We start from the raw sequence: 72,089 nt of genomic DNA, 5'->3' as shown, positions 1-72,089 counted from the left end.
TGTGTTATTGCAATTGGTGTGCATATTAATAGAAAACAAACCAGAGAATATAAGAAAAGTAACAATAGTGGAACATTTAGGCAATAGTGATCATTATATAATACGCTTTAAGCTCATGACAGCGAAGGACATAATTATGACAAAATTTGGGTGTATGTATTGGGGAAAAGTTGATTTTTAAGGGGCTGGAGAATTGAACTTGGGAAAATAAGATGGGCAACTCTCTTTTTAAACAACAATAGGAAACATTTAAAATGGTGTTCTACAGAGTGCAGAAAAAATCTATTCCACTAAAAGGAAAGAACAAACTAACACTAGTGAGATTCCATAGGTGAATGAAGACATAAGGGAACAATTGTGGGTTAGGAAGGAAGCATATATTTAGTACATAGACAGCAGAGGAGTTCATGATCAAAGAAATTAGGAGAAAAATCAAAAAACAACAAGGAAGGCAAAGAGGAATTATGAAATGAAATTAACAGGGAACATAAAATAAAATAGTAAAATATTTTACAGACACATCAATTAAAAAAAGCTATGATGGGAATAAGAATGGGAGAACACCTGAGTGGAGCATAAACAATGGACTTGTTCCAAATGGCCTATTTTTGTGCTGTATATCCTATGTAATCCATTAAGGGATGAACTGGATAATACTACAGATAGAGAGATGGCAGAAATATTCGATAATTAGTTCACTCTGGTATTTATCAGGGAGATGGATTATGTAGACATAATATTGAATGATGAGATGAGCAATCAGATAAGTGCATTTAAAGTTAAAAAGGGGATGTAATGAATAAACTAAATAAACTAAAAGAGGATAAAAACCCTGGTTTGGATGGATTGCATCCATGTATTTTTAAATAACCTAGGGAAGAGATAGCAGAAGCATCAGTACACGTACTTAATGATTTGTTAGATAAAGATGTAGTGCCAGAGGAGTGGCGGAAAGCTGATGTAATTCCTATATTTAAAAAGCGGGGCAGAACATGTCCGTGGGATTACAGACCAGTCAGTTTAACATCAGTGGTAGGAAAAATAATGGAATCCCTACAATGGAGAGGATAGAAGAATATCTAGAAATGAGAAAAATAATAATGAATAGTCAGCATGGATTTCAAAATGGAAAATCCTGCTTGACCAGCCTTTTGAATTATTGAGAATGTAACAGAGGGAGTAAACAATGATAATGCAGTAGATGTAATTTATCTGGATTTTTAAAAGGCCTTTGATAAGGTAGCCCAATATAGACTAATGAATAAAGTCAGAGAATGTGGAGTCACAGGACAAATGGCAAAAGGGATTGCTAGCTGCCTTCAAGATAGAAAGCAGAGAATGGGAGAAAAACTAGTAAAACTTATCAGAGTGGCGGAAGGTGAAAAGAGATGTTTCACAATAATCAGTGCTGGGATCACTGCAACTTACATGAATGGTTTGGACTTTGGAATTAAAAGCACAGGGCAGAACTTTTGAGGAGTAGCAAACAGAGTCAGATTGCCACTCTGCTTCTTCTTATTTACCTTAGTCGTGAGATGCACGTTTCTTGCCTGAACTTCTGACCCAGGCCTGGTGAAAAATATGCTGCGCAGCAGCTTCAGAGCCCTTTCAGCTCAGGACAGCAGTATGGGGCGAAATAAAAGCACGCCCCCTTTTTAACGGCACCAGCTGCTGTAAACTAGGTAAATTTAAAGACCCCAGCACTTTCAGAAGCCAGGGAGAATGTAAGTGTATGAAGTGGGTAGAATGGGGGGATAGGATGGATTGGGGATGATGGGTAGGATGGATCAGGGGGCAGAATGGGCCATGTGGTCTTGGAGGTGGTGGATGGTTGGGGGTGAGGGTATTCAGGGGGGTCAGGAGGGTAGTCAGGATAAGGAGGGTATTTGGTGGGAGTTGTGGGTAGTCGGGGAAGTCAGAGGTTGGGACGTAGTCAGGGTGTGGGTGTGGGGAGGTAGTTGGAGGTTGGGAGGGTCGTCATGGGGTTGGTGGGATCATCAGGCACTGAGGACTCGGGGTCAGTATTGTAGTTACCCAGTAGTTAGAACTGGCTGTAATTCTTCTAGCTTTTCCTGGGTAATTATTCTGCTAAGACAGTTGGAACCGTCTGAATTTTCTGATTTAAATCAGAGTATCGGATGGTCCCCAGTGCAGGGTAATTGCCCATCGGAAATTTGAACTTCCTGTGTAACGAGCAGAGAGGGGCAAAAGTTCCTACATTGTGTTCAGGAAACTTTTCCACAGCACTATGTGTCCAATTCAACAAGAAAAGATGCACTGTTGGACCTGGTCCTTGGAAATTAGGTGGGCCAAGTGGATCAAGTGTCAGTGGGGGATCATTTAGGAGACAGTCATCATTGTATTGTACATTTTAAGATGATGATAGTAAAGGACAATAGGCAATCCAGAGTAAGAATAATTAACTGGACGAGAGCCAACTTCGATGGGGCAAGAACAGAGCTAGGCCAGATAGACTGGAACGAAAAATTGGCAGGAAAAACTGTAGCTGAACAATGGGCTACACTCAAAAAAGAATTGGTTCAGGCACAGTCAAGGTATATTCCATCGAAAGGGAAAGGTAGGGCAAACAAATCCATAGCTCCCTGGATGAAAAAGGAGATAGAAATTAAGATAAAGAAGAAAAAGTGTGCTTATGACAGGTGTCAGATAGAAAATACAATTAAGAACCAAGAGGAATACAGAAGTTTCAGAGGGGAGGTGAACAAGCATGTGAGAGAAACGAAGAGGGATTATGAGAAAAGCGTGGCAGCCAACATAAAGGGGAATCCCAAAGTCGTCTTTAGGTATATAAATAGTAACAGGGTGGTAAAAGGATTAGGGCTTAAAAGGGAATTTACACATGGGCGAAAGGGCCATGGCTGAGGTATTAAATGAACACTTTGCATCCATCTTTACCAAGGAGCTAGATGCTACCCAGGCCATGGTCACAGATGAGGAAACTCTGTCATTAGAAGGGTTCAAAACTGAAAAGGAGGAAGTGTTGCATAGACTGTTGGTACTTAAAGTTGACAAGGCACTGGGACCAGACGAGATGCATCCAAGGATATTGAAGAAAGTGAGAGTAGAAATTGCAGGGGCACTGGTCATAATTTTTCAGTCTTCCCTAGACTCAGGGGACGTGCTAGAGGACTGGAGAATTGCAAACATTATGCCCTTGTTCAAAAAAGGTTGTAAGGATAAGCCCAGCAATTACAGACCAGTCAGCTTAACTGCAATGGTGGGCAAGATTCTAGAAACAATTATTCAGGATAGAATTAGTAGTCACATGGATAAATATGGGTTGATAAGCAAGAGCCAGCATGGATTTCTAAAGGGAAAGTCGTGTTTAACTAACTTGCTGGAGTTTTTTGAAAAGGTAACAGAATAGGTCGATGAGGGTAATGCTGTTGATGTGGTGTACGTGGACTTTCAAAAGGCATTTGATACAGTGCCACACAACAGACTTGTGAGAAAAGTTATTGCTCATGGAATAAAAGGGACAGTAGCAACGTGGATACGAAGTTGGCTGAAAAATAGGAAGCATAGAGAAATGGTTAATGGATATTTTTCGGGCTAGATGAAGGTTTGTAGTGGAGTTCCCCAGGGGTCAGTATTGGGACCCTTGCTTTTCCTCATATATATTAATGATCTAGATTTTGGTGTGCAGGGGAAATTTCAAAGTTTGCGGATGTTACGAAGCTTGGGAATGTTGTAAGCTGCAAGGAGGACAGTGTAGAACTTCAAAAGGACATAGACAAATTGGTGGAATGGGAAGATAGGTGGCAGTTGAAGTTCAATAGGGGCATAGAGTCGAAGAGCAAGGAAGTTATGCTGAATTTATATAAGACACTCGTTAGACCTCAGCTGGAGTATTGTGTGCAGTTCTGGGTGCCACATTATAGGAAGTATGTGAACACATTGGAGAGAGTTCAGAAGAGGTTTACAAGAATGGTTCCAGGAATGAGAGACTTCGTTACGAAGATAGATTGGAGGTTGGGACAGTTCTCCTTGGAGAGAAGAAGGCTCAGAGGAGTTTTGATAGAGATGTTCAAAATCATGAGGGGGCTGGACAGAGAAGATAGGGAGAAGCTGTTCCTCCTGATAAAAGGATCAAGAATGAGAGGGCACAGATTTAAAGTGATTTTCAAAAGAAGCAAAGGTGACATGAGGAAAAGCTTTTTCGGGTCTGGAATGCACTGCCTGGAAGTGTAGTGGAGGCAGGTTCAATCAAAACATTCAAGAGAGCATTAGATGATCATTTGAATAGAAACAATGTGCAGGTGTATGGGGAAAAGGCAGGGCAATGGCACTATGTCCTAATGCTCATTTGGAGAGCCGGTACAGACATGATGACCTCCTTCTGTGCAGTTAAAATTCTGTGATTCAGTTCTCACGTGGGGACTTCCAGGGTTTGTCCAACGCATCTTCTGGGGTACGACCCTCTGGGAACGGAAGTCCTGGGCCACAATGTGTAAATTTTCAGATGACACCAAATTGGGTGAATAGTCAAAAGCAAAAAACTGTGGATTCTGGAAATCCAAAACAAAAACAAAAATACCTGGAAAATCTCAGCAGGTCTGGCAGCATCTGCGGATAGGAGCACAGTTAACGTTTCGAGTCCGAATGACCCTCCAACAGAACTAAGTAAAAATAGAAGAGGTGAAATATAATCTGGTTTAAGGGTGGGGTGGGGGGCGGGGGGTGGTTGGGAGAAGATGAGCTGGATAGAGGGCCAGTAATAGGTGGAGATAACCAAAAGATGTCACAGACAAAAGGACAAAGAGGTGTTGAAGGTGGTGATATTATCTAAAGGAATGTGCTAATTAAGGGTAGAAAGCAGGACAAGCAAGGTACAGATAGCCCTAGTGGGGAAGGGGTGGGGGGAAGGGATCAAAATAGGCTAAAAGGTAGAGATAAAACAATGGATGGAAATACACTTAAAAATAATGGAAGTAGGTGGGAAAAGAAAAATCTATATAAATTATTGGAAAAAACAAAAAGGAGGGGGAAAATCGGGAAGGGGGTGGGGATGGAGGAGAGAGTTCATGATCTAAATTTGTTGAACTCACTATTCAGTCCAGAAGGCTGTAAAGTGCCTAGTCGGAAGATGAGGTGCTGTTCCTCCAGTCTGCATTGAGCTTCACTGGAACAATGCAGCAAGCCAAGGACGGACATGTGGGCATGAGAGCAGGGTGGAGTGTTGAAATGGCAAGCGACAGGGAGGTCTGGGTAATACTTGCGGACAGACTGAAGGCGTTCTGCAAAGCGGTCACCCAGTCTGCCTTTGGTCTCTCCAATGTAGAGGAAACCCCATTGGGAGCAACGAATGCAGTAGACTAAGTTGAGGGAAGTGCAAGTGAAATGCTGCTTCACTTAAAAGGAGTGATTAGGCCCTTGGACGGTGAGGAGACGGAAGTAAAGGGGCAGGTGTTGCACCTTCTGCGGTTGCATGGGAAGGTGCCGTGGGAGAGGGTTGAGGTGTAGGGGGTGATGGAGGAGTGGACCAGGGTGTCCCGGAGGGAATGATTCCTGCGGAATGCTGCCGGGGGGTGAAGGGAAGATGTGTTTGGTGGTGGCATCATGCTGGAGTTGGCGGAAATGGCGGAGGATGATCCTTTGAATGCGGAGGCTGGTGGGGTGATAAGTGAGGACAAGGGGGACCCTATCATGTTTCTGGGAGGGAGAAGAAGGTGTGAGGGCGGATGCGTGGGAGATAGGCCGGACAAGGTTGAGGGCCCTGTCAACCACCGTGGGTGGAAAACCTCAGTTAAGGAAGAAGGAGGACATGTCAGAGGAACTGTTTGTGAAAGTGGCATCATCAGAACAGATGCGACGGAGACAAAGGAATTGAGAGAATGGGATGGAGTCCTTACAGGAAGTGAGGTGTGAGGAGCTGTAGTCGAGGTAGCTGTGGGAGTCGGAAGGCTTGTAATGGATATTGGTGGACAGTCTATCACCAGAAATTGAGACAGAGAGGTCAAGGAAGGGAAGGGATGGACCATGTGAAAATGATGGAGGGGTAGAAATTGGAAGCAAAATTAATAAATTATTCCAGGTCCAGACGAGAGCATGAGGCAGCACCAAAGTAATCATCGATGTACCGGAGAAAGAGTTGTGGGAGGGGGCCGGAGTAGGAATGGAACAAGGAATGTTCCACATACCCCATAAAGAGACAGGCATAGCTGGGGCCCATGCGGGTACCCATAGCCACACCTTTTATGTGGAGTAAGTGAGAGAAGTTTAAGGAGAAATTGTTCAGTGTAAGAACAAGTTCAGCCAGATGGAGGAGAGTAGTGGTGGATGGGGATTGTTCGGGCCTCTGTTCGAGGAAGAAGCGGAGAGCCATCAGACCATCCCGGTGGGGGATGGAGGTGTAGAGGGATTGGACGTCCATGGTGAAGAGGAGGTGGTTGGGGCCAGGGAACTGGAAATTGTTGATATGATGTAGGGTGTCAGAGGAATCACGGATGTAGGTGGGAAGGGACTGGACAAGGGGAGAGAGAATGGAGTCAAGATAGCAAAAAATGAGTTCCGTGGGGCAGGAACAGGCTTACACGATCGGTCTGCCGGGACAGTCCTGTTTGTGGATTTTGGGTAGGAGGTAGAAGCAGGCCGTCCGAGGTTGGGAGACTATCAGGTTGGAAGCTGTGGAAGGAAGATCTCCAGAGCAGAGGAGTTCAGTAACAGTCCTGGAAACAATGGCTTGATGTTCAGTGGTTGGGTCATGGTCCAGGAAGAGGTAGGAGGAAGTGTCTGTGAGTTGACGCTCAGCCTCTGTGAGGTAGAGGTCAGTGTGCCAGACAACAACAGCACCACCCTTGTCAGCGGGTTTGATGACAATGTCAGGGTTGGACCTGAGAGAACTGAATGCAGCAAGTTCAGAGAGAGACAGGTTAGAGTGGGTGAGAGGAGCAGAGAAATTGAGACGACTAATGTCACGCCGACAGTTCTCAATGAAAAGATCAAGAGAAGGTAAGAATCCAGAGGGAGCAGTCCAGGTGGAGGGAGAATATTGGAGGTGGGTAAAAGGATCTGTTGAACGGGGAGAGGACTCCTGCCCAAAGAAGTGATAGTCAATACTGAAGAGCACTGCAACAAATTACAGGAGGCCATGAATAATAATGTAGAACGGGCAGATAAATGACAATTGAAGTTCAATACAGATAATGTGAGGTAGTACATTTCGGTAGCAAGATTAAGGATATAAGTTATAACTTAGAAAATGCAAGTCTAGGTGGAGTAAAGAAAAAAAAGACTCTCAAAGTACCTATACACCAATCAATACAAGTTGCACCACATCTTAGGAAGGGAGTTCCAGGATTTTGACCCAGCAACAGTGAAGGAATGGCAATTTATTTCCAAGTCAGGATGGTGAGTGACTTGGAGGGGAACTTCAAGGTGGTAGTGTTCCCATCTATCTGCTGCCCTTGTCCTTCTAGATGGTAGTGGTTGTGGGTTTGGAAGGTGCTGTCAAAGGAGCCTTGGTGAATTCCTGCAGTGCACCTTGTGGATGGTACACACTGCTGCTACTGTGGATCGGTGGTGGAGGAAGTGGATGTGGTGCCAAGCAAGTGGGCTGCTTTATCCTGGATGGTGTCAAGCTTTGAGTGTTTTGGGAGCTGCACTCATCCAGGCAAGTGGGGAGTATTCCATCACTTCACTGACTTGTGCCTAATAGATGGTGGACAGGCTTTGGGGAGTCAGGAGGTGAGTTACTCATCGCAGGATTCCTAGCCTCTGACCTGCTCTTGTAGCCACACTATTTATATGGCTAGTCCAGTTCAGTTTCTGGTCAGTGGTAACCCCCAGCATGTTGATAATAAGGGATTCAATGATGGTAATGCCATTGAACATCAAAGGGTGATGATTGGATTCTCTCTTGTTGGAGATAGTCATTGCCTGGCACTTGTGTGGCACGAATGTTACTTGCCACTTGTCAGCCCAAGCCTGGATGTTGTCCAGGTCTTGCTGCATTTGGACATGGACTGCTTCAGTATCTGAGGAGTCGTGAATGGTGCTGAACATTGTGCAATCATCAGCGAACATCCCTATTTCTGACCTTATGATGGAAGGAAGGTCATTGATGAAGCAGCTGAAGATGGTTGGGCCGAGGACACTGCCCTGAGGAACTCCTGCAGTGATGTCCTGGAGCTGAGATATCTGACCTCCAACCATCTTCCTTTGTGCTAGGTATGACTGCAACCAGCGGAGAGTGTTCCCGCTGATTCCCATTGACTCCAGTTTTGCTAGGGCTGCTTGATGCCACACTCGGTCAAATGTTGCCTTGATGTCAAGGGCAGTCGCCCTCACCTCATCTTGGGGGTTCAGCTCTTTTGTCCATGTTTGAACCAAGGCTGTAATGAGGTCAGGAGCTGAGTGGCCCTGGTGGAACCCAAACTTGATGTCAGTGAGCAGGTTATTGCCAAGCAAGTGCCGTTTGATAGCACTGTTGATGACCTCTTCCATTACTTTACTGGTGATGGAGAGTAGACTGATGGGGTGGTAAATGGCCGGGTTGTATTTGTCCTGTTTTTTGTGTACAGATTGTGTTTGATTATGTGAGTCTGTTTACTATTGAAGCTTATTATGCATGCACCTGGATGCAGATTCAGGGAAAAGTAAACAAAGCTGTAGAAAGCGCTGGAAGCTAGAGTTGAAGCATAGGGTAGACATTTTAAAGAAATATGAATAAAACCTGTTGAACACATTGGGCAGGATTTTACACCCCCGCTCGCCGCCAGGATCGTCTGGTCCCACCAAAAGACAATGGACTTTAGGCTGGGCCACCGAATCTTGTGTGGTGGGTCCTGCCACAACAGGGTCGGAAAATCCAGGCCATAGAAACTAGTGTCACGTCTGCATAGATCTGAATGTGAAATATACAACAGTATACAGTTCTGGTAGCCACATTATAAAAAGGATATCGAGGCACTGGAGAGGGTGTAGAGACAATTTACAAGGATGATACCAGAAATGTATAGGAAATCATATGAGGAAAGGATTGACAAGCAGGGTCTCTTTTTCTTGAAAAAGAAAGGTTGAGGGGTGACCTAATAGAGATGTTTAAAGTTCCAAAAGGTTTTGATAGTGGAAACAAAGAGAATGTTCCCACATTTGAGGGTAAGAGCATAACTACAGGCCATTAGTCCAAGATAGTCATCAAGAAATCCAACAGGGAATTCAGAAGAAACTTCTGAAGAGGGTTTTGTGTAAGGAACTCGATACCACAGGGAGTGATTAAAGCGAATACTGTAGATACATTTCAGTGGAGGCTGGACAAGCATATGATGGAGAAGGGAAGGCAGGGTTGTGATGATTAATTTAGATAAGGAAAGATGGGAAGAGGCTTGATAGAGCATAAATATTGGCCTGGATTGGTTGAGCAGAACATCCTGTTTCTGTGCCACGTATCCTATGTAACTCCATGCAATTTTTTCAGTCTTGCTATGTAGAGGTCTTCAAATGAGTTCACTTCAGAGTGATGGATGCCAGCTGGAACTCACCATTCTGGCCCCCAAGAGATCATTGAAGTCCTTCCTTCACTATACCAAGGTGCTGTCCACAACACTGTTGCGGTTGACCTCCTCAATTACTTCCAGGAAATAGAAAATCAGGATAAATGGGCCATTTTCAGGTTGGCAAATTGTAACTAATTACAATTAACCCAGGGGTCAGTGCTGGGGCCTCAGCTATCTATATTAAGGACTTGAGTGAAGGAACCGAGTGTATTGAAGCCAAATTTGCTGATGATACAAAGATTTGTGGGAAAACAAGTAGTGAGGAGGACAGTTTGCAAAGGGATATAGGTAGGCTAAGTGAGTGAGAAAAAATTTGGCAGATGGAGTTATGACGTGGGAAAATGTGAGGTTGTCCATTCTGGCAGGATATTATTTAAATAGAGAGAGACTGCAGAATGCTGTGGTACAGAGGGATGTGAGCATCTAGTACATGAATCACAAAAACTTGGTATGCAGGTACAGCAAGTAATTGTAAGATCATATGAAATAGGAGCAGGAGTGGGCCATTCGGCCCATCGAGCATGTTCTGTCATTCAATAAGATAATGGCTGATCTGATCCTGGCCTTAACTCTACTTTCCTGCATTCCCCACATAACCCTCGACTCCCTGTAGGTCAAAAATCTGTCTAACACAGTCTTGAATATATTCAATGACCCACCCTCCAATGGTCCCCGGAGAAGAGAGGTCCAAAGACTAACGACCCTCCAAGAGAAGAAATTCCTCCTCACCTCTGTCTTAAATAGGAGACCCCTTATTTTTATATTATGCCCCCTAGTTCTAGATTTGCCACAAGAGGAAACATCCTCTCAGCATCTACCCTGTCAAGCCCCCTCAGAATCTATTTTGTTTCAATAAGGTCACCTTTCATTCTTCTTAACTCCAATGAGTATAGGACCAACCTTTTCAATGTTTCCTCAGAAGACAACCCTTTCATTCCAAGAATCAATCCAGCGAACCTTCTCTGAACTGCTTCCAATGCAAGGATATCCCTCTTTAAGTAAGGAGACCAAAACGGTACACAGTGCTTCAGGTGTGGTCTTGCCAATGACCTATATAGTTGTAGCAAGACTTCCCTACTTTTATAAAAGCTAAATACTGCAGATGCTGGAAATCTTAAATAAAAAGAGAAAATGATGGAAGAGTCATATGGACTTGAAACATTAACTTTGTTTCTCTCTCCACAGACCTGCTGCCAGACCTCCTGTGTCTTTCCAGAATTTTCTGTTTTTATTCCCTACTTTTATACTCCATGCCCCTTGCAATAAAGGGCAACATCCTATTTGCCTTCCTAATTACTTGCTGTTCCGACATGCGGGGCCAGGGAGAGGGGGGTAAACACGGTGCTAATCATAGGGGTTCATGCCTTCCGGGGGCCCAGACCCGAACAATATCACACCCTGTCTCAAGTGGCTGCCTCACACCTCAATGTGCTCGCAAACAAGTGCACAGTGGCCACTACACTCTGGGACAAAGTTCCAGCGCTTGAGATCCGATTGCCCTGGAGCAAGAGCCCGAGTCTGTGCAGCAATTTGTTTTGACAGCCAGGGTGAATTCTGGGTGATGTAGTCAGCCTTTAGTCCCATTATTTTCTTAGTACTTTTTCTCTAGTGATCGTGATTGTTTTAAGTTCTGCTCTCCCTTTTCCCTCCTGCTTTTCTACTATTCTTGGGATGTTTTTTGTGTCTTCTCCTGTAAAGTCAGATAGAAAATACTTGTTCAAAGTCTGTCATTTCCTTGTTTCCCATTATTAATTCCCCAGTATCAACCTCTAAAAGACCAATGCTCATTGTTGCTACTCTTTTCCTTTTCGTGTACCAGTAGGAGTTTTTTCCATCTTTTATATTTCTTGCTAGTTTTCTCTCATACTCCAATTTTTCCTGCTTTCTTATTTTTTTGCCATTCTTTGCGTCTTTCAACAATTTTCCCAATCTTCTGGCCTATCAATAATCATTGCAGCATTGTACATCTTCTCTTTCAATTTGATACCAACCTTAACTGCCTTAGTTAGCCATGGATGATGCTTCCCTCTCACAGTCTTTCTTTCTCAATGGAATATTGTTGAGAGTTATGAAATATCTCCTTAAATGTCTGTCATTGGTACTTTACCACTTTACATTTTCATCTATTCTCCCAGTCCACTTTAGCCAACTCAGTCTTCACACCTCTGAAATTGCCTTTATTTAAGTTTAAGACACTAGTTTCAGACACAAATTTCTCACCCTCAAACTGAATGTGAAATTCTATCATGTTATGCTCACTCTTATCTAGAGGACCCTTTACTATGAGGTTATTTATTCATCCTGTCTCATTCCACATTATCAGTTCTAAAATAGCCTGTTCCCTGGTTGGTTCCAGAATATATTCTAAGAAACTGTCCTGAATACACCTCATGAACTCATCCTCCTTTGCCAACTTGATTTTTCCAATCTATAGGAGATGAAAATCTCCTATTATTATTGCAGTACCTTTCTTATAAGCCCCCATTATTTCTTGATTTATACTATGCCCTACAGTGTAGCTGCTGTCAGAGGGCCTATAAACTACTCCCATCATTGACTTCTTTCCTTTACTATTTCTTAGCTGCACAAAACTGATTCTACATTTTGATCCTCTGAACCAAGATCATTTCTCCCTTCTATACTGATCTCATCCTTTATTAATGGAGCAGCCACACCTCCTTTTACTTTCTTCCTGTCCTTCTGAAATGTCAAATACCCTTAAATATTCAGGGCCCAGCCATGGTCACTTTGAAACCATGTTTCTGTAATGGCTATCATATCAGACTCAGTTATTTCTATTTGTGCTCTGAATTAACTCATCTTCTTACAAATGCTGCATGCATTTAGATGAAGAGCCTTCATTTATGTGTTTTTACCATTTCTCCCTACTCTGAGGTTATTTTCAGCTGCACTGTTAGGTTTGTTAGGATCTGCCACAGACCCAATACGAGTACAAACTGGGTCAAGCAAGGTTGTGTCATCGCACCAACACTCTTTTCCATTTTCCTTGCTGCAACATTCCACCCCATTTCCATGAAGCTCCCTGCCGGACTGGAACTACTCTGCAGGACAAGCGGGAAACTACTCAACCTACAACACCTCCATTCCAGAACCAAGATTAAGACACTTTCGTATACGCACACTCAGAGGCCAAGCTCCAAACTATCTTCAACGCATTCACAGAGGCACGTGAAAGAATGGGCCTTAGGCTAAACATCTGGAAGACAAAGGCCCTCTACCGGCTTGCTCTCGCTGCACAACACTGCTCCCCGACTATCGAGATCCACGGCAAACCGTTGAATAACATTGATAATTTCTCATAAATTAGGAGCCTCCTCTCAGCGAGGGCAGACGTCGACGATGAAACTCAACATCGCCTCCAGTGTGCCAGTGCAGCCTTGGACCGTGTGAGGAAAAGAGTGTTTGGTGACAAAGGCCTCAAACCTGGCATCAAGCTCATGGTCTACAGGGTGGCAGTGCCACTTGCTCTCCTGTATGATTCAGGAGACATGGACAGCGAACAGCAGACACTTTAAATCCCTGGAGAAATATCACCAGCGATGCCTCCGCAAAATCCTGCAAATTCATTGGCAGGATAGGTGCTCCACTCTGTGTTCTCTCTTAGTTCAATATTCCCAGTTTCGAGACACTGGTTATAGTTAATCAGCTATATTAGGTGGGTCACATCTTCTGCATGCCTGACACAAGACTCCCAAAACAAGCTCTCTACTCCAAGCTTTGTCACGGCAAGCGGTTACCAGGAGAGCAGAGGAAATGTTTCAGGGACGTCTTCAAAGCTACCCTGAAAAATGCAACATCCCCATCGACTTGTGGGAATCTCTTGCTCGAGACCGTCTAAACTGGAGAGGAAGCATTCATAAAGATGCCAACCATTTCTGGCCCAGGTGAAGGCCAAGCACAAACAGCAGAAGGAGCGTACTGAAATCTGAGTATCCCACCCACCCCATCAAACACTACCTGCCCCACCTATGGCCAAATGCACGGATCCAGCATTGGACCCTTTGGTCACCTCAGAACCCACAACCCCGGAGTGGAGGAAAGTCAACCTCAGTTCAGAGGGTCTGCCAAAGAAGAAGAAGAAGTTATTCAGGGCCCAAAATGTCAAATACCCTTGAATATTCAGGGCCCAGCTGTACTCTGTCCTTTTGGGACACACTCTGGTTATCATTACCCAGATCCTTACCCTGCAGTCCTTTCTTTTTCATTTTCCAAATTATCCCTCACATGAACCCTCCTCCCAACGATTTAGTTCAAAGTGGTCTCTACAGCCCCAGTTATACAATTTGCCAGGATACTGGTCCAAGCAAGAATCAGGTGAAGGCCATCCCACCAGTACAACTTCCTCTTTCCCCAGTACTGCTGCCAGTGTCCCATCAATCAAAACCATTTCTCCCATGTGAATCTTCAATCCCCGCGTTAAATTCCCTGATCTTATTCACCCTATGCCAATTTGCTCATGGTTCAGGTAGTAATCCATAGGTTAGCTTTTAATTTAGTCCCTAGCTGCTCATACTCCCTCAGCAGAACCTCTCTCTTAGTCCTACCCATGTCATTGGTACCTATGTGGAAAACGACTATTGGATCCTTCCCCTCCCACTGAAGTTCCTCTTCAGCCACGAAGAGATGTCCTTAACTTTAGCACTGGGCAGGCAACACAGCCAAAGTTCCTTGAGCTGCAGGCACTTACTGAAGATGTAGTTGCTGTGGAGCACACAGGTATCAATCATCTCCCACATGCTACAGCTGCAACACATCCCTGCCATCTTAATTTTGTTTGTATTGAACTAATTAGGTTTCAAACAAAAACAGAAAATGCTTGAAAAACCCAGGTCTACCAGCATCTGTGGAGAGAGAAACAGAGTTAACATTTCGAGTCCGTATGACCCTTCTCCAGACGGACTCAAATCATATGGACTCGAAACATTAACTCTGTTTCTCTCTCCACAGATGCAGCTAGACCTGCTGAGTTTTTCTAGCATTTTCTGATTTTGTTTCAGATTTCCAACATCTGCAGTATTTTGCTTTTATAATTAGGTTTTAAGTTTAGAATACCACTCAATGATTATCCATAGTAATAAGTTGGAATTTAACTAGTTATGCTATAAATTTAATATAATACTTATATCTCCCCAGTACTGGTTTAGACTAGTGCTGCAATTTAGAGGGGGAAAAAAACTTCAAACTCATCAATTACCTACCTGCACACCTACTTAACGCCTCCCAGTTTCAGCTCTCAGGTCTTGCTGTCTCTAGCTCCCTCTCTTGGACCACTCCTTGGACGACCACCAATAGAATTGCTCTTCTTGTTTTTACCTAACAATCCTTCCCCCTTCAATGATTAGCTCCATCTCCCCTCCAGCTCCACCCCACCACAGTCTCTGCCTTTAATATTGTACTGCACTCTTGGATGATCTGCTGGGATTCCTGACCCATGACACCCTCACTGATCCCAAAATGGTGAGCAGCCTATCAATGGTGCAGCCACATGGGCAACTTGTCTATTAAATTTAAATTAGACACGACCATCAGAATGGCTGTGACTTATTACCAACATCCTCAGCAGGGTGTGGTGATTACTCTGCTTGCCTGGTATTTATTGATCTAAAATTAAGGCCTTCGTGTAGATTCTTATAAAGCTGTAACTTCACTCCCAATGCATCAAAGCAGTCATGTGTAATAATAAGGAGTATGCAAAAGTAGTTCTTATGAGGTTTTTTTATGTTCCATAATGTTAACCTAAGAAATAGAAGTGTGTAAAAGATCATACAACATCGATAGAATGCGCCATTGAGTTATGTATCGATATTTAGTGTCTGCATTATATCCGTCACTCTAAAAGTAAACGAATGAACATTCACAAAATAATAATTTAATGAAAAGACAATTCTTGCATGTTAACCTTATCAATGAGAAACATGTTCATCATTCGGCAGCGAATAGTCAAATAGAAGACTGAATATTTTACTCCAGGTCACTGTGACTGAGTTTATAGAGTTCAAGGTGCCTCTATATAAGTGAACAACGTTATAATCAGTTATGGCAACATGGGAAGCGGGGTGAATATGATTCTTAACAATCTTTAAGTTAAACACATCTCAATTGGAGAAGTAGAAGGAAAGAATGACTGGAGATGAAGCAGAAGCGGGTCTCTGGGATGTTGTTGTTTTTAGGTTAGCGTGTTCATTTTAACCATACAGCAACACTTGGGGTCATACCAGAACATGTGCATGGCAGTACTTGGGTCTAAAAGTGAGCATATGTTTTACAAAAAACAAAGAACAAAGAAAAGTACAGCACAGGAACAGGCCCTTCGGCCCTCCAAGCCTGCGCCGATCATATTGCCCGTCAACTAAAACATTTTGCACTTCCGAGGTCCGTATTCCACTATTCCCATCCTATTCATGTATTGTCAAGCTGCCTCTTAAACACCACTATCGTACCTGCTTCCACCACCTCCTCTGGCAGCGAATTCCAGACACTCACTCCCCTCTGCGTAAAAAACTTGCCCCGCACATCTCCTCTATAGTTTTTCCTCTCACCTTAAATCTATGCCCCCTAGTAATTGACTATTCCACCCTGGGAAAAAGCTTCTGACTATCTACTCTGTCCATGCCACTCATAATTTACAAACAGATTTTCCTGGGCCCTCTTCATCTGAGGGTTGTGGGTTCATGTCCCACTCCCGGAAACCAAGAACTGTGATTGTACTCGAGAAAGAGTTGCAATCTGTGACTGTTGATAACTCGAAAGAGTTTCATCTGAGTGGGGACAGAAGCAGTGCACGGCAAAATTCAATCACAGGAGTGTCACTATTTCCTGCCCCAGGCTATTAAAGCAACTCTGGTGAAGACCAGCTTTTTTGCTGGCCTTATGCTCAGCCTGTGGGGTGGGAGGATGTCACCAAACACTTATTTCAGGGCTGTCCTCAGAATCACAACAGTTGCCTTGTTCACAAGGATCCTGGCACAATTACAGTATTTAGTTTTTTGGGTAACCCTAAAGGCAGGCACTTGTAAGGAAAGAGTTTAATTAAACCATCTTGAAGTCTCATCCAATTGTAGTAATATTAACTTTTAGCTTTTTCCTATTAAGTTAGCCTCTGACAGAAAATTAAAATTCTAATGATAAGACATACTTGACTGCCTTTATTAATATAAAATGCAATGAAAAGCAATATTCTTAACATAATTAGAAGGCATTTCAGTCCAAGAACTTTAGTAGTTAAGTTATTGTACAAATGCAGAAAAGGCTGAATACCACTCTTTGTTAGGAAGGCCTGGAAGAATCTACCTAAGAAAGTCCATGGACCAGAAAAATTAGAGTGAGAGTCAAGTTAGGGAGCTAATGCAGATCTATGGCTGCAAAGGCGACGGAAATCTGTTTTGAATGATAGGCATGTTTTGTTTATGGAACATACAAACTGTCACAAGTCAGTTATGAAAAAGGGTATAAAAATGGGTATTGGGACAAATACTTGGGAATTAAAAGGTTTGGCCAACCAAATACACTGGGCTTGGAACTGTAACATGAAATGATTTTCCCGACTAAAGCTCGCAAGTTCTGATGATAGGTCATTGAACTGAAAGGTTCCCCTCTGTTTTTCTACCACCCGCATCCCCCTCCTCCAGTTGCTGTCAGACTTGCTGAGTATTTCCAGCATTTTCTGTTACTTTTTCAGATTTCCAGTACCTGCAGTGTTTTGCTTTTGTAAAGTTCACAAGGTTTTGTTGTAAGTGTTGCAGTTAAGTGTATACTTAGTTATTGTTACTATTCTGAATAAATCGGTGAATATAGATATTCACTGCTGCGAACCTATTATTTTGAGCAATTTATAAGTTAGAACACCCATCCTCCTGACACAATGAAACAAGGAAGCAGAGGCTGGCAGCTGAAAACTCCTCCCACCTTATTTACATGAAATCATTAGGCCTGTGTCTGTTGTGCAAACAGACCCAGCTCTGCCTCACTACCCTCTCCAAGAAATGTTGGAAATCATAAGGCAAGTTAAAAATGTCTCTTCCCGTCCTGACCTTTGTATCCAGGAAATTGGTGTTACCAAAGGGCAAAGGTCAGGGGAATCAACTCCATATAGTTTTGATAGAGTAGAAATAAGCTAAAATTGAGCATTTACAAGACAAAAAAGGAGACAAAGAAATCCATATCCTACTTGGTTTAAGTAGAGAAAAATATAGGAGAAAAGATGATGATTCAGCACAGCTCCTTGATCACTCATTCTTCAGTACAATAGCCTGATAAACAGTGTAACATTCGATAGGACGTGTAAACTATCAAACTGCAATTTGAAATTAATTAATCCTCAGGACATCCAACATCACTACAATTCATTAATTTGATATTTAAGACAGAAAATATTTGAGGAGCTAAATTCTATAGACCCTGAAAACGAGTACAGGGATCTTGATGCAGGATTAACCCACGCCTTTGCTTCCAATGCAGGCAGTGTGCCAACTTTGTGCTGCCCGCTAATTAAAATGATTGCAGCATGAAGCCAGCCTCAGCAGGGGGCCCAAAATTGTGAGAGGCTAGCACCAGTTAAAGCTAGCTTGCACCGGTTAAAGTTGGCATGCACCTCTTAAAGGGGAGATGCATTTGTGGCTGAATCAGATGCTGGGAGTCATTGCGGAACTCATTCCGAGATGTATAAAGAGGCAAAAAACTCCGATATATGGGAGAGAGCACTTCTCCAAGATTTTCCGACACTGAACTGGAGACCTTGGTTGAAGAGGTGCAAAGGAGGAGAGATCGCCTCTATCCAAAGGGGTCCACCAGGCTCGACAACCAAAATCTCAGAAGGTAGTGGGACCAGATAGTGTGGTATTAATGCCAGGAATCAAACCCCGAGAACTAGAATGCAGTGTTGTAAGAAGTTCAATGACCTCATACAAGTAGTCAAGGTTAGTGAATGCCATATCCCACCAACTGCACCACGAACTTCAAATGCCAAATCCCACCAGCTGCATGACCAACCTCAAACACTGCTCAGTACACCACAGCCCAGTCGCATCTATCAACAATCTCCATCAATCAGGACTCATACCTAATATCCATAATTTTACCTTAGCCTCAGCACTGCTGCAAGTCTCACGCCAATATCTCACAGTTGCACACAATACGAACTATTCAACCATGACAACCAGATCACCCAGACAGGTTGTTTCTCACTCACTGACACACTTCTCTCTCTTGCAGGACAACCAGAGGGAGTACCGCAAAATCAGAGTACATGACTTCTTGTCCTTAGCCCCATGGAGGAGACAGTATTCACCATCAATTCCTGAGGCCATGGCCAGTGGCAGGGCTGAAATGATGGAAGATGATGGTATCCTCCTACTAATCCATCTTCCCACATGCCATATCCCGCAATCTCTTTTGATTTACAAGCTGCAGATTGTATAAACATACACCGCTTGCTTTCAAACTCACTCACCACAACCCAACCCTTCCACTTTTCTCCTTTCATGTATCCAAGAACTGCCACTTGGCCAGGCTGAGGAGGAAAAGCAACAGGTGGAAGAACAAGAAGGCAGTGCTGATAACAAAACACAGTCAGTTGATGTCACACTTACAGCCACCAGTCCAGATTGTTTTTTTTTTCCATTCATCCACGGGATGTGGGCTTCACTGGCTGGGCCAGCATTTATTGCTCATCCCTAGTTGAGCTTGAGAAGGTGGTGGTGAGCTGCCTTCTTGAACTGCTGCAGAACATGTGATGTAGGTGCAGCCATAATGACACTATGCCTCTATGACTCTGAGCAGAATTTTTCCGTTGGCATGTGGAGGGCGGGCCCTGCAGGTAAACGCGTAAAATGAGATGCGGTGACGCCGGGTGCGCGTCCTAACGTCACCGCGTGCCATCGTGATATTTCGGTGGGCGGGCGTGCGATGATGTCCATTGCGCGACTGCCATTAATTAACGGGCCACTTAAGGCCCTTGAGGCTCCAATTGACCTGGATTTTAAGGCGCCTGTTGGATCTTGGGCTCGTGGCACGGGCGCTACAGGCAGGCGGGCATCAGAAATTTGCGTGAAGCTTATCTGTGGGCGGGAGAAGAGGGCTCAGTGGGTTCACGAATCCGGACATTTAAATGTTACTGCTCAGAAGTTAGTGAAATTTGCCTGTGTGAAGCGGAAAAGTTGCAAACGCATAGCAGCTGCTTGGACTGGACTCATGACCTTCAGGTCAGCACTTTTTAGTGAGGATTTGTTTTGGGGCCTGTAGGTTTCAGGAAGCCTCCCTGAGCCTGGGAATGGGAGGTGATCTCTCCACTGGAGGCACCTCATCTGAGGAGGAAGGGAGGGCTAGAAGGGGGTGGAGGCCAGGAGTGCACATTCAGCCTGCAGGGAGGACAGGTGCAGGCACAAGGGGTGCAGGGCAAGGCGCAAGGGGCTGCAGAAGACGGCACTATCCTGCTGCCAGGGTGTACAGAAGGAGAAGCACCTACCTCAATATGTCTGAGGTGCAATGCTGAAGGAGGCTCTGTCTGTAAAGGGAGACAGTCAACAGTATCTGTCAGATAAAAACAAAAAACTACTGCGGATGCTGGAAATCCAAAACAAAAACAGAGTTACCTGGAAAAACTCAGCATGTCTGGCAGCATCGGTGGAGAAGAGAAGAGTTGACGTTTCGAGTCCACATGACCCTTCAACAGTTCTGCAGGGAGGATGTTTTCCCTGGTTGGGGAGTCTAGAACAAGGGGCCACAGTCTTAGGTTACAGGGTAGGCCATTTAGAACTGAGATGAGGAGAAACTTCTTCACTCAGAGGGTGGTGAACCTGTGGAATTCTCTACCACAGAGGGCTGTGGAAGCCAAGTCACTGAATATATCTAAGAAGGAAATAGATAGATTTCTGGACTCTAATGGCATCAAGAGGTATGGGGAGAAAGCAGGAGAATGACGTTGAGATAGAGAATCAGCCATGATCATATTGAATGGCTGAGCAGGCTCGAATGACCTATTCCTGTTCTAATTTCCTGTTTCTATGTTGATGTAGTCATCTACTTTCGTGAAGGAGGCATCTGTAACTGAAGTGATGTACCATTGCGCAGCTGTTTGTGAGATCCCAAAGATGTCCACATTTGAGCCCTGGAATGATCTTGATACAAAGAAATTCAAGGCTACCATCACTTTCAATGCTATTGGTAGGCCCTGTCTATGGGTGGTGTGAGGTGAGAGCTTGTCATTGACGACGACACAGATGTCCGTCACCATCTCCTTGGAGAGTTGCAATCTCTTTCTGGACTGGCACTCGGTAGCTGCGCCTGTTGCCATATATCCTGCACTTTGGTTACTCTCTGATCCTTCTCCGGCGCTGCTGCTGCGCTGCCTCGATGGCCCATATATGTGAGGGAACTGGGCCCAATTCCAGCTGCATCCTTCTTGTTGGAAGTTTTATTGGCAGAGAGCCTGGGAGATTGCCCTGACGCCCCTTTGGTGACACTTGAGTGTGCAGCCCCTGAGGTGACAAGGACCTCACCCCTACCTCTTCCCTTGTAAAACTACAGCAAGTTTCCAAGCAAAGACACCACAGTGATTAACATTAAAGTGGAAAAAACTTTGCTTGCCTACTGACTGGCCTTCTGTAGCAGTCATGGCTCGACTGTGCAGGCATGATTCAGCAGGGCTTCGAAAATGTGGCCACCTCAAAGAAAATTGCAGAACTTCCAAACTCAGCACTTTAAAATAGTGCCATCTGTAGAGTAAAAGGTTAACATCAGAAGCATACATGATGCTGATATAAGAATGATATCATGATGTCAGATCACATGACAGTAGTAAGAAAAATCTGGAAGAGAGTAGAGGCTCTTACCTCGTGTGGAGGTCCAAATGTGTAAATATTTGCGGTGAATAAATAGTTCTGGTTAAAAAAACTGTGAACTCAAGCAGCATACTTTTGAGAAATTAGACAATCCTCAAACCCATCTAAACCCCTACAATGCAACAAAACACCATCGACTTCCAAAACAGTGTGTATGTAGTGTTTCTGTCCCTCCCCCTTTCCTGATCCACTGTAAATGACTGGAGATAAGATGGGACTTGCACCATCAGCACTCAGCGGCCATTTATTTTAAATCCCGTCTCCAAGTGCAAGGGTTAAATTGTAAGAAAATATTACACAAACTAGGTTTGTATCCCTTGGAATTTAGATAGTTAAGGGGCGATTTGATCAATGTTTTCAAGATATTAAGCCAAATAGATTGACTTGATACCGAGAAACTATTTCCGTTGTTTGGTGAGTCTAGGACCAGGGGCATTGTCAAAAATTAGAGCCAGACCTTTCAGGAGTAAAATTAGGAAATACTTCAACATACAAAGGATAATAGAAGTTTGGAACTCTCTTCTGCAAATGGCAATTGATGCTCGTTCATAAATTTTAAATCTAAGATTGATAGAAATTTTTTATCCAGAGGTATTAATGGAGATGGAGTTATGTTGCAGTTCAGCCTTGATTTCACTGAATGGAGAAACAGACTCAAGTGCCAAATGACCTACTCTTGTTTCTATATTTCTATGCTTTAATGCTTTGTAAAAATGTTTCTTCAGGTCTTTTTTGGCCCTTCTGCCAATCTCACGAAATCTGTGTCCTCTAGTTATCAGCACTTCTTCTGCTGGAAATAGTTTCTCCTATTTACTCTCAAAATCCTTAATGATTAACCCATCTATCAAATCACCCCTTTACCTTCTCTGCTGTAAAAAAACAGCCCCACCTCTTCAGCCTCTCTGCATAACAAAGGTCCCTCATCCCTAGTACTACTCTGGCAAATCTCTTCTGCACCCTCTCAAAGGCCTTGACATTCTTCCTAAGGTGTGATACCCATAATAGAACAGAATACTCCAGCTAAAGTCTTTAAAAGTGTTCTATTGCCATATGCTTTTTTTTTCACATCCTACTCAATTTTTCCTGCCACATACCCCAGGTCTCTCAGTTCCTGCACCCCTTTAAAATTGTACTATTTCATTCATACTACCTCTCCTCGATGTAGTGCTCAATTATTCTGTGTTTGATTATGTCAGTCTGATTACTATTGATGCTTGCTGTGCTTGATTAGTTAAACCTGGGTGTGGACTCAGAGAAAATTAAATAAAATCTGTAGAAAGAGCTGGAGGCTAGAGCTAGAAACATGTGGCAGCTGGTGGGCGGGATTGGCGGGTTCGGGATCAGCCGGGGAACTGACCGCCAACCACAATTTCACGCTGGCTGGCCAATTAATGGCCAGCCTTCATGAAACACAAGCTGAGAAGTTCAGCGCTGCTGCGGTGGGGGCTGGAAGAGGACGGCTGCTGACGTCAACGCAGGTGCAGGCAAGCACTGACTGAACGCTCCCTGAAGGCAGAGAGCTGCCTCACGGAGCTGAAGACTTGAAAAGCATTAAATAAAGTTTTTAAAATCAGGAAAAAAATGTGCAAACATCACAATCAATCACCTGAACATATATGTGATAAAAATGTTGTCCATAGATTATTTTTCTTTCATTTAATAATGGAAACCTCATCCCACGCTTGGATGAGGTTTCACGAAAAATGCAAAATCCACCTGGACGATTCGTCTGTCTGCCAGCCGTAAGGTTGGACTGACCACGAAAAATTGGAGACACTTGCACCTTTAATTACCTTAACTGGCCTCTTAATTGTCGGCGGGTGCACTTCCGACTTTTGCACGCAGCCGCTGACCGAAATATCACGTGAGTGCGGGATGACATCGGACGCTTGCCCGACATCATCTTGTGCGATTTCGTGTCCGATCAGGTTGGGCGCGCGCCCGCACGCACAGCTAAAAATTCTGCCCATGGAGTGGACGTTTTAAAGCACTGTGAATAAAACCTGTAACAAACAAAGAAACTGCTATCATCTCTGCATAGATCTGAGATGTAAAATATACAACATTTATTCTTCCTTTCAAAATATAACACTTCATACTTCTCTGCATTAAATTTCACCTGCCCATTATATCAATCTGTCTAAGCCCTTCTGTTACTATCCTCACCATTGTTTATGACAACTCTGAGTTTCATGCCAGATGCAAACATTGAAAATTATGCACTGTATACCCAAGCCTACTTCATTAGTATGTATTCAAAAGTGTAGTGGTCCTAACATTGACACCAGGGGAACACAACTATATACTTTCCTCCAGTCTACTGCACTCTGCTTTCTCTCCCTTGGACAATTTAGTATCCACGCTCCTTTTAATCCCATGAGCTTTACTTTTGCTAATAAGCCTATATGCTAGTATAAGATAATTGACTATTATTTTTATATTTTAGCACTTTTATTCACATTGGACATCATCTTCTGCATATCCCTTGAAGCATAATGGGTTGTAGAGATGGTATTAACTTTTTGCTTGAATGTCTCTCTCACTTGACGAGCCCCCTATTTGCTTGTTATTCATTGAGTTTTGTCCCCCTGACACACACAGTTCATTTCTCCATTCCTTTATGCAGAATAATTTGCATGTTTTGTGTCTGAAATAGGCCTTGTTGCATCCACCAGCATTCACATTTGCACATCCCACAGCTGAGCTAACTCACTGAACCTGATTTACAATACTGACATGCCTATTAAGAGGATCATGGGGTGATTCAGCACTATTAATGCAGCTTTTTTTTCTGATTATCTGCTCAATTCTGTGTTAACAGCTCCAAGAATGTTCCATAAGTAGAGTGCATTCCCATGTGTGTGCCAAACAAAAAGAAAGAGTAACTCTTTAGTAAGCTGAACTAAAAAGTAAATAATGGAAGGAAAGGGTGAGGTAGCTATTTCTTTAATGGATCACCATTTTGGAACTGAGCCAATGCCGAGGAACTGCAGCTGCAGGTTCCTTCCTTCACAGAGCTTGACCCTGTTTCCTTGACAAGTGCATGCAACTGTGACAGATGAGATAAAGTTTCGTTGCTGTGCCTTTCCCTCTAGTTGGCTATGGAAGTTGTTGGGATGAGCCTTGTGAAGTTGTGCGATCTGAAAACAAAGATTTGAATGATTTTGTTTATGAAATACCAGGCTGCGGTGACATGGAACAGAAATCTGCAGGAGACAATTTAATTTGAAAAAACAACGAAAATCATGGATCATGTTGGTCATTTTAATCTCCACTTTTCCCCATTTAACCCTGAGCAATTTTGACTTAGGACATTTAGCACTGGCCTCCAAGGAGAGTCCGTCAACTGTTTTAATGTGCTGCAGTTATGTGGAACCCATCATTGTAGTTGAGTTTGAAAATATATCAGGAAGAGCCTGTTTTAATATCAGGCCTTGATCTTTAAGCATTTTTAAAAAAATAAATGAACCAGCTACAGTATGCAGTACAGTTGTATGTCAGCTGCTTATAAAAATAGCAGCCCTAATGCTGACACAGGACATGGTGTACCACATCACCAAGCCCGCAATAAGAAACAGATGTCCGTTCTGTTCCTAGGGTGTCCCACAACAGTTTCTACTGACATTCCTTCCCGTTGAAGATACTAGTCTTGAGCTAGCTTTATAAGCTGCAAATGTCAAGGATGTCTTAATGTGAAATTCTACCTTTCATTTTGATTTGAATGGGACATCATATCATGAAGAAAAATTAGCATAAATACACAATTCCAGTGTGGGAAATTTGAAATGAAACAGCTATAAATGAAGGGTTCCAACTGAAACATTAACCTATCTATCTCTTAAAATGCTTACTACCCTTTGGTGCATTTCCAGCATTCTGTTACAAAAGGGTAGATTATTTGGGTCAAAGACTGATAATGTAAGAATGACACAGGGGCAAAAAGGTTACTGAAGGATTGGAAATATTAGTTAAGAACCACATACCCAGTCTGTACCGCTTTTGCGTCAAATACAATTTTTCTAAAATGTCATTTAGATCAGCTTAAAGATTGTTTGCCAAATTGAGCCATAGTTTTATTTTAATAAATTTAAATAAAGCCCAGGGTCATTTTCCATCTGTTTATTCTGTTGGATGCTCACTTATCTCATTTGAAATTGACCTAGGAGGATATCTACAGAAGTCCAAGGTTATGCAATGTTTGTGCTACATTTTTAGTGCGGGCTTGTTATATTAGTTTTTCATGGCAAATCCTCATTTTCCTCAGTTCATTTGTTAAATTGAGATTCTTTTATTCCCTTAAAAATGTTTGTGCCAAATGTGATCTATTTATTTTCCATAAATCTAACTGTATTTGAAGCACTTACAAGAGTTTAGCAGAGCAGGAACATCCAAAACATGGCTGGGTAAAAAATAAGTTCTTACAATACAAACGTGCACTGGAAATCAGAGAACTGTGAGGCACCAATGCGCAGAATATTTGATCGCTGATAAATCAAGTTAAATATGGTGATGGAGGTTGCTTGTCAAGTGCTTTAATATTTCATGTTTGAAGTTGTAAATGGTGAAAGAAGGCATCCCAGGAAGATTAGCAAGTAAAGTACATGAGTGCAAGTCACCCAGCTGATAGTTAGCATGGGACTCCTGTAAAAAGTAAAGGAATATAACCACTTAAAGGTTGCACAAAGAGTCAAAAGTATTGCTGATCTTTAAAAGGGCTGCAGGTATTTAAATGTTTTCAGACGTAGGGCTGTAACACTAAATGATGATTCTGTTACCTCACCTCTCTGATAGCATAGAGCTTTGCTGAGACACTTGTTTTGCAAAATTACTCCTCAAATACAAATAGTTGAGGAACCTAATTTCAAGATGAGAGTCTTCAATGATTGACAGGCCCTGAAATTCTGTGAAGGTTTATGCTGGTCTCCTACTGTGGAAGACTGAGAAAGTGTCCTGGAAAAGTATAGAGACCAAATGCTACCAATATTTCCAGGAGTTTCCTTACTGCATCAGAACTTTTGTATATTCCTTATAAGACAATTGGTAGATAATGGGAAGAGCTAGGAGCAGGGGATCCCTAAATTGGGAATAAGCTGGGAAAGACAAATGTAGCTACACATGATTTAAGTGTGGGGCATTCTTTTTCAATAAGGCCCTTATAGATTAAGTCCAGCAAAGTTATCACAAGTACAGAAATAAATTGAATTCATGCTTCAAAATGACTTCCTCATTAAAACATTACCTTTAAGGTAATAACATTCTACATAGAAACTAGGAGCAGGAGTAGGCCATCCGGCCCTTCGAGCCTGCTCCACCATTCATTATGATCATGGCTGATCATCCAACTCAATAGCCTGCTCCCGCTTGCTCCCCATACCCTTTGATCCCTTTCGCCCCAAGAGCTATATCTAACTCCTTCTTGAAAACATACAATGTTTTGGTCTCAACTACTTTCTGTGGTAGCGAATTCCACAGGCTCACCACTCTCTGGGTGAAGAAATTTCTCCTCATCTCAGTCCTAAATGGTCTACCCCATATCCTCAGATTGTGACTCCTGGTTCTGGACTCCCCCACCATCGGGAAAATCCTTCCTGCATCTACCCTGTCTAGTCCTGTTAGAGTTTTATAGGTTTCTATGAGATCCCCCCCTCACTCTTCTGAACTCCAGCGAATATAATCCTAATTGACTCAATCTCTCCTCATATATCAGTCCCACCATCCCAGGAATCAATCGGGTAAACCTTCGCTGCACTCCCTCTATAGCAAGTACATCCTTCCTCGGATAAGGAGACCAAAACTGCATACAATATTCCAGGTGTGGTCTCACCAAGGCCCTGAACAATTGCAGCAAGACATCCCTGTTCCTGTATTCGAATCCTCTCACTATGAAGGCCAACATACCATTTGCCTTCTTTACCGCATGCTGCACCTGCATGCTTACCTTCAGCGACTGGTGTACAAGGACACCCAGGTCTCGTTGCACATTCCCCTCTCTCAATTTATATTCTGGAATACGTCCTGTCTTTGTTTCTGAGTAAGATGTCTGATATAACTGCTTTATTCGTGGATCTTTTTGTTGTAACTCTACCACTTCTTGAGCTAAACTTCATTCTCTTCAATTCTCTCTTCCTGAACAATCTTATCAAAGATAGTATCAGCTAATTGAACTTCAACACCTTTTCCCTGCCTTTTAACTTCCTCTTCTTCCTGTTTCAACCTGTGAGCTTGTGATCTCATTACTACACAATCTGGAAAAAATCCAGGATGCTCTTTCTGCAATACCTCAGTTGAATGCACTCCACAGGCTGCTCAACTACCATAGGCATCACCCACATCTGTGGCCCAGCTATATCATTACCAAAAATAAATTGAACCCCTGCAGTGGGCAATTTTTCCACTACTCCATCAATCCCCTCACCTGTTTTCCACTTACTCTTTAAATTTACCATCCACAATGGATGCATCTTCATGAACCCCAATTATTATCACCTGCTCCTGCAATACTCCCTCTGAACTACAAATATCACTATCCCACAACATTAAGGATTGACTAGCCCCGTATCTCTTAAAATTTTAATATCTTTACCTGCTTCACTGCGTACACATGGAAAGACTTCCCCTTCACATACAAAAACTTTAAACATTTCTGCAACCTACTCTTCAGACCTCCCTTGGGTAAATTGTGAACACATTCCCACTTCTTTACCTATCACTGATTCTTCCTGCTTTACCTCTGCTCAAACCACTGTTTTTTCCCTGTGCCTGGACCTCAGAACCCACAGTACTTTTACTTCCAGAACTTTTCTGCTTTCCAATTATTGTAACAGATTTTCACTGTAACTTCCATTGCGTCGACTTTGTGTGCCAACCTTATTACAATGAAAACACCTCAATTTTCGAGTATCACTTCTACCCTCAGCACCTTCCTTTTTAGTCCGGGAATTTCTAACTTCATGGGAATTTCCAACTATGCTTTCTCTTCCCTGACTACCTACCTTCCTTTCACCTTCCCAGTTCTATCCTTCTCTGATTTAAAAGGGTGATGAAGAAAAGGTTTAGATCTATGAAGTAACTCATAATCATCAACTATCTCTGCTGCTTGACTTACCATTTTGACCCTCTGTTCCTCCACAACCTTCAGTAGTTCTCACTACTGAAGGAATTCAATCTTTAAATTCTTCCAAAAGAATTACTTCTCTAAGAGTTGCATATGTTGTCTCTACCTTTAGTGCCCATATCCACCAGTCAAAACTTTGCTTTACACTCTCAAACTCATAATATGTTTGACCAGACCGTATCTTTATATTCCTAAATTTCCGCCTGTATGCCTCGGGGACCAACTCATATGCACTCAACATAACCTTTCTTACTGCATCAAAATCCACCGACACTTCTTCTGACAGTGAAGCATAAACCTCATGCGTTCTACCCACTAACCTAGACTGTAAAAGCAATGTCCAGATTTCTTGTAGCCATTTCATCTGCTTAGCTATCTTCTCAAATGGAATAAAGAACACCTCTACATCCCTTCCTTCAAACTTCAGAAGAGCTTGCACAAATTTAAACATCTCCCCACTGGGTTTTAAGTTGGAGGTTTTTTTCATCATCAGAACCTTCCTCAGCATGTGAGATCTCTTTTTTAAGGCCCAACTTTTTAAGCCGGTATTCCCTTTCTCTCTCTCCTCCGTTGCTAACTTCTCCCTCTGGAGGTCGAGTTTTCGCATTCCATTTCTCTTTGATATACTCTCCCGTTTTCTTTTTCTGTTGCCTCTAATTCAAGTTTTTTCAATTCCTTTGCTTGTTCAAGTTCAAGCTTATTTATTTTAACTGAAATCTCACTACCTCCAGCTGTGACTCACTAGTGTCAGGTATCACTTTCAATTTCAAATGCTGTGCTATCACTTCAACAATGTCTGCTTTATTTTCCCCCACAGTTAACCTCAACTGCAACTTACCCACCAATTCTGTTAACTTACTTAGATACTTTTTGTAACCCAATCAGAGTTATATCTTCTACTTCTAGAAAGGTTTTAGCCATGGATACAGTCATTTTTGCAGTCGCACCAGTTTAAAATCCCTCACACCAACTCCTGAATTCAATGTGCTTCTCGTACTCGTAGCCTTAAAATTCACCAACCCTAAACCAAATCAAGGAATTTCAAGTAACCCACTAAGATCCCCCAATTTGTTATGACATGGCAGGTGATGTGTACCAGGCAGACCAAATCCACAAGGGAAACTTCGTCACACTATAACAACAGTTTTGCAATTTGTATTTATCATGAGAAGAAGTGTGCACTGAATTCTGAGGTAATGAGTCCACCAAGACCTTTAGAGATTTTAAAAATTAAATTCAAATATTTACTAAAAAAAAACATATTTCAAGCACATACATAAGACTACAATTACCTACTACTATAACAACTTCTAAAATTGCTAATTAATCTGACTCCCAGTTACACCCCACTTTAAGGCAACAGTCCAAAATAGATTTTAGATTTAAAACATAACCAGCAAGTTAACACAATACCCACTTGACAGTAGTCTTCCAAATGGGTGCCTCCAACTTCAGTTACTTTACATAGCAGACTTATGCACAAATGACTGGAGGCTTCTTGAAGGCTGTTTCACACATTCCTGTTAGATTTTACGTGGCTTTCTCCCACATAGCCTTTCATTCTCCTTTATATGTGTTTTTTCTCTTTTTAATGTGTAAAGTCTAATGTTCCATATGTCTTTGAAACTGTATCTTCCACATAGTATAAAAATTTCCATGTTGCCAATATCGTCAGTAACCTTTTGGGAAAAGTAAACACACTCCTGAGCCTTGCTTATCTGGCTAGTTGCAAACAGACTAAGATCCATTTGAAATCCAACAATTCCTTCATTTATCTAAAAATGTAAACTCCCTTCACACCTTACATGCTAAGCCAGCATCCATATTTACTCATTACTCTGCCAAGCACATTTCTATACCTAGGTTCTTTTGATGATTTCAAGCTTGCAGTCTACTTGACTCTAAATGTAATTAAATCACACACAGACAGACATAACTATAATCACATCCATAAGCCTACTTCACAATAATCCAGAAAAATATTATGAAAATGTTTATTCTTCCATCACATTTGTCGTATTCAAAAGTAATGTGATCAGATCATTTTCTTCCTGCCACCTTGAATAACCTTCTCCTCTGCTTGAAATCCTCCAAATTATGATTCCTGATCTCCCTGCTCCATGGTTTAAGATATCACCTTTATGTCCATGTGATTCAATCACAGAATTGCAATTTTTACAGTGCAGAAGGAGGCTATTTGACCCACATGTCTGCACCATCTCTCTGAATGAGCAATTTACTTAGTGCCATTCTCCTGCCTTCTCCCCATACCCCTGCACATTGTTCCTTTTCAAATAACAGTCTCCTCAGTTTGAATTCCTCAGTTGAATCTGCCTCCACCACATTCTCACTGCGTGAAAATATTTTATCTCGTATCACTTTAGCTACTTTTGCAAATTATCTTAAATCTATGCCCTCTCATTCTTGATCCTTTCATAAGTGTGAGCAGTTTCTTCCTATCTACTCAGTCCAGATTTAGAATGCCTCTATCAAATCTCTACTCAGCCTTCTTTTCTCCAAGGAGAACAGTTCCAACCTCTCCAATCTATCTGAGTAACTGAAGTTCCTCATCCCTGGAACCATTCTCGTGAATCTTATCTGCACATTCTCTAATTCATTCACATCTTTCCTGAAGTGTGGCATCAAGAAATGTGCAGTACTCCAGCTGAGGCTGAGCTAGTGACTTATACAAGTTCCAACATAACTTCCTTGCTCTTGCACTCTATGTCCCCATTAATAAAAGGTAGGATACTGTATGCTTTTTTAACTGCTCTCTCAACCTGTCCTGCCACCTTCAATGACTTATGCACATACATACCCAGGTCCCTCTGCTCCTGCATCTCCTTTAGAATTGTACCCTTTATTTTATATTGTCTCTCCATGTTCTTCCTACCAAAATGAATCACTTGACATTTCTCTGCTTTGAACTTCAGCCACTGTCTGCCAATTCCACCAACTTGCCTATGCCCTTTTGAAGTTCTATGCTCTCCTCTTCACAGTTCACAATGCCTCCAATCATCTGCAAATTTTTAAATTGTGCCATTTATACCAAGGTCGAGATCATTCATATGTATCAGGAAAAGCAAGGGTCCCAGCACTGACCGTTTGGGAACTCCACTACAAACCTTCCTCCAGCTTGAAAAGCATCCATTAACTACTACTCGCTGTTTCCTGTCACTCAGCCAATTTTGAATTCATATTGCTACTTTCCCTTTTATGCCATGAGCTATAACTTTGCTCTCAAGTTAGTTGTCTGACACTGTATCAAATGCCTTTTGGAAATCCATGTACACCACATCAACTGCATTTCCCTCATCAACCCTCACTGTCACCTCTTCAAAAAGCCCCAGCAAGTTAGTTAAACATAATTCTCCCACAAGAAATCCATGCTGAGTTTCCTTAATTCCTGTATTTGTCCATGTGACTATTAATTTTGCCCCGGAATATTGTTTCTAGAAGCTTCCCCACCACCAAAGTTAAACTGACTGGCCTGTAGTTGTTGGGATTATCTTTACACCCTTTCTTCAACAAGGGTGTAATGTTTGCAATTCTTCAGTTCCTCTGAGTCTAAGGAAAACACAAAGTATTCATTCAATACCTCAGCTATGCCCTCTGCCTCCATGGGTAAATCCCCTTTTTGCTCCCTAATTGGCCCTACTCCTCCTTTTACCATCCTTTCAGTATTCATATGCCTATAGAAGACTTCGGGATACCCTTTTATGTTAACTGCCAGTCTCTTTTCGTACTTTTTCTTTGCTTCTCTTATTTACTTTTTTACCTCCGCTGTGTATCTTCTATGTTCAACCTTCATTCTATTCTTCACCTTTTTCTGCAAACATGCATAGTTGACAGAATATAATAATGGAAAATAGGATGGTATATAGAATAATCTCAGGGATTCAGGTAAATGCCAAAAGTAGAGATTGAATGAATTTGTGAGTGTTATCTGAAACCCAAAGTGAGACTACAACCATGAAAACACTTGCATGTATTATTAGGGATATAGGGAGTAAGCTTCTGCTAAGGCCTAACCAATGATTTGTAAAGATCTAGCACAACTTCCTTGTTTTTGTATTCAATGCCGCTATTTACAAAGCCAAGTATGCCATACCAAACCCATGACCTCTACCACCTTGAAGGACAAGGACAGCAGATGTATAGGAACACCACCACCTGCAAGTTCCCTTCCAAGCCACATGCCATTCTGACTTCGAACTATATTGCCGTTCCTTCATTGTCACTGCGTCAAAATCCTGGAACTCCCTTCCTTACAGCCCTGTAGGTATACCTACACCAGATGGGTGGTGGCCTTGGTGGCGGAGGTGAACAGGAGAAGAAATTCTCCAAACGATAGGAGAGCAAGAGGCCCTCCAAACAGTCAGAAGAAAGTAAGATCGGATATACGCTTTAGTCAATGCCAACAATAACCCTAAGAATCTGGATGCAGTTTCTCAAGAAGCAAATTGAGCACGCATGTGTCAAGGTCAGTGAATACACCATCAAATATCATAGCCTTATAACTGACCCACTAGCCTCACACACTACTCAATCCAACAGCCCCCTACCCCATACACATACCTACTAATGATCTCTAACAACTACGACTCATACTTCACCTCATGGGTTCATATCTCATCACATCCTCACACAAGTTAGCAGTTCTGCAAGCTTCACACCCAAATCGTACAGCTTGCACACATTGCCTACTATTCAACCATAACAGGCACATCATCCAAACACATTGCTCCACACTCAGACACACTTTTGCAATAACTTGTTACGTTCTTACTACCACAACTGCATGTAATGCCAATGAGAATATTATTGCTTGGTATTCAACGTGCAATTAATTGGTAACTCTGATGTCACCTGTATCTCTGCCCAACATGAACCTGCTGGCAAACTGGAAGATGTTTCCTATGAAATTAAAGCTATAGTACACTCTGTGCTCAGATACTAAATATAAAACACATGAGAGGGAGCATTACAGGCAAGTGGTGATTTTGGTGATGACAACTTGTGCGATTAGACATTCAATGATGAAAATCTGTCCAATAATAATAGTTCTAATCAGAAATGCTGGGGTATTGAGCACCCACAGGATACCAAGAAAAAAAAATGGAAATTGGACACATAGGGCAGAATTTTCCCCCTATCGGGGGGGAAGTTCAGGAGTGGGCACGTGGAGGCGCGCCTCTGATCGGCGCCCCTAATCAGGGGCGCGCTGCCATTTCACGTGGGTGGGCCAATTAAGGCCCGCCCATCATTACGTCCGCCAGGAAGCGCTATGCACTCCCTGTGCGGGCGGGGGGATTCCCTGAGCTGAGAGTGCGCTCTTTCGTGCATGCGCGCAAAAGAGCGCACTCATCTCCCTGAGGCTAAGTGCTGCCTTAGGGAGATCAGCACCAAATTCAAAAATGTTAAATATAGAAAAAAAAATTCCCTGACAAGTCCCCTCATGTGACACTGTCACATGAGTTGGGACATGTCCATCACTTTTAGTTACACTTTTATTAAATTTTTAAAAACCCACATAAACCTCATCCCACCCATGAATGAGGTTTCATGCTTTCTCTGAAGCCTGCCAGGGCTCCTGGCCTGCCCGCCAACCTTAACGTTGGATGGGTAGGTCCATTAATGATGTTAAGTACTTTGTCAATGGCCTCAATTGGCCATTGACAGGTCGGCAGGCGCACAGCTGATTCGGCTGAGCCCCTGCCGACCTGAAAATCGAAATGAGGTGGGCTGATCTCGGGAATTCTGCCTGATGTCATCCCGTGTCATTTTACGCATCGGCGAGCGGACCCCGCCCCCCACTTGCCGAACAGAAAATCCTGGCTATAAGCAAATTGTCACAGAAAATGAATGGAAATCTGAAATGAATGAAAATGGCATACCTAAAAATGAGGTGTCAACCTGGTGAAGCTACAACTCAGGACTAGTTGCATGAGGGGCATGGACAGGGTGGATAGGGAGCATCTGTTCCCCTTAGTTGAAGGGTCAGTCACAAAGGGACATAAGTTCAAGGTGAGGGGCAGGATGTTTAGGGGGGATGTGAGGAAAATCTTTTTTATCCAGAGGGTGGTGACGGTCTGGAATGCGCTGCTTAGGAGGGTGGTGGAGGCAGGTTGCCTCACATCCTTTAAAAAGTACCTGGACGAGCACTTGGCACGTCATAATATTCAAGGCTATGGGCCAAGTTCTGGTAAATGGGATTAGGTAGGTAGGTCAGGTGTTTCTCACGTGTCGGTGCAGACTCGATGGGCCGAAGGGCCTCTTCTGCACTGTGTGATTCTGTGACACCACTATGCAATAGACAGAGCTAAGTGATCCCACAACCAACAGATCAGATCGAAGTTCTGCAGTCTTGCCACATCCAGTCATGAATGATGATGGACAATTAGACAATTAACTGGAGAAGGAGACTCCAAGAAAATCCCCATCCTCAATGATGGGGGAGCCAACACATCAGTGCAAAAGACAAGGCTGAAGCATTTGCAACAATCTTCAGCCAGAGTACTGAGTGGATGATTCATCTCAGACCCCAACTGACGTTCCCAACATCACAGATGCCAGTCTTTAGCCAATTCGATTCACTCCACATGTCATCAATAAATGGCTGAAGGCACTGGATACTGCAAAGGCTATGGGGCCTGACAACATTCCAGCAATAGTACTGAAGATCTGTGCTCCAGAACTAGCAGCACCCCTGACCAAGCTGTTCTAGTACAGCTATAACACTAGCATCTATTCGGCAACCACCCAATCAATCTATTCTACAGCTAAATGATGGAAGGGGTCATTGACAGTGCTATCAAGTGGCACTTACTCAGCAATAACCTGCTCACTAACACACAGTTTGGGTTCCACAAGAGCTACTCAGTTCCTGACCTCATTACAACCTTGGTCCAAACATGGACAAAAGAGTTGAATTCAAGAAGTGAGGTGAGAGTGACTGCCCTTGACATCAAGGAAGCAGTTGACCAAGTGTGGCATCAAGGAGCCTCAGCAAACTGAAGTCAATGGGAATCAGGGGAAAGCTCTCCACTGGTTGGAGTCATGCCTAGCACAAAGGAAGATGGTTGTTATTGTTGGAGGCCAATCAATTCAATCCCAGGGCATCACTGCAAGAGTTCCTTAGGCTAATGTTCTTGGCCCAACATCTTCAGGTGCTTCATAAACGCCTTTCCCTCCATCATTAGGCCAGAAGTGGGATGTTTGCTGATGATTGTACAATGTTCAGTACCATTCATGACTCCTCAGATTCCATCAGTCCGTGTCCATGTGCGACAAAACCTGGACAACATTCAGGCTTGGGCTGATAAGTGGCAAGTAACACAAGTGCCAGGCAATAACCATCTCCAGCAATAGAGAATCTAACCCTGAGGTTCCCAACATCACAGATGTTAGTCTTTAGCCAATTCGATTCACTCCACATGACATCAATAAATGGCTGAAGGCACTGAATACTGCAAACTCCAGCGGGTATAGGCCCAATTGTCACTCAATGGCATGACCTCACTAACCTGGGGGTTACCATTGACCAGAAACTGACCTGGAGCAGTCATATAAATACTGTGACTGCAAGAGCAGATCAGAGGCTGGAAATCCTTAGAGGGTAACTTATCTCCTGGCTCCCCAAAGCCTGTCCACCATCTACAAAGTACAAGTCAGGAATGTGGTGGAATACTCTCCACTTGCCTGGGTGAGTGCAGCTCCAACAATACTCAAAATGCTTGACACCATCCAGGTCAAAGCAACGTGCTTGATTGCACCCCATTCACCATCTTAAAGATTCACTCCCTCCACCACTGATGCACAGTGGCAGCAGTGTATATCATCTATGAGGTACACTGCAGCAACTCACCGAGGCTCCTTCAAAACGTGCAACCTTTGCCACCTAGAAGGACAATGACAGCAGATACATGGGAACACCGCAAGTTCCCATTCAAGACACATATCATACTGACTTGGAACTATAATTACCGTTCCTTCACTGTCACTCGGTCAAAATCCTGGAATTCCCTCCCTATCGGCAGTGTGGCTATACCTACACCACATGAACTGCAGCAGTTCAAGAAGATGGCTCACAATCACCTTCTCAAGGGGAAATAGGCCTAGCCAGTGACACCCATATCCCATGAAAGAATTTTTTAAAAATAATCAAACATTCTGACTTGGAACTATATTGCAATAAATTAATGCAAGTTTGAACAATTCTAGGAACAATTCTAGAAATCCTTCAAAAACATTTGCAAGTTACCCAGAAGAAATAATCCAATTACTAACCTCTAAGAACTGCATAACCTCTTTAAATAGTGCCATTGGTGTTCCTTCATGCTATTTAGTGTCTTGTTATACTGTAAAAGGTGAGGAAAGGCATTGGCTTGACTGTTGAATACCAAAATATCAACGAGGGCTTTGAACCAACACCGCACACTAATCCAAGTCATGACCTAAAGGCTTTGCATGCTACTGGCAGACAGTAGGTGTGCATGTGGACACACACCTAACTAAGACGGCATCCTGTGCACATTTTTAAAATTCATTCACGGGATGTTAGCATCTCTGGCATGGCCAGCATTTATTGTTTTTCCCTAATTCTCCTTAACTGAGAGGCTTACTAGGCCATTCTCAGAAGGCAGTTAAGTGCCAATCACACTGCCATGTATCTGGGATATTAGAGGGTTATCCTGGGATGAAAAAGGTAGTCCTATGTTGTGAGGTTGAGCAGATTGGGCCTATACTCGCTGGTGTTTGGAGAAATGAGATTTGATCTCATTGAAACTTAGATGAATCAGTGAGGGCTTGTCAGGGTGCATGCTGAGAGATTGTTTCCCCTTGTTCAGAGTCAAGAACAAGGGGCACAGTCTCAGAATAAGGCATCAATCATTTAAGACCGAGATGAGAATGGATTTCTTCACTCAAAGAGTTGTGAATATTTGGAATTCTCGACACAAAAGGCCTGTGGATGCTCAGTCATTTAATTATATTCAAGGCTGAGTTAGACAGATTTTTGGACTCGAGGAATCAAGTGATGTGAGAATTCAGTGGGAAAATGCAATTGAGGTCAAAGATCAGCCAGGATATTACTGAGTAGCAGAGCAGACTTGAGGATGCATATGGCCTACTCCTGGCTAATTGGTGAGGAGGAAGGGTGAGTCAGGGGTCGGGTGAGTTGGGTAGTTAGAGGGCTTTGGGGAGAGTCAGGTAGTTGGGGGGTAGTCGGGTGGTTGGGGGTAGTCAGTGATCGGGGGGTTGTAGTCATGTGCTCAGGGTTTGGTAGTCATGTGGTTGGGAGACCGCTGGGGAGTCGGGGGTCACTGTATAGTTAGTTACCCAGGATTTAGAATTGATTTTAATCCTGCTAACATTTCCTGAGTAAATATTCTGGTAAGTGAGCCAGAAGCTTCCAAAGTCCCTGACTCTAAGTTAGGGTTTCAAAGGGCTCCAGATGGACGGGAATGGTGCTGTCCAAACTTCCCAGGCAATTCCCATGGGGTTCCCAACATGCATCTTGGGGGTACCTCCAGGGTATGACCATCTGGAGATCAGAAGCTCTGGGCCTATGTATTTACCAAATTTTAAAAAGACTGGAACAACATTCCAGTGACTTGAAACCTCAATTTCTCAGACATTTAGATTTACATCACTGTACATGACAAATTCCAAAGTGGAGCCAACTGATCTGCCAATCAAAGATTGCCACTCTGCTCCTAATTTCTTACTTTGTACTGGGGCTCCTCATTTCTCGCCTGGACTTCCAAACGGACTCCTCAGAAATGTACCTCTTCTGGGAGTTTTTCCTTCATAAAGCAGGATCGTTGGGGGAAGCCAAGCTACGGCCACTTTTTTACAGCACTATCTGCCGTATCCCAGTAAGATTATCAAAGATTATCACCTGAGAAGAATGTGAATGAGCCACATCTCCTGAGCCATTCACAAGACTTCCAGACTCAACTGGGTGAGGAATAAGCATGAGATATAATGGCTGAGAGAGGAATTCACCCATCCATAATCTAATCAAGTTACACTTGAAATCCACAATCCATAACCATATTTGGGTCACTGGTCAGTTGGAGAGAGGGTCATGTGACAAACCAGCTAACCCTCTTTTGTGTTTTAAGAAACTATTTTCTCCAGGCCACAGACAAAAGCAAAAAGACATCGAAGTGGCAAGACCCCTGTGTAGGTCTTCATCTTCCTCTCTCTTTTCCCAACCAACTTGCAAGTTTGAGCCCTGTCTGCTGTTTGACTATCCACACACCGCAAGCAGAGATATTTTTAAAGAAATCAACCCAGCAGCTGCTGTCTCTGGAAGAAAAGATAAATGGACTGCCAAGATCTTTAAACCAGTTCAGCCTGGATCCACCCAAGTTATTAATCTAAAAGATCCGTAATTCAGAAGAAACCTCTTTATCTAAAGATTGGCGGGAATGTGGAACTCGCAACCACAAGGAGTGGTTAAAATGAATAGTATAGATGCATTTAAGTGGAAGTTAGATAAGTGTATGAGGAAAAAAGGAATACCATCAATGATGGATAGATTTAGATGAGAAAGATGGGAGTAGATTAGAGTAGAACATTAATGCTGGCATGTACTGGTTGGGCCAAATCGCCTGTTTCTGTGCCGTATATCCTAGGTAATCCTAGTATAACTTTAATCTTTATTGGACTTCAAAACATAATTTAATCTATTCTCCCACTTTGTAAACTACTTTGTATGTGTGAATCCATGTGTAAGTCCATGTGTGTGTGTGTGCGTGTGTGTGTGAAAGTTGGAGTGTTTTTATTATTTTTACTTAGACTGGGTTAAGTACAATAAATATTATTCCCTTCTTTTTCTGAAAACTGAAGGAAAACTGTCTGTTTATGTCTTTTAGAAGTTACAGTATGTAAACACTGATTAAAAAAGGATATGCTTGCAAATTCAAAAAACCTGTTGTCGTCAAACGCGGAGTGGGAAAAGAGGAGATATTCTACCTCCCCTCATCTGATCATAACGTATGACTCCAACAGGTGGAGAGTTTTCCCCCTGATTCCCATTGACTTCAGTTTTGCTAGGGGTCCTTGATGCCTTGATGGATAAAAAGAAGTTGCAGAAAGGAAAGGAAGAATTGAAGATGGACCATGTCGAGATGAGAAAGGGTTAGAAATTGGAAACAAAGTTAGTGAAATTTTACAATTTGTGGCTAGAGCAGGAATCAGTGCCAATACCGTCATCAATGTTCTGGAAAAATTAGTGAGGGATGGAACTTGAGGACTGCAACAGGCAATGTTACACCTATCCTTTGAAAAGGCAGGCATAGTTAGAAAACATATGGGTTCCCACAATAACATCTCTTATTTAGAGTCAAAGGAGAAATTTTTCAATGTGAGAACAAGTTCAGCCAGGCTGAGGAGGGTGGAGGTAGACTGTAACTCATTGGGCCTCCGTTCAAGGATAAAATGGAGAACACTCAGGTTATCCTGGTGTGGGATGGAGGTGTAGAAGCATTGGATTTCCATAGTGAAAAGGAGATAGTTAGGCTTGGGAAATTGGAAACCGTTGAAGTGTTGGAGGGCATTGGGAGACTCACAGATATCCAACTGGCCAGTAACCAAATATCGTTATGGCTAGTGGATTCCATGTGTAACTTGATTAGATTATAGCTGGGTGAATTTCTCTCTCAGCCAGAGTCCTTTGTCTGAAGTGATTACATCTAGTGCTTGTTCCTCACCCAGTTGAGCGTCGATGCCCTGAGAATGGCTTTGGAGATGTGGCTCATTCACATTTTTCTCATTTTTCTTTGGTGGGTTCCTGCAGACAGATTGGCTCCACTTAATGGCTTTGGAACTTGTCATGTACAGAGCTGCAAATGTTCAGCTATCACCTTAGAAACTGATCTTAAGCCACTGGAATGTTGTTTCAGTCGTTTCAGGCTGGGCAAGGGGAGAAAAAAATGGAATCAAGATAAGACAAAATCATTTCTGGACTTCAAGAACACTGAAATGATGAGTCTACTTGTTTGTGGATCTTGGGAAAGAGGTAGAAGTATTCTTTGTTATGGTGATCATTGTATCAACATATTCACTCTTGCTGCTGGTCCTGTGAGCCCAAAATGGATTTAACTGTTACCTTTGCACCTGAAATATAGGACATGAAACCAATTCAGTAAGAAGTTCCCTTGGATCAAAGATGGTTAACTGTTATTCAAATTGTTACAGAATGGAAATTGCGCTGACATGAGATATTTTCCAATGTATACGCAGTGCACACTGATATTGCACTAGGAATTGAGCAACATAATAACTACAATAATATTAGGATGATTAGGAGCGAGTGACACTAACGAAAAGAAGTCAAAAATTCTAGAAATACACAACAGATTCATCAATATCTGGCAGGTTTATGTTCAAATATAGGCTTTGCAACAAAAACATCCAAGAAGCACTTACGTGAAATTTACTGTATCTGATATTTAAATTGTTCAATTTAATGTTACAATTCTGTTCTTCACTGGTCTTTATTTTATACTGAAATGAGGTTGCAAAAGGAAAGGGTTAAGCTACATTGGTAAATGCTGAGGGCTGAGCCTGGTTATTATATGTGAGTTATGCATTAATACAAAAGGGATATTGTCTCTGAGTTACTCTACAACAGCCAAATCTCCTCCACCTGGCTATGTAAGGAAAGCTTAAATAACTGAATAGTGGGGGAAGGAGAAAGAAAGTTTTCCTCTTGTGAAACAAATGGAGCCTTCTAGCTAAGTGAACATTCTCTGGGCAGTGTAATGAATTCCATTGCCACTGCAGCTTGCTCTTTTACTGCCCAGAGCTGAATACCTGTCAGTCAGGGTCACAGGCAGGTTTAAGTGTAAGCCTCCTGCGCACTTCTCTCTTGAATTGTTCTTTATTTCCATTCAGACAAGGACGCCTTCCTACCTCTATTACTCAGGTTATAAGTTTTAAGCTTGCCAGCAGCTCAACATGGATAAGGGCTCCTTTGTTACTCTGACTGGAGACATTGTGCTAAATGCTGCTTGTTCAAGATAAAAAGAGCTGCTTTTCTTCTCATCAAAGCTAAATTTATAATCCTTGAAGTAATTCTTTTAAATGAAGAACAAAGGGATGGTTTTAAATGTGGATCACATACTCTAATCAAAAGTGCCCATCACTTTAAAAAGATTAGCTTTAATCTACAAGAAGAGATGGTAAGAGTCAGACTGCTGAAGACTGGAGAACTTATCAACCTAAAGGACAGTGGCAGCCTGGCAGGGTTACTGAGATCTGTGCCATCTTCAATTTAGTTTGTGGTCAGTATATGTACAAGTGGCATACACCCAAAACCTGAGTCATTCCAAACATATTTGTAATTCAGTCATCTCTAACCATCTGTCAATTTTCAGAATGGATGCAACCGATTTTATTCCTAATCTAAGTATTTAAAAATGAAAAGGAAAACTCACACCATTGTGTCAAAGTATTGGAGACACAGGTGAGCAGGTGATCCATAAATGGCAGTATAGATCAATAAATAAAGTATTATGTATGTTCCACATCAGAATGGAAATTAGTTTTATTTTTCATAAAGTATGGAAGATTTCAACATTTTACACCATGATATTTGTACCAACATCACAGGACAGAGATGTTTTTTGGAGTAATTCAGCCATGAGAGGCAACATGGCCACACCTAATATCAACATGACATAATTTCCTGCTGGGGTTGAAGAATAGTGGCGTGTATTGATAGCCTAGCTCATCAGATTAATTAGCAACCAAATTAATTTTGCTGTTTTTTAACAATTCAAAGAATTTACATGGAAAAATAACAATGCAAATATTAGGAGAAAAGCAGTGAAAACTCAGCATATGTTCTGCGTAAGGTGAAAATTTGGAACACATTCTGGAATCTGCTGGATTAGGTGCCGATGATGTACACACATGCATGTACAACATGTCAACACGTACATAAATGTTTGCATACTTTAAACAAAAACATGCCTATACTTTCAGCTCAGTAAGCTGGAGATGGTAAGATGTCAGCAGGCAGCTACATCTTAGATCAGATAGGTAAGTTTGGCAATATTTGGCAGTAGCACCAGGAAATTGAAACTTTCATGTCATTATACAATGTATAAAGATATCTAATGGGGTCGCATTTGTTAATTTATCTGCAATTCATTTTAAAGAGATTGGGTTATGAGGAAAAAGACTAACAAGACAACCTTCCTTATTTACTGACAGAAGGGGAATGAGGTTATAATAGGCAACTGTTACAAGGCTATATCCCTTTATTTTTGAAAATATGATTTAAACTTTCACTGACTGGAAATTTTGCATTTTGAAATGAGACAGAACAAACTACTTAAAAATGCAAGGCCAATATCCAAGGTGAAGGAGAAAAAAGCAACTGAGTCACCCTTAAGGGAGTGTGAAGAGAGGGACATTTCCTATCATTCAGAACCATTGAAACTCATCATTAAGGAAGAGATATCAAAATGCAAAGTGCCAAATATTGAAACAATGGCTGCCACGGACAGACCCACCCAAAACCCCTTGGAAATACACAATGGGTGAAGTATAACAGGCCAGGCTGCTGCCACTGCAGTGAGATTGCAAGGAAGTTTTCAGCAGAGGAAACAGGCTGAAAGCTGGGCTCTCTCCCTTTCTCTTTTTTGGAACAAATGTATTACTTCATTTGGAAACCAACATTACGAGAGATCTACCAGTTGAACCGAGATCCTGTAATAATTGCAACATCTTCTACATCTGACCGCATCCACAAAACCAGCTAATCCAAATCAGCCGCAATGTTTAAAGATCTGTGCCTCAAGGACAATCAAAGGACACTTAACCGTATATTCTTTTAACTTTCTCTATGAGACTCTAATTTCTCTTATTTCTTCTACCTGTGTGTGTGTGTGTTTGTGTGTGTGAGGTCACATTTTTATTATTTTTTGTTGGGTTTTGTGGTAAATAAATTTGCTCTTTCTTTAACTCAAGAAACCTTGTTTAATTGGTTCCTTATTGCTCACACTTAAATAGTTCAATATATCCTGATTTAGAAAAGAAACTTAAACCTTTGTTGTGACTAACTGAGTAGGCTGAATAGAGGGAGACCAGTTCAACCCTTCTCATCTGGTCGTAACACAACACTGACCAGAATTTTACAACCATCCCCAAACCCCTGCCCCCCATGGTCGCTTACCTATATCTGCTGGAATTTTACTAGCTACAGGGTAGGTGTCAGGCAACCCTCTTAGCCTTGGTCAATCAAAACTATTAAGTGGCCAATTAATGGGAGGTGCTCAATGATGATGGCTACCTCTGCTTGTTCCCCCAACCCAGATGAATGATAGTGGCCTCCCACCCCCTTACTGAGGCTTAACTACCCTACCTTGGGATCCCGCATCCAGTGGTGTTCCTCAGGAGACTGGTTGCATTCCCAGCAGTGGCCACCACTGTTGGTGCTACCCTCAGAGGCCAGATTTCCTCCCTGATGGGGACAGAAGCTACAACCTGAGCCACTTAACAGCCAACTGGCCGTAAAGTCAGGTCGGGGCTTCCTTGCCCTGTGCAGGCAGGTTTGCCCCAAATTTTCATCCACAGAGTGGGGCTACCAACTCTGCAACAAATTCTGACTGCGATTACAGTGTCTCAGGACTTTAAATATTTAAATCACGCAGTGTTCCTGCTGGATCAGCATGTAAATGCACTGCTTGATGCGAGAGCGGTCAAGGACCAGAAGTTGTGATGAGTTAGCTGATCTCCATCAGAGTGATGGTAGGAGTTCTAAAATTGGCCTCAGCGCCTCTACGCAAACTAAAGAAACCTTGGTTCCCTCTTCTGGAAACCGTTCAGCGACTCACTGCCTCAAAATGAGTTGTGTGGTGTCTGGTGAAAACAGAATGGGTGTTCACTATGATGCCCTTCACAGGCGAAGTAACCTGCCAACACTTTCTGGGCTCATACACAAAGAACTGCTGGCATCGGTAGAGTAACACTCCAGGAAGAGTACTTTCAGCAGAGGAGAGAAATTTGAGGAGGAAATTTAAATTGCTTTAGAAAATTGGTATTGCAGCAGATGTAGTACTTGATCTAGTGGGGAACTGCTATAGCTGTCAGTTTGGCAATAGTCTTTGGATCAGACAATTCTACACTATTCCAAGAACAGTCTGCCAAAAAATTCCCCAGCCACCACTGGGAAGAAGGAAAGCGCCAAAATGAACTCTGTGTTATTTCCGCTGTATTTACTTTTCACACACCATTTTTGCAATGGTGTGGCATTATTTGATTTCAACGTGAGCAATGTCCTCATGCCACAACTTGCCAACAACCTGACAAAATCCTGCTAACCATGCCATATAACTTAGAACAAGGGAAGTAAAATTTCATAATACTCACAAAAACCAAGAGATAGCTTGTTTTTTACAACATTTATGATCGACTAACAACATCATGTCTTCATAAATCATTTTAAAACTGCTTGCCCTCAGTGGGCTGCTAATTGTGATCAAAACAAACATTATCCTCTTTTTTGTTAAAAAGGGAAATTTACTCTTCACACTGTTATACAATGGGCTAGTTAAAAACCGACTAGTGAAGAAATTAACAAATAGAACAGACCATTTTCAACAAAGTCTATCAGAGATTTAAAAGGGTTACACAAGCACATGGTTAATTAGTTCTGCGCCATCTGCTGAAGGTTTATTGTTTGTCATACAGTTCCTGGCAAAGCTGCTGTGATTTCAAGCTACTGTGCAGAGTTCCCTTCTCATATAATCTGATTAAGAATGACACATTTTAAAATCTTCCAGTTTTGCTACAGCTGGGTACATTTTTCCAAATTGTATCTGGGAGACATTGCTGATATGCACCCATAAAACAATCAACCTTTAGCTCAGATATCATATTGAAAACAAAGATCAAATGTCCGACCTCCATCTAACATGAACGGAAGCTGGGGATGGGGATGGTGTGGAGGAGAAACTGTTTACCATGCTTCTTTCAATTTTCATACTTTTTAAATAAATTTTAAAGTAATTGCTGGAAATGGCATTTGGCATCACAGAGCAAGGATGATATTGTCCACAAAGAGATGCCAACTTTATTAAAATCTCGATCACAATGCCAGAAAAGTGCCAGCATATGCCATGTGTTGAATTCACACTGTCCTCCAAAATGTATGAAGAAAAGTAGGAAGGTGCCTGCTCAAGGAGATCCTCATTCTCCAAGACTATCCCCCTCTGGAGTGCCAAGTTGTGCAGAGCACAGCATGCCACAATACATGAGATTTTTGATGGTGCATACTGCAAGGCTTCCCCAGACCTGCTCAGGCAGTGGAACCTCATTTTCAACAGGCCTATGGCCTGTTCAATGGTTACCTTTTAGACACATGGCAGAAATTATAGGTGTCCTCTGTCTATATGGTGGGGGCTCCGCACAATGTTATCTGCTTGTGTAAGGAGCCATGTCTTCAGAGCGTAGCCCTGGTCACCCAATATTAATCCATGAAGGTGTTTGGGTGGCCTGAAAAGCTGAGATACCGTGGGCTACCACAGGCCTTAAGAGTTGTGGCAACGTCCTGGGAACCTTGCACACACCTTTTGTGGTGGTCACTATATATTCAGCAAGTGGAAATCCTTCTTATTGACCAAGGCTCCAGGCTGTTCTGCGGGAACCTTAATGGCCACATGCATGCAGTCAATAACCCCTTGCACCTGGGGGGATCTAGCATAGCCCCAAATCCAACTTCCCTCCAAGCCTGGCATGTGCAAAAGAATAAGTATTGGTCCACCTTCTAGTAAAAGGTGTCCTTGGCCAGCTTCCTGGAATGATCCTGAGGCACAAACATTGTGCTCCACAGGCCCTTCACTGCCACAAGCAATGAATGGTCACCACAAGCCAGAGACCTGAAATCCTCCTCCAGCATTGTGCACAGTTCTGACACCACCTATGTGGACAGCTGCAGCCATCGTAGGCATTGATATTCTGACACCTCCAGGTAACAGAGCCTTTGTCGGTGAAACCTTTTGGCAGGGTCATGCCATTAGTGACAATGAACCTCCAATCTGTCTCCATTTGCCTCTTCCTCATCCCCTATCACCCTTGTGAGCCTGCTGCTCCTCTGGGTGTTGCAACCCTGCTCCTCGTGCCAGCATCTGTCTCTTACTCTTGTTCTCTCCTCACTGGAGGATTCAAAGTCTGAATGCATAAGCTTAATTTCTAACTGATGCACTCAGGCCTCAAAAGCTCTCAATCCTCTAACTTTTCTGGAAGAGTTGCACAGAAAGATCTTTATATAATGTGCTTCTGATATCTGTGTTCACTTGGCAGTGCCTCCAGCTTCTCCTGCACACGCTTTAATGCCTCTTACCCTCCCAGCGTAATCTTACCCTCACTGCTGATATCAATGGCTTCCACCTCCAACTACCACCCACCTCTTGCTGAGCCCTTGCCTCCTTATAGCTGGCAACTCATTGAAGCTGCATGGAACCCGTGTGCCCCAGTAAAATTTAAAAACCTCCTCAAAATAACATTCAAGTAGCTTCATAACAGGTTTAATTTCCTGCCTCTCACCTCTACATGTGCCCTTGACACTGCTGCCTGACCAACTCCGGAAAAATTGGCAAACATCAGGAATACGTTGGAGTTCCATTCTGATGTTCCATTCTGATTTCCCTGCTATTTTGCTGACCCAATCTCCCCCCCCCGCTTCCAATGCCATCACACTGGGATTGGAAAAAATCAGCCCTATGATTCTATAATGCAAATCTGCCAAATGTGTCAACATTGGCAATTCAAACTTTGAGCTTAAAGTTAGAACGTCATGCCAAATATCTGCACGATTTGAGAATGTTTTAAATTCCCAATTGTCCCAATAATTTTCTTCTCGATTTCTAATCCCCTGCTGGGATTTGATTATGTTTTAAATAAGTGCAACCATATGTAATAGGCCTATTTCCTTTCATTTTAAGTCCTGCATATCTGGAAAATTTGCAGCTCGAATATATAATTTATTAATTATTCCACCCTGGTGCAGATCTTATCTATTCTGGAACCATAAAATTATTGTTAATACAACTTATAAAACTTTGAAACAGAGTAATTTTAATTATTTGTTCACAGAATGAAGTATCCACAGGGTGCTTAGGTCGAGAAATGTTAATGTTACTTGCTACCATCACACCATAAGAATTGTTCCCTCTTAGCTGGTAGCAAGAGATAACCAAAGGATCACTGAACATAATACCATCATAAGCTCCTGCCAGTTTTAAAAGAATTGATTGCCATTACAGGTTTCCCTGTTTTGGAACTCTACCACTTCTTTTGAAATAAAATCTCCTTCCAAAGCTCAGTTATTTTGGAGGGCCTTTGGCTGTTCTAATTGAAACACATGCAATCACTGATAATGTTTTTTTTGTGATTTTTACAAACAAGGGTTCTTTGTCAATCAGTCCTTTGAATTAATAGCACGTATTCTGCTTAGAGAATTGAGTGAAGTTTCTAAAAAACCAAAATAGTGAGGTGAAATAGTGTGCCGCAGAATCACAGGAAGCAGACTCATGCACCCGCAATTCCCCCACCAAGTTCCCCACTTTGGCTGTATCAACAGGAAATGCTGCTGAACAGAGCACCAGCTCCTTCCCACAGGATTCAGAGAAAATCAACAGAAGTTAATTTCCTTCACTCAAATTTCAAAACCTTCTAATGACTGAAAAAAAAACATTGAAATGAAGAGGAGAAAATTACCTGAGAAATAGACTTTAACAGAGTTGAAGTGGAAAGAAACATGTTTTTAAAAAAAGCCAAAAATACACAAAAGCAATTAAGAAAAGCTATATGATGGAAAAAGAAGGCAAGAACTTGTATTTATATGGTGCCTTTCACAACCTCAGGATGTCCCAAAGCATTTTATAGCCAATGAAGCACTTTTTCAAGTGTTGATATGCAGGATACAATTGTGTGGAGCAAACTGTCTACACAAACAGCAATAAGGTAATGACCAGATAATCTATTTCACTGAACAAAAACTGAAATACCTGGAAAAACTCTGGCAGCATCGGCGGAGAAGAGCAAAGTTGACGTTTCGAGTCCTCATGACCCTTCAACAGAACTGTTGTCTCCATGAGGGCTGGTTACAGAGAGTTCTATTGAAGGGTCATGAGGACTCGAAACGTCGACTTTGCTCTTCACCGCCGATGCTGCCAGACCTGCTGAGTTTTTCCAGGTATTTCTGTTTTTGTTTTGGATTTACAGCATCTGCAGTTTTTTGTTTTTAAATCTATTTCACTGATGTTGGTTTAAGGGTTAATGTAGAAAAAAAATGGCCCTGTGCCATTTAGATCCTGTAAGTCAATGTTACTTAATACACGACACTATTTTTCGGAATAAAATTTTGTGTGCAGCATAGCTGTAATTCTGCAGTGAGGCATATATGACACCATGGAAAAGTGTGAATGTGCATGAAAATGGGGATTTGAGCTCATTCTTAACACGCACACTGAAAGGACAGAGATAATATAGGTAATATGTTATGAAAATGGTGCTGGACTTTCAAGATTTGACCAGATGTTAAACATATTGCTTAATGCAGAGTTAGCAATACTACTGTTGTACTATGGTGTTACCTGTGCTGGCTCAATTATGAGATCCTGCAGAGTTGTACGTTTAAACGTGAACCCTTTATTGTTAACCTTTAACTATTTACAGATGCAAAGTATGGTCATGCATGGAGTTGTTGTCTCCATGAGGGCTGGTTACAGAGAGTTGTTTCTAGACCGTTCTCTCAGAGTCTGTTACCATGTGACTGTATACATCATACTGTGGGCAGTGCTATTCTTCAGTCCCACATTAACTCTTGCTCTGCCGAGGACCTTTACATTACAGTAGTATGCAGGCACATAACACAACAACCACTAAAGAGAAATGCTGGAAATACTCAGCAGGTCAAGGAGAATCTGTAGAGAGAGAAACAGAATTAATGGGCTAAATTATAATCTCCTCATTTAGGGCGGAAGAGGGTTGGTGAGGTGTTAAATCGTCAAATTTGTGAACCCTAAGCCTAATCCTTTCAGAACTTCCAAATAACTTCTCTGGAGAAATGGGTCCACAATTATATTTAACTGGGGCTCCTTGCATGTGAGTTGGCAGTGATTTGAAAGTAACACCTGCTGCATAGAGTTCCTGGGTTTCAGGAAACTCAGCAGTGAAGCGGAGGTGAAGTTGCGAGGTATTTCATGGGGATGGTCAAAGATCAATAGTCCTGTTCTAAATAAAGGCTCAATGCTCACAGTTGCCTACTCATATTCCTCTGGGAAATGGTTTGGTAAGACTACTAGTTGGGAGAAACTTATTTTTACAGTTTGGAGATGCTCACATCACTGGTGAGTAGCATCATGGCAGTTTTTGATTAGACTTCAAATGGGAAATACAATCAGCACCCACAACCAGTAAAGGCATGCTGTGGAGGGAGCTCTGGAGTGGACAACAGGGAGGTTGAGTTTGTCAGAGGCAGTACCCACCTAACAGAATCTCCAGATCAATGGTCTGTTTTAACTCGCAGAATGCCATTGCTTATGAAGGTTGAGCTTGTCATGTCTGGTGGTTGCAAATACAGTAGCCTCATAGAGTCATAGGGCCAGATTTTTGCAGAGTCGGGAAGACTACACAGACCTTTAGAAATGGCAGGCAGAACCTGGATGTGGAAATCCTGCCCCCATTTCTGTCAGATTCCATTTTTGTCAGCGGGGGAAGGGGTGTGACATGATTCACACAGGTGAGAAACACAACCAGGTGAGAGACACAACCTAATCAGGTCCATTTGAACTGAATGCTGAATTCATATACATTCCATTTTAGCTGTTCCAAGGGCCTGACCCTGCAGGGTGGGAGTCAAAAATTTACGGAGTAGACATAAGTGCTCCTGAAAGGTGGATAAGATCTGTTTAAGTGCCTTAATCTGAAGTTTTTTTAAATGCCCTGCTCTTTAGATCTGAAAGAAGGCATGCTTAAGCTGTCAGAGAATTAAAAAAAAGAACTGTACTGCTTTCACTGCATCTGATGTAGTTTAGAAAAAACATGGCCACCTGTTCCAGTATCAATAGGGCTCTTTATTGACATTTCCCAAAGGCTCTTATTATGTCATCACAAATGCTTGGCTGCCTTTTAAAGCTACAATTACCTCAGTAGGGAGGTATGAGTTTACAGTTTGATCGACAGTTTAAAAAGGCCATTAAAAGATTATCTGCCTTGGTTGTGAGTATTGAATAGAAATGTGTTTGTTTTTATAACAGATTAACTGTTTGAACAGATTTAAAAGCTTTTAATGGGTTTCATGAATGGAAATTATTTCACTATTAAGTGTATATCAGCGAGAACTGTATTAGATTGTTAGAAGCTTATTTTTTTTCATCCCCACATGGCTCCTAAGGTCTACCCGTGGTGCATTTCTTTTATCTATTTATGGGATGTGGGCATCGCTGGCTAGGCCAGCATTTATTGCCTTTCCTTAATTGCCCTTGAGAAGGTGGTGGTGAGCTGACTTCTTGAACCACTGCAGTCCATGTAGCTTAAGTACATCCACAGTGCTGTTTGGGAGGGAGTTCCAAGATTCTGACCAAGCAACAGTGAAGGAACAGCGATATATTTCCAAGTGAGGATGGTGAGTGGCTTGGAGGGGAACTTCCAAGTGACGGTGTTCCCTGTTGCTACATGCTTTTTTGAACAAGGCTGTAAGATTTGCAATTTTTCAATTCTCTGGCACCACCCTGTATCTAAGGAGGACTGAAAAATTATGGCCTCTGTAATTTCCACCCTTACTTTCCTCAGCATCCTTGGATACATCTCATCTGGTTCTGGTGAGTTATCAACTTTAAGTACAGCCAGCCAGTGTGAGGTGGGCTGTGAATGGACTATGATGACAAGAAAGTGGGTGTGCACTACAGGATCTAGTTAAATCTGCAACTTTTCTCACTTCTCCTAAATTGGCTAGGTCACTTCCTACATTCAACCTACAATTTCATGATAATACTCCTGCTGTTCATCTCTCGATCTATCTCCATCCATGCCTTCTCCATTATGGCCTTTTGCTAGGGAAGAGCCACTCCTTCCTTGTCCTTACTAAATGCAGTAGTTTTTCATAGGAATCCCTCATTAAATCAGGACACAGGCTTTACCTTCCCTGATTCCATTGCTACTTTTCTTCATTTCATTTCACATAATGCTCTCAACTCCTTCAGATTGCATCAATTTTAATGATTCCACCATTGGAGGCCATGCCTTCACCTGCCTAGGCGCCAAACTCTGGAACACCCTCCCTGCACCTCTCGCCTTTCTACCTCACTTAACTCCTTTAAGACAGTTCCTAAAACCTACCTCTTTGACCGGGTTTTTGGTCATCTCAACTAATATCTCCTTATGTGGCTCGGTGCCATATATTGTTTTATAATGTGCCTGAGAAGTGCCTTAGGACGTTTCATTACATAAACGCACAATATATAAGTTGTGAGTCACACAGGTCTGCAACATGCCTGCTCACACGCATTGGAGATGCAAAAATAAATATAAAATTAAAATGAGGTATCCCTGGTGAAATTGGACATTCCCACTTGGCCAACAATCTGATGGATTTGTTGCCTGCTATCATCCCGCCTCTGCTCAGATCCTATCTCCGTGCTCATTTTAGGGCCAACATTTCAAGTATAATTGGTATAATTTACAAAGAACGATAAAATTAAACTTGTGTATAAATATCACATTTCAGATGTAACATCTGTAGATGTAACACCTGCAAATATACTAATTTTTGTGTCACAGTTGTAACTAGTTGCTTCTATTTCATATTCAGAAAACCAAAAAAATCACAACTGAACAAACACTTGAACTTGATCCAAAACTGCCAATTTCAAAAACTAAGGGCAGAATTTTGCCGTCGGTGAGCAGGGGGCGGGGCCCACTCACCAAAGCGTAAAATGATGCAGGATGACATTGGGCGGAACCCCCGACATCATCCCACCCCACTTAAATTTTCAGGAAGGCGGGGGCGCAGCAAAATCAGCTGCAGGCCCGCCGACCTGTCAATGGCCAATTGAGACCATTGACAGGATCATTTAAACAATTAAAGGACCTGCCCGTCCAACCTTAAGGTTGGCGAGTAGGCCAGGAGCCCCGGCGGGGAATAGAAAAAACATGAAACCTCATCCACCAGCGGGAGAGGTTTCATGCAGGGTTTTAAACATTTTAATAAAGTTAATCTGTAAATTATGAACATGTCCCTTCTCATGTGGGGGACATGTTAGGGAATTTTTTTTTTCTATTTTTAACATTTTTCAAAGTGTAAACGATCTCCCTGAGGCAGCACTATCCTCAGGGAGATGTGCGCTCTTTCGTGCGCATGTATGAAAGAGCGCACTCTCGCTTTTGGGGAATCCCCCCACCCGCACAGGAAGCACATAGCGCTTCCCGCTGGACATGACGCGGTCATGGCCCGCCCACGTAAAATGGCGGCGGGGCCCGCTTCGCTGGCAGGGATCAGCTCCCCGCCACCCCCCGGAGATTGGGTCCGGCCCACCTGCCCGACAGGCAGAAAATTCTGCCCTGAGGGTGGAATTTTATGGCGCCATTGCGGCGGGGGTGGCTCTACGGCCATAAAATGCAGCAAGCTGTTCAAAAGCCCATTGACTTCAGTGGGACCGTAAAATCCCGCTGGCGTAAAATTCCACCCGAAGAATTGAGATCTGGCGATCAGTAGCAGCCAAAAGCAAAGGGCAGAAGGGTAATAAATGAAATCTTTCCATAATACTTTTTGAAAATTGTTCTAGCCACCATCTTGAAATTTCGTTAGACTAAAATATTAATGCTGTAAACAAGCTTAAAGATATTTAAAATAATACAGCTTAACAAAAAAAAAGTTGTTAGGGCTGCATTTTACCAGCCGTCTGGAGATGGGTTAGGAATAGGGAAGCCTCATAAAATGATGGTGCAAGGTGCAGGAGGGGAGCCCACATCTTCCCACCGCCACGGAACATTCTCAGGGGTAGAAACCTAAGCAACACTGCAGGTGGGTGGCCAATTAAACTAATTGGTTAGTCAATTAAAGGCCATTTGATGCCGTCCTCCAGTATTTTGCTGGTTTGGGGAGGGGCACTGCTCTTTGAGGAGACCACCAGGTAAAACATGGTCACCTCCTAACAGGCTCCCACTGGGCGTGGGCTCTCCTTTATGGCTGATCTCTGACCCACAGAGGTTCCCCACCACCCCCACCCCTACCCTGCGGCTATGGCACTTGTCACATTAAAAAAAATCTAGCCTTTGAGGGCACCACAGCATGGAGGTGTCCTCTCTTTCTTCCTGCAGCCTTAGCAGCATAGGTTCCACCCCCCCACCACCCCCAGCAACAAGGGTCATCCCTGCAGCTATGACATCCGTCACAGTAAATAAAACTTATCTAGCCTTTGACGGCACCACAGCATGGAGGTGTCCTCTCTTTCTTCCTGCAGCCTCTGCAGCATGCAGCCATCTCTATTGGACTGCAGCCCTCAATTGAACAGTGGTCACAGTGACAGGTTCTTAATTGGTCACAGCTGGTAAAATGTTGCCCAGGGTCCTGCCATCTGTCCATGCAGGCTGAGGTACCACTTTGGTCCCAGCAACCTGAGCTTTCAAAAAAATATAGGCCGAACTGTATGCTAGGAGAGTGTGAATTCAAAATGTTTTGAACAATGTTTTCTGGCCAAGTTATGTGTCTGACTGAGAAAACTAAGGCCTCAGTTCCTGAGGCTTCCTAGACTTATCTCTTTCACCAAATTAAAAGACCAGCATGTGGGGAAAACTCCCAAAGTTCATCAGTGTTCCAAGATAATTATGGAAGAAGGACAATCAATCCATCTTGGTTCACCCATTCAGAATGTGCTCATGGAGCTAGTTGATCAGTACCTTGCAGCAAAATCCTGTGGAAAGATGAGTTCTGACAAAAAGTCATTGAACTGAATCTTACAGACTTATGTGATGGAGCATCTGGTTGGCAACCCAACCCTCCGAGTAGCAAGTCTTTTGGGAGAATTTTGTGAGGGCCAGCCAATAAGAGGGCACCTCTCATCCAATTACATACAACGGGTGGGAAGAATAGACAGAAGCCCAATGAGGGCTGCGTATTTAAAGGGAAACCAACAGCACTCAGTGACTGTAATGTATGTTGTTGATAGCTAATTTTCAGGCAAAAAAAGGAGGAAATTGACAGCCTCACGATTCACCAAACAGATGTGGCTGGAGGTCACAGGCGGCAGATACCTGGGTGTGGTGCCTCCAGTAAACTAGTTAGTGTGGCAAGGTCTTACCTTCCGTGCTCTGGTAAGGTAATTCATTTTAGTTTCACCCTGCCCCCTGACCTGGGAACTATGGATATGGCACTCAGTGCCTCTACCAATTCTGTCCTTGTCTGCCTCCTGAAAGCATGTGAGGGCTGGGTTGTGGGAGAGCCGAGGATCAAATCCCACCTTTCCTCGATCTCACCCCGGAGGGCCTGCATGGTACCCTTCACAAAGCTGAAAGCTCTCTTCCTGGCAGCAATCTCCTATGAGCCAGTTATCTGTAAGAAGAGAAAAGATTGAGACAATGGACTCCCTACTGAGCAATTTGAATGAGTTAAAGAAAAATCTTTATGAGAGAGAGCTGTGTGGTACATAACTTACATTCCCCAGCCTCACTCTCGCAATGATAGAAAAAATATCTACTTTTAGATATCTACTTATATCTTCTAACAAATTTGATTGAATTTTTCGAGGAGGTGACTAGTTGTGTAGATGAGGGTAGTGCAGTAGCTGTAGTCTACATTGACTTCAATAAGGCTTTTGTCAAGGTCCCGCATGGGAGGATGGTCAAGAAGGATGCCCATGGGATCCAGGAAAATTTGGCAAATTGGATCCAAAAATGGCTTCGTGGCAGGAGGCAGAGGGTGATGATCGAAGGTTGTTTTTGCAATTGGAAGCCTGTGACGAGTGGTGTACCACAGGGATTGGTGCTGGGACCCTTGATGTTTGTAGTATACAGTAATGATTTAGACGTGATTTAGGTATGATCAATAATTCGCAGATGACATGAAAATTAGTGGTGTTGTAAATAATGAGGAGGAAAGCCTTAGATTACAGGACGATATAGATGGGCTGGTAAGATGGGGAGAGCAGTGGCAAATGGAATTTAATCCTGAGGAGTGTGAAGTGATGCATTTTGGGAGGACTAACATGGCAAGGGAATACACAATGAATGGTAGGACCCTAGGAAGTACAGAGGTTCAGAGGGACCTTGGTGTACATGTCCAAAGATCACTGAAGGCAGCAGCACAGGTGGATAAGGTGGTGTATATGGAATACTTGCCTTTATTAGCCAAGGCATAGAATATAAGAGCAGGAAGGTTATGTTGGAGCTGTATAAAATGCTAGTTAGGCCACAGCAGGAGTACTGTGTGCAGTTCTGGTCATCACACTCTAGGAAAGATGTGATTGCACTGGAGAGGGCGTAGAGGAGATTCACCAGGATGTTGCCTGGGCTAGAGTGTTTCAGCTGTGAAGAGAGACTGGATAGGCTAGGGTTGTTTTCCTTAGAGCAGAGAAGGCTGGCGGGGGGAACCGGTTAGAGATATACAAAATTATGAGGGGCATAGAAAGGATAGATAGGAAGAAACTTTTCCCCTTAGCAGAGGTGTCAATAATCAGGGGGCATAGATTTATGGTAAGGGGCAGGAGGTTTAGAGGGGATTTGAGGAAAATAAATTGCACCCACAGGGTGGTTGGAATCTGGAACACACTGCCTGAGGGGGTGGTAGAGGCAGGAACTCTCACAACATTTAAGAAGTATTTAGATGAGAACTTGAAACGCCATAGTATACAGGGCTACGGCCAAGTGCTGGAAAATGGGATTAGAATAGATAGGTGCTTGATGGTCGGCACGGACACGATGGGCCAAACGGCCTGTTTCTGTGCTGTACAACTCTGACTCTATAGTTCTCCACTCTAGCACTTTGGGGAATAATTAGTTCTGTTCAAATTATGATCAAATCAGACTGTTTAATTTATCTTAACATTGGCAGAATGGGGGTGATATTGAATGTAATTTCAGGTCCAACTTCCGAGTTGCACCCATGCAGGAAGTTCCAGCTCATTGCATATAAGATGACAGAGCAATTAAGTAGCTTGCACAGAATAGCATGTATTTAAAGAACTAATTGTGGACAGTTTTAATGAGAGGAGCTGCATTTTATTAAAATAAATAATGCATTTCCCTCCTTTTGTCCTCCCTCAGTCTGTTTATTCAGCTGGGTATTTACTGGGTTTGATTTTTCTGCACACTAGCATGCTATTATGGTTGCCTCTTGTGTAGGTAGTTAGCCAATATTGTATTGGCAAAACCAGAATACTTAACTCAAGGTTGGCTCAGAATTGTACAATAAAGATCAGCGGTAATTTTCAGATTAAATGGACAGTTATTCCTTTTGATATTCCAATTATACCAACATAAATCCTTAAGACATTCTTTAATATGGGCTAGATGGCATCCACAATTCTATAATTGTGCATTGTAACAATATAAAAGCTTATGTATTAAACTTGTGTAAGGTTAAATAATGTAGCTTGTGTAGTTGTAGCTGCTGTAAGTTAAATATGCAAAAGTACTTGAAAGAGGCAAAGTGGATGTGCTGAGGATGATGGAAGAGGTGCTGGTATGGCTAAATGAATTGGGAGGAGAAAAAAATAGCAGAAATCTAGTGGCTCAGTTTCTATCATTCACTATTGTTATCAGTTCCACTTCTCTTTAATTGAAGTCAGACTTTTCATCAGAGTGTGCTCCCTCTGACTATAATCATTTGCTGCTGTCTATAGCATTAAGTTCCCTCTGACTTTGCTCTTTTTCATTTGATTGTCTTTGTCCCCCTAGGTTCTTCTAGATTCATTTGTTTGATCTTAGTGCTTTTACTCCCTGCCCCTTCCTATCTCTTTCAGTGTCATTTGATCTGTTTCTCTCCAACTACCAGCTGCCTTCTCTTTAAAAAATATATACCCCTACCTACCCTGCTGCAGTTGACATCTCAAATCTTTATCAACTAAAATTAAACAATCATTTCTTCATACGATATATTCTGGGCAATGTTGCAGGATTGGCTAAGTTATTACTCTCTTCTAGAAAGTTGTGTAAAAGTGGTGTAAGACTTTTGGCATATCCCATTCAAATTATATCCAAAGATTCTATATAAATAAACTCAACTATCCTCCATTTGCTGCAGAGAAATAAACAGACTCATCTGACCTTGCTTTTGAGTAATTACGGAAGGATTTCAAAATAACTAGGCTTTTCAAAGCTGATAGTCAGCAGAAAACTAAGCTTTTGCTGGGAGTATTTGAAGATCAGTTAGAGTTTAGAGAAAGCACAACATTTAAATTTTCTTAGCTTTCATGTGAAATTTTACTTCAAAACTTTGAAAATTGAAATTGGGTTCGTGATATTGATGACAGGTGTGATAACCTAATCATCTCCACTAATAACAGGAAGCTGGTAAGCTGTAACTAGTGCCACAGGGATCAGCGTTGGGGCCTCAACTATTTATAATTTACATCAATGACTTGGATGAGGGGACTGAATTTGTTAGTTAAATTTGCCAGTAGGCAGATAGGTAGGAAAGTAAGTTGTCAAGAGGAGATAGAGAGTCTACAAAGGGATATATATAGGTTAAGTGAGTGGACAGAAAATTGGGGCAAATGGAGTATAATGTGGAAAAATGTGAGTTTGTCCACTTTGGCAGGAAGAATAAAAAAGCAGTATATTATTTAAGAGGAGAGAGATTGCAGAACTCATCTAAGGATCTAGGTGTCCTGATACGTGAATCACAAAAAGTTAGTATGCGGGTACAGCAAGTGATTAAAATGGCAAATGGAATACCAGTGTTTATTGCAGGCGGATTGGAATATAAAAGTAGGAAAGTTTTACTACAGCTGTACAGGGACTTGGTGAAACCACATCTGGAGTAATGTGTACAGTTTGGTGGTCTTATTTGAAAAAGCATATAAATGCATTAGAAGCAATTCAGAGCAGGTTCACTTGACAAATTCCTGTGATAAAGGACATATCTTATGAAGAAAGTAAGTTTGGACACATTGGGCCGATACTCATTGGCGTTTAGAACAATGAGAGGTAGCCTTATTGAAACATTTAAGATCCTGAGAGCACTTGATAGGGTCGATACCAAGAGGATGTTTCCCCTTGTGGGAGAGACTAGAACTAGGGGACACCGTTTAAAATTAAGAAATCTCCCTTATAAGATGGAGATAAGGAGGATTTTTTCTCTCAGAGGGAAATTTTCTTCCCAAGAAAGCAATGGAGTCTAGGTCATTGAATTTATTCAAAGGCTGAGTTGGATAGATTTGTTATAGATAAGGGAGTCAAGGTTTGTCAGGGCAGATAGGAAAGTGGAGTTAAGACCACAATCGGATCAGCCATTATCATATCAAATGGCGGAGCAGGCTTGGCCAGCCAAATGGTGACTCCTGCTCCTATTTCCTATGTTCTTAAATAAAATTGAAAACTCATTTAAAATAAGGGTAAGACCATAAGGGCATAAGACGTAGGAGCAGAAGTAGGCCATTTGGCCCATGGAGTCCGCTCCGCCATTCAATGAGATCATGGCTGATCTGATAATCCTCAACTCCACTTTCCAGCCTTTTCCCCATAACCCTTGATCCTCTTACTGATTAAAAATCTGTCTACCTCAGCCTTGAATATACTTAACGACCCAGCCTCTAAAGCCCTCTGCAGTAAAGAATTCCATAGATTCACTACCCTCTGAGAAGAAATTCCTCCTTATCTCTGTCTTAAATGGGTGACCCCTTACTCTGAGATTATGTCCTCTGGTCCTAGACTCTCCCACATGCAAAAACAACCTCTCAGCACCTACCCTGTCAAGCCCCCTAAGAATATCATAAGTTTCAATAAGGTCGCCTCTCATTCTTCTAAACGCCAATGAGTACAGGCCCAAACTACTCAGCCTCTCATAAGAAAATCCCCTCATACCTGGGATCAACCTAGTGAACCTTCTTTGGACTGCCTCCAATGCCAGTATATCTTTCCTTAGATAAGGGGACCAAAACTGTTCACAGTATTCTAGGTATTTACTAGTGCCTTGTATAATTTTAGCAAGACTTCCCTATTTTTATACTCCATTTACTTTGAAATAAAGGCCAACATTCCATCTGCCCTCCCTGCTGAACTTGTATGCTAGCTTTTAGTGATTCATGCACTAGGAACCCCAAATCCCTCTATGACGCAGCTTTCTGCAGTCTTTCTCCATTTAAATAATATTCAGCTCCTCTATTCTTCCTACCAAAGTGCATAACCTCACATTTTCCCACGTTATATTCTATTTGCCAAGTTTTTGCCCATTAACTTAACCTGTCTATATCCCTTTGTAGACTCTTTGTATCATCCTTACCATTTGCCTTCCCACATATTTGTGTGTCATCCACAAACTTGGCGATAGTACATTCACTTCCCTCCTCCAAGTCATTAATATATATTGTAAATAATTGTGGCCCCAGCACCGATCCCTGTGGCACTCCACTTGTTACAGGTTGCCATCCTGAAAATGCCCCCCTTATGCCAACTCTCTGTCTTCTATTAGTTAGCCAATCCTTTATCCATGCTAATATACTACCCCCAACACCGTAGGCTTTTATCTTATTAGATAGTCTTATGTGCGGTACCTTATTGAGCGCCTTTTGGAAATCCAAATATATCTACTGGTTCCCCTTTATCTATCCTGCTTGTTACCTCAAAGAATTCTAATAAATTTGTCAGGCATGATATCCCCTTCATAAAGCTATGCTGATTCTGGTTGATTATATTATGTATTTCTAAATGCTCTACTATTACATCCTTTATAATAGTCTCTAACATTTTCCCAATTACAGATGTTAAGCTAACTGGCCTATAGTTACCTGTTTTTTGTCTCTCTCCGTTTTTGAATAAGGGTGCTACATTGGTTGTTTTCCAATTCTCTGGGACTTTTCCAGAATCTAAGGTTTCTTGGAAAATTACTACCAGTGCATCCACTATCTCTGTAGCTACTTCCTTTAATATCCTAGAATCCAACCCATCAGGTCCAGGGGACTTATTGGCCTTTAGCCCCATTAGTTCCCCTAGTCCTTTTTCTCCAGTGATAGTTATTGTATTTATTTCCTCCCCCACTTTTGCCCCTTAATTATTTAGTACTTTTGAAATGCTATTAGTTTCTTCTACCATGAAGACTGATGGAAAGTATGTACTCAACTCCTCTGCCATTTCCTAGTTCCTCATTATTATTTCCCCAGTCTCATTTTCTAAGGGAACTATGTTTACTTTGTCCTCCCTCTTCCTTTTTATATATTTAAAGAAGCTCTTACTGTCCGTTTTTATATTACTTGCTGGTTTACCCTCAAAGTTTATTTTCTCCCTCTTTTTTTTGGTCATCTTTTGTTGGTTTTTACAACTTTCCCAATCCTCTAATCTTTGCCACATTGTATGTTTTTTCTTTCAATTTGATGCTATCCTTAACTTCCTTGGTTAACTATGGTTGGTTTATCCCCTTCCTAGAATCCTTTTTCCTCACTGGGATATACCTTTGTTGTGAGTCATGAACTATTTTTTTAAACGTCTGCTATTGTTCATCAACTGCCTTTTCTGCTAAACTCCTTTCCCAGTCTACTCCAGCCAACTCTGCCCTCATTCCTTTGTAATTACCCTCATTTTAAGTTCAGCACAGTTGTTTCCAACCCAAGTTCCTCACTCTCAAACTGAATGCTCAATTCCACCATGCCATTGTCACTGTTTTCTAGGGGATCTTTTACTCTGAGATCATTTATTTAATCTGCTTCATTACACATTACCAGATCCCTGATCCCTGGTTGGTTCCACAACATATTGTTCTAGGAAACTGTCTCAAATACACTCTATGAATTCTTGCTCATGGCTATCTCTGCCAATTTGATTTTCCCAATCTACATGAAGATTAAAGTCACCCATGATTAATGTACTGCCTTTTTAACATGTCCTCATTATCTCCTAATTTATTCTCTGTCCTACAGTATAGCTACTGTTAGGGGGCCTATGGACTATTCCCACCAGTGTCTTCTTCCCATTGTTATTTCTTACCTCCACCTATATGGATTCTATATCTTCTGATCCAAGGTCATTTCTTGCTATCGTACTTATTCCATCTCGTACTAACAAAGCTACCCCACCACCCTTTCCTTCCTACCTGTCCTTTCGAAAAGTCACATACCCCTGAAACTTAGTTCCCAGTTTTGAGCTCCTTGTAACCATGTCTCTGTTATAGCTATAAGGTCATACCCATTAACGTCTATTTGTGCCTTTAATTCATTTATTTTGTTCCGAATACTACGTGCATTTAAGTAAAGAGCCATTAATTTTACCAGTTTTCCCCCTTTGACCCTATTTGCTGCTTTTTTTTAATGTTTGTACACTCTGTCCCTTCCTGTCACACTTGGTATCATTACCTAAATATCTGCCCTGCAATGCTGCCAAATCCTTTTGCTCTATAAGCCTACGTATCCCCTCTCCAGAACCCTCCCCCTCTCTATTTGGTTTAAAGCACTCTCTACAGCCCTAGTTAATTGATTCGCCAGGACACTGGTCCCAGGACGGTTCAAGGGAAGCTTTGTCCCACTGGAACAGCTCCCTTTTACCCCAGTACTGGTGCCAGTGTACCATGAACTGAAACCCATTCCTCCCACGCCAATCTTTGAGTCATGCATTTAACTCTTTGACTTTATTTACCCTATGCCAGTTTGCCCGTGGCACAGGTAGTAATTCCAAGATTATTACCTTGGAGATTCTGCTTTTTAATTTAGCTCCTAACTGTTTAAATTCTTTCAGCAGAACCTCCTTTCTAGTCCTATCTAGTCCTATCAATGTTGTTGGTACCAACATGGACAACTGGATCCTTGCCCTCCCACTCCAAGTTCCTCTCCAGCCCTGAAGAGATGTCCTTAACGCTGGCACCGGGCAGGCAACACAGCATTTTGGACTCACACTCACGGCAGCAGAGAACAGTATCTATCCCCCTAATTATACTGTCCCCTACCACTACTATATTCCTATTTCCTCCCCCTACTTGAATGGCTCCCTGTACTATGGTGCTGTGGTCAGTTCACTCATCCTCCCTGCAGTCCCTGCTCTCGTCCATGCAGCTTGCAAGAACTTCATAACTGTTGGACAATTGCAAGGGCCGAAGTTCCTTGAACGCTACCCTCTGGGTCCCCATTACCATTCAATAAGATCATGGCTGATGTTGAGGTTCAACTCCACTTCCCCGTCTATTCCCCATATCCCCTGAGTCTCTGAGAGACCAAAATCTGTCTATCTCTGTCTTAAATATATTTAATGATGGCACATCCACAACCCTCTGGGGTAGAGAATTCCAAAGATTCACAAAATTAAAGCAAAATACTGACAACACTGGTGATTTGAAATAAAAACAGAAAGTGCTGGAAAGACGCAACAGGTCAGGCAGCATCTATGAGAGAGAAACAGAGTAAATGTTTCAAGTCCAATATAATCAGCCTCTTATCCTGAAATTGTGCCCACTTGTTCCATGTTCCCCAGCCAGGAGAAACAACATCTTAGTATCTATCCTGGCAATCCTCTTCATAATCTTGAATATTTCAATGGGACCACATCTCATTCTTCTAAACTCCAGAGAATATAAACCCGATTTACTCAGCCCAATATAAGCATAAAAATTTACTCAGCTCGATATAAGCACAAAAACTGACAATCGCTCACTTGGCAACCCTGACAGTAAACTGAGCACCCTATGTCCTTGACTGGAGGTGGCTGAATACCTTAATAATTTGGGGATCTCGTGAATTTTAAGAGTTAATATGCAGACACTCGCATTGAACATATGGAATTGTGTTCTTTGGAGCACTAATATTTTTGCTTTATTGTTGAACATGCGCTGTGATGTGTTGCAGGTTGTGGGAACTGTAGTTTTCTCATCTTTTAATGTATAATATTGCATTCCACAGTAGGTTAAATCATATGGCTCAGTGGTGCTTTCATTTCTCTCTTTGTTCTCCTGTGATCTATCCATTATCAGTCTTTCTTTCTCTCGCCAGTCTCCTGCTGTCTTTTTGTATTTTTGATTTCTTTATGTCTGTGATCCTGCTGCTTATTTTTGTTTTCCTTTTTCCTTCCATCCCTCACTGTTGTCTCAATTGGTTTTTAATTGGCCACTATCCATTCATCTGTTTACTCCTGTTTTTCATTCTATGTCCTTGCCTAATGTGCCTTGCTCCTTCCCCTAGCAGCTAGTGAAAGAAATAAGAAAAAAATAAAAAAGAAAGGAGCTTGACATGGAATCATAGAATGGTTATGGCACACAAGGAGGCCATTCTAACTCTCTGCAAGAGCAATTTAACTGGTCCTACTCCCCTGCCCTTTCCCTGTAGCCTTGTAATTTTTTTCCCTTCAGGTGCTAGTCCAATTCGCCTTTGAAAGTCATGATTGAATCTGCCTCCACCCTTTCAGGCGGTGTATTCCAGATGGTAACACTCACTGTGTAAAAATGTTTTTCTTCATGTCAGTTGGTTCTTATGTAAATCATGTTAAATTTGAGACCTCTGATTCTCAACCCTTCCGCAAATCAGAACAGTTTCTCTCTATCTAGGACTCCTCATGATTTAGAATCTTCAATCATATCTCCTCTCAACCTCTTCTCTAAGGAAAAAACCCCAGCTTCTCCAATCTATCCACATAACTGAAGTCCCTCATTCCTGAAAGCAATCTCGTAAATATTTTCTGCACTCTTTCTAAAGACTTCACATCCTTCCGGAAATGCGATATCCAGAATTGAACACAATACTTCAATTGAAACTGAACAAGTGTTTTATTAGAGTTCATCATAACTTCCTTGCTTTTGTACCCTGTGCCTCCATTTATAAAGTTCAGGGCCCTGTATGCTTTTTTAACCACTTTCTCAACCCACCTTTCCATCTTCAATGATTTAGTATCCTCCTAAAATCATAGAATGGTTACAGCACAGAAGGAGGCCATTCGGTCCATTGTACCTGTGCTGGCTTTCTGCAGGAGCAATTCACCTACTGCTACAACCCTGTCATTTCTCCATAGCCATGCACGTTTTTCCTTTTCAGATAATGATCCAATTCCCTTGTGAATCCCTTGATTGAAATTACCTTACCACACTCTCAGGCAGTGCATTCCAGATCCTAACCATTTGCTGTGTGAAAAGGTGTTTCCTCATGTCGCCATTACTTCTTTTGTCAATTACTTTAAATCTGTGCCCTCTGGTTCTCAGTCCTTCAACTAATGGGAAAAGTTTCTCACTATATATAACTATCTGCTTTGTACATGTATACCTCCAGGTCTCTCTGTTCCTGCACCCCCTTTTGAATTGTAATTTTCTATTGCTTCTCCTTGTTCTTCTATAAAAATAAATCAATTTGCACTAGCCTGCGTTACATTGCATTTACCATGTGTTCATCTATTCAACTAACCTGTCTATGCCCCATTGTAGTCTATCACTATCCTCTTCACAGTTCACTATATTTCCAAGTTTTGTGTTATCTGCAAATTTTGAAAATCTGCTAGGTTTAAGTCATTAATAAGGATCAAGAAAAGGAGTGGTTCTGGTACTGATCCCAGGAGCCCACTGTATAACTTCCTCCAGTTTTGAAAATAACGTTTGCCACTTCTCTCTAATTCCTATCACTCAGCCAACCTCATATCCACGCTGCCACTGTCCCTTTTGTTCCATGTGCTTTGATTTTGCTGACAAGGCAGTCATGTGGAATGTTATCAAATGCCTTTTGGAAGTCCATGTACACCATAAAAATGGCATTACCCTCATCAACCCTCTCAGTTACCTCATCAAAAAACTTAGTCAAGTTGGATTAACACAATTTGCCTTTAACAAATTCATGCTGGTTTTCCTTAATTAACCCACACTTGCCCTAGTTACTATTAATTTTGTACTGAATTATCATTTCTAAAACATTTCCCACCACTGAACTTAAACTGACTGGCCTTTTTTAAACAATTCTCTAGTCCTCTGGCACCACCTGTGCATCTAAGGAGGATTGGGAGATTATGGCCAGTACCTCTGCAATTTCCTCCCTTACTTCCCTCAATATCCTTGGATGCACCTCATTTGGTCCTGGTAAGTCATGAACTTTAAGTATAGCCAGCCTTTCTGATACCTCGGTTTTATCACTTTTCAGCCAATCTGGTACCTCAACTATCTCCTCTTTCATTATGACTTTTGCAGCATCCTCTTACCTGGTAAAGACAGATGCAAAGTATTTACTTAGTCTCTTAAACTCTGTCTTTTTGGTCTCTAATTGCCCCCACCCAACCTTATACTAGCCTTTTCCTATTTATATTCCTATAGAAGCCTTTTGGAATCCATTTTATGTTAGCTATCAGTCTCTTCTCATGCTTTCCCTTTGCCCCTTATATTCCCCCTTTCACTTTCCCTGTGAATGTTATACATTCAGCCTTATTCTCACTTCTATTAACAACTTGATATCTGTCATATTGACTCTTTTTCTGCTTCATTTTACCGTCTATCACTTGTGTCATGCAGGGGCCTCTGGTCCTACCCTCATGAGAATGTACCGCGAATATACCTGTACCATCTCTCCTTTGAAGGCTGCCCATTGTTAGATTATAGTTTTGCCTGCCAATCTTTGAGTCCAATTTGCTCTGGGAAGATTTGTTATCAGCCCATTAAAAATGGCCTTTCTCTAGTAAATACTTTTACTCTAGATTGCTCCTTGTCCTTTTCCATAGCTAATGTAAACCTTATCATAGAACATTCACTGTTCCCTAAATGTTCCCCTACTAAAACTTGATCCACTTGACCCAGCTCATTGCCCAAGACCAGCAGTGTCTCCTTCTTTGTTGAGCTAGAAATGTTCTGATCAAAACAAATCTCCTGAATACACTTAACAAACACTTCCACTTCTCTTCCCTTTACACTATTACTATCCTAGTCTATATTAGGGTAATTGTCCCCCATTATCACTACACCTCTTGCACCTACTTGTAATTTCCTTGCACATTTTTTTCTCCATATCTTTCCCTCTAGATAAAATACACCGAAGGTGGAACTTTACAGCCCTGTCGCAGCAGGGGCGTGGCCATAAAATGCAGCAAGCCATTCAAAATTTCATTAACTTCAGCAGGATCTTGCCAGTGTAAAATTCTTCCCAAAATATCTAATGGCCTCTCTATCGTTTCTTAGCTCCAACCAAACAGATTCTTTCCTTGATCCCTCCAGGACATCCTCACGCTCCAGTACTGTAAAATTCTCCTGAATTGACACTGCCACCCTTCCTCCTTTCTTTCCTTCACTTGCTTTCCTGAACACCTTGTATCAAGGAATATTTAGTACCTATTTCTGCCCTTTATTTGATCTAGGTCTCTGTAATCATCACAATATCAAATACACATGAAGCTATCTGTGTTGACGGCTCACCAAAGCTATTTACCACACTTTGTGCATTTACATACACCGTAAACCTGAACTAGACCTTCCTTCCTGGACTGATCCCACTTAATACCTTACTATTTCTTACTCTACTCTGCCATCTGTCTCTCTCAATCCTTTGTGCACATTGTTTCTCATTTCTAATGCTACATTTGGGTTCCCATTCCCCAGCCAAATTGTTTAAACTCTCTCCCACAGACCTAGCAAATTGCCCCATGTGGACATTGGTCCCTGCTCTGTTGAGATGCAACCTGTCTTGTCGTTACAGATCCCATGTCACCCAGTACCAGTCCCAATATCCCAGGAATCTAAAGCACTTCCTCCTGCACTTTCTCTCCAGCTAATATTCATCTACTCTATCTTCCTATTTCAATACTCACGAGTGCATGACGCCAGGAGTAATCCGGATATTATTACCTTAGAGTTCTTGTTTATTAGTCGCTTTCCGAGCTCACTAAAATCTGCCTGTAAGACCTCATCTCTCTTCCTATATATGTTGTTGCTATTGATTTGGACCACAGCCCCTGGTTCTTCACCTTCCTCCCTTTTAATGTTCTGCAGCTGCTCAATGGCACCTTGAGCCTGGCACCAGGGAAGCAACATACCATACTGGAATCATGTCTGCAGCTGCAGAAACACCTGTCTGTTCCTCTAAGTATAGAATCCTTTATGCCAATCTTCCTCCATCCTGCCCCCTATAGCTGAGCCAACAGTGGTTAGTGCACTCCCCAGAGGAAGGATAAATCTCAGAACTGAACACTGAATGGAGAGCAAGAGGCACTCAGGGGACTCTTGCACTACCTGCCTGGTTCTTCTTTACTGGCTGGTAGTCACTAATTCCCTCTCTGCCTGCTCACTCTTCAGCTGCAAGGCGACTATTTTAAAAAAGTGTTACCCATATAGCTCTCAGCCTTGCTGATACACAACAGTAAAACTAGCTGCTGCTGACACTCTGAAAGCTTATGTTCGGGCTCCTCCAGCTGATGACACTTCCTGCACATGTGGTTGCCCAGGACATGAGAAACATCCGGGTTTCACATGGAACAGAATGTGTATTTCATGGGACTGAGGTTCCCAGCCATGCTTCTATTGATTGGACTATAACTAAATTGTTACTCTTAGACTAGTATAAGAGAAAGATTGATATTGCATGCTAACAATGACACCCTGCACCTGGCAAAGCCTTCAGTCTGTGCAACTCCTCACACTCACTCTGCCTATTCGTTTCTCTAGAAGGAAATGAAATTAAGCTGTTTCTCTGTGTATAGGGACCCTCTCTTATGCAGCACTGTACTGCAAACTGTGAGATATTGCTATATTTCCATCAGAGAAGGAGCCAGGTCCACAGCAGTTAAGAGTCACTATAACCTTGACAGCCACAGGTAATGCTGTCCTTTCCCTATTCTGAGGCTGCAGAAACTGGCAGGACTCAGTCAAAGTGAAGCAAAGACATCACAGCTATGGTCCTCGCTGACATTGAGGTAACAGAATTGATCCCTAAAGACCCCTGGAGGGTATGGCCTCCTGCTGTGAACCCTTCTTCCCCCTCCTCCTTGTCTATTTCCTGACAGCTTTTACTGCTCTATGCAGCCTCTCTTCATTCTCCCAGTCACGTTCAGTTCCCAGAGGAAGGACTACCAGGCTACCCATGCTCAGAAGCAACTTGTTTCAGGACAAACTGATCAGAAACTGAGCTGGACCAACATATAAATACTGTAGCTACAAGAGCAGGTCAGAGGCTGGGAATTCTGCAGCAAGTAGCTCACCTCCTGCCAACTCAAAGCCTGTCCACCATCCACAAGGCACAAGTCAGGAGTATGATGGAATACTCTCCACTTGCCTGGATAAGTGCAGTCCAACAACACTGAAGAAGCTCAGCAACATCCAGGACAAAGCAGCTCACTTGATTAGCACCCCACTCACCATCTTAAACATTCACTCCCTCCATCATTGGCACACAGTACCTGCAGTAGTTCAAGAAGGCGGCTCACCACCATCTTCTCAAGGACATTTAGGGATGGGCAACAAATGCTGGCCTTGCCTGCAATACCCAGATCCAATGAACAAATAAAAATAAAGGATACACACCAACATAGTGGCTGCATTGGCTGGCCAGCCACGCAGCCTCCTGACACTGTCAAGGAGTACGGAGGAGTCTGGCATCAACCTGACAAGCAGAGTTGCGCAGCGATTCCACTCCCTGTAGCATGTGCCATCTCCCTGTCCTGCAAACCCACAGCCACTGCAACAGCAGCACATCATACCTGTTGCAGCCTTTGTGTAGACAGGTGACCAAATCCTCTGCCCTCCCTGTGAGAACGCAGCAACACTCCATGCCAAATCCACAAACTCACCACAACACCTCAAAAAAAATTCCACAGACATTACAGAGACTTTGCAATGGCAGAAATTACCTGCAGTTTGGGTCTTGGGCCAATAATGCTAGTGCTGGGCCCCTCTTGCAGTTGAACGCATGTTCTATGGTGAGTGACAAGCAAATACGTTGAATGGACCTGCTGGTCAAAGTTCACAAATAGAGCTTCAAAACAGCCTGGAGGGTTGAGTGACATCATGTCAGCAGCAGTACAGGGGCTTCTGGCATACGTAAGGAATGCCGTTCCCAGCATGAAATGCTACATGAGCTGTTCCGTAAGTGGCTGTAGAAGCAGCACATCCCCTTTGGGGGCCTCCGGTTTGCCTAGCTTCATCTCCAGCGGAACTATAGATCCGAGTGTTGCACCCATAACCTCTGAAACAGGTGCACGGAAGTTGTAATCCATAAATTTAAAGCATGGCAATGAAATAATGGGATAATTCAAAGTGAAGCGCATAATTAGTGCACACCATAAAGATAAAGTTATGTTGGAATTTTCTTCCTCGACAGTATTAATCTTGTTACCATATTGCAGACAAGTCCACTGAATTGTGCAGTGGGGAACTGATATTTGTCCTTATCAGCTTAGTTGCAGTTGTTTTTGTTGCTACCTCCTGCAAGGCATTTGAGTCACTGCCATGAAGAACCATTTATCCAAAAGAGGCGATCACTTCCTTCAATATCTAGCGGCTAGTCATAAAATTTAAGTCATGATGTTGCCAGGGTGCAAAGATAAAGGCACCTCTATAATTTCTTGTATAGCATTGATTTTAGTTGTCAATTAATATAATTTCCCACCCACTAGTAAATATTTCCAATAACCAGGCTGTTACCAAAAAATGCTAATATCTTAATAACTGCTGAGTCCTGAAACAGAAGCACACCTGCTGATGACTCAGTACTCGACCAAACTAAGGTTCCAGAAGCAAATCAACATTTTTGTTGCTCCACATGATGCCTATGAGTCCTACATATTGTTCAGAATTCATTCTGTCGATGCATGATTGTGCCATTGTGGGTGATGATTAGATTCTCTCTTATTGGAGTTGGTCGTTGTCTGGCACTTGTGTGGCGTGAATGTTACTTGCCACTTGTCAGACCAAGCCTGGATATTGTCCATTTGGACATGGACTGCTTCAGTATCTGAGGAATCGCGAATGGTGCTGAACATTGTGCAACCATCAGCGAACATCCTCACTTCTGACCTTATGCTGGAAGGAAGATCATTGATGAAGCAGCTGAAGATAGTTGGGCTGAGGACACCACCCTGAGGAACTCCTGCAGCGATGTCCTGGAACTGAGATGATTGACCTCCAATAACCGCAACCTTCGTCCTTTGTGCTAGGTATGACTCCTACCAGCAGATTATTACCCCCTGATTCCCATTGACTCCAGTTTTGCTCGGGCTCCTTGATGCCATACTCAGTCAAATGCTGCCTTGATGTCAAGGGCAGTCACTCTCACTTCGCCTCTGGAGTTCAGCTCTTTTGTCCATGTTTGAACCAAGGCTGTGATGATGTCAGGAGCTGAGTGACCCTGGCGGAACCTAAACTGAGCATCAGTGAGCAGGTTATTGCTAAACAAATGCTGCTTGATAGCACTGTTGATGACCCCTTCTATCACTTTACTGATGATGAAGAGTAGACTGATGGGCGGTAATTAGCTGGGTTGGATTTGCCCTGCTTTTTGTGTATAGACATACCTGGGCAATTTTCCACATTGCTGGGTAGATGCCAGTGTTGTAGCTGTACTGAACCAGCTTGGCTGCAGCCAGTTCTGGAGCACAATTCTCCAGTCCTATTGCCGGAATATTGTCAGGGCCCATAGCCTTTGCAATATCCAGTGCCTTCAGCCGTTTCTTGAGATCAGTAGAGTGAATTGAATTGGCTGAAGTCTGGCATCTGTGATTCTGGGGACTTCCGGAGGAGGCTGAGATGGATCATCCACTTGGCACTGCATGTTTTGCACTGATGTGCTGGGCTCCCCCATCATCGAGCATGGTGATATTTGTGGAGCCTCCTCCACCAGTGAATTGTTTAATTGTCCACCACCATTCACAACTGCATGTGGCAGGACTGCAGAGCTTAGATCTGATCCGTTGGTTGTGGAATTGTTTAACTCTGTCTATTGCTTGCTGTTTATGCTGTTTGGCATGCAAGTAGTCCTGTGTTGTAGTCTCACCAGGTTGACACCTTATTTTTAAGTGTGCCTGATGCTGCTCTTGGCATGCCCTCCTGCACTCTTCATTGAACCAGGGCTGATCCCCTGGCTTGGTGGTGATGGTAGAGTGGAGGACATGGTGGGCCATGAAGTTATAGATTGTAGTCGAGTACAATTCTGCTGCTGCTGATGGCCCACAGCGCTTCATGGTTGCTCAGTCTTGAGTTGCTAGATCTGTTCGAAATCTATCCAATTTAGCATGGTGGTAGTGCCACACACGATGGAGGGCATCCTCGATGTGAAGACAGGACTTCGTCTCCACAAGGACAGTGCAGTGGTCACTCCTACCAATACTGTCATCGACCGATGCATCTGTGGCATGCAGGTAGTGGGGATGAGATCAAGTATGTTTTTCCTTCCTGTTGGTTCCCTCCTGCTGCAGCTATGTCCTTTAGGACTCGACCAGCTCAGTCAGTAGTGGTGCTGCTGAGCCACTCTTGGCGATGGACATTGAAGTCCCCCCACCCAG

At 42.5% G+C, this 72,089-nt stretch overlaps 1 long non-coding RNA gene across 2 annotated transcripts; it reads right to left on the bottom strand.

The window, feature by feature from the left end:
* Positions 1–36,777: 36,777 nt before the first annotated feature.
* LOC144690697 (uncharacterized) lies at positions 36,778–69,674 on the bottom strand. 2 transcript variants are annotated; one of them, XR_013578936.1, is made up of 4 exons: positions 69,441–69,674; positions 54,971–55,062; positions 40,495–40,616; positions 36,778–36,850 (listed from the first exon to the last, which is right to left on the bottom strand). It is a non-coding gene; the product is annotated as an uncharacterized LOC144690697 (long non-coding RNA). The 2 variants fall into 2 exon arrangements; XR_013578937.1 differs by lacking the exon at positions 54,971–55,062.
* Positions 69,675–72,089: the final 2,415 nt, after the last annotated feature.

Source organism: Cetorhinus maximus, chromosome 2 (assembly GCF_964194155.1).
Source record: "Cetorhinus maximus chromosome 2, sCetMax3.hap1.1, whole genome shotgun sequence".
Taxonomy (NCBI): Eukaryota; Metazoa; Chordata; class Chondrichthyes; order Lamniformes; family Cetorhinidae; genus Cetorhinus; species Cetorhinus maximus.
This window is presented reverse-complemented; position numbering and strand designations above follow the sequence as displayed.